The following is a 71,160-nucleotide window of genomic DNA, read 5'->3' as shown; positions in this document are numbered from 1 at the left end:
TTATGGAACACTGTGTGCAGCTGTTAAAAAAGAAGGAGGTGGTTGTACACCTACTGACACAAACAATGTCCATAACAAGTTCAGTGGAAATAAGGTATCTTGTAGAAAAAAACATACAGAATGTTACCATTTATGTGAGGAGCACACAAACACCTCAGACACAGCTAAATCCATAGAGATGATACAGATAGAGATATAGATATAGATATAGGTATGGATGTAGATGTAAATCGAGGTACAGATACAGATAGAGGTGTACATATATACACAGGAGAGTAAAACTTTGGAAAGGATGCCTACTAACTCTGACAGCAATGTTTCAGGAAAATGAAACATTACTTGGGCTTTTATTGGCTACATTTTATTAATGTTCGAGATATTACAATGAGAATATTTTCCTAAAATAGGTATGTGATGCTAAAAATTTAGAAAGAGCCTGGCCACATGGCTGGCTCAACGCAGGGGCTGGGCTGAGGGGCTCATGAGAGGCAGGTCTGTGGGGGTCAGGCCCGCTGGGTCGTCTCAGGCTGCACCTGGAGCCTCTTTCTAAACCAGCTGTGGCTCCTTCTCCCCGAGGCCAGAGGCAGAGAGAACTGGCTTTGGCAGAGGCAACAGCACACGCAGGCTCCCCGCTCTAGAGGCTGTGGAACCTGGAATCACTTACTCTGAGAGACGGGCCCACCGCCACCCCAAGAGGCTGGGCAGCCCCCAGAACCTGGCAGAGGGTGACCTCAGACACGCGGGCGGGGAAGTGGGCAGGGGACCCCAGGAGCCGCCAGACCTGCATGTGGGATGCCGTGCAGAACCCAAAGCTGTCTTCCCAGACCATGCTTGCACCTGAACCTGATGAACACTGCATTAGAGCAGGCAGTGGCCCACCTGTGCCCCTGAACGCCCAGCCCAGGTGTTGATGAGGTTGTAGGTGGGAGCGGGAAGAAGGCCACTCGTGGAGCAATTCCCCGTACTGGGCCCTGAACGAGGCACTTTTCTTACTCTGTAACTTTGGCCTTTTAATTTTGCTCAGGGTGGGTTTTTTGATTTTTTTGGTTTTTTGACACACAGAGTTGTGGGATTGTTTTGGCCTGATAATGAAAGCAAAGGGTTAAAATAATTCCAACAGCGCAAAAGGATACATAGTGACAAGCAAGTCTTTCCCCTACCCTTTCACCCAGCTCCCCAGTTCTGTCCCTCCCAGGAGAGGAGCAAGCTTGTCTCTTCAGACCCCCACCCCCAACACTAGCAGAAGCATGCCACAGAGTGCATTTGGTACCTTGCCTTCTTCACCAAACATATGTATCTTAGAGCTTCTTCATGGCGGTTCACGCGAGCCGGCTCATTTTTTTTCATGCCTAGATTTCCATGGCACACAGAATGCTTTACATGCAGCCAGATCTAGAATTCTGGCCCCATGGTTTTGTGCCTTCCCTGTGTGCTTACTTCTGTTCTGCACGACAGCCCTGGGAGGAAGGCAGTTCCCCACGTTACTGATGAGGAATCGGGAAGGTGACCACCCATCCCCGTTTGCCCGGGAACTGCCCCAGTTTCAGTTCTGAGAGTCCCACATCCTGAAAGAATCCTCACTCCCAGGCAAAACAGGGGGGGTTGGTCGCCCTAAAGGAAAGTGAGGCTGAGAAGAGCAAGGACATCCTCCACGACCTTGTGGGTGGTTAGCGCAGGCCTGACACTGCAACTGAAGTCCACTTGGCAATGACAACCCCATAGGAGGACCAGGATAGCAGCGCCTGCTTAGTAAGTGCGTCTCCGTGCCAGCATCTCACCTGGTCCTCACAACGGCCCCGAGAGGTAGACTGCAGGGCACTAGGCACGGAATCCGTGGCTGGCAAACCCAGGTCCGATCCCAGCTGCAGGGCTTCCTGCACGTGTGACTGTGGCGGTCAGCTCCTCTCAGCCTCCAGTCCTGGGCCCAGAACAGGCACTCAACGGTGTTTGTTAGGTGAAAAAACAAAGTGAATGAATGAATGAAGTACTAAAATTTATTATCCTCATCTTATATACAGAAAAACTGAGGCACGGAGACGTTGTCACTGGCTTGAAGTCACACAGCTCATAAGCCACTGGGTTAGGATTTGAACCCAGGTAGGCTCTGGAGCCCATGAGACTTTTCCCTCTTCTGGAATGTTCTTGCCCACGTTACCCATTTGTGCCCGCTGCCTCTGGCTCCTCAGATAGCTGGTCCCCTCCCTCCCTGCACTGCACTACCTGGGCCCCTGGGCCCAGCTTCCTTCTTTCACAGGAGTCACGCCTCCAGCTCCCCACCCCGGGCTCGGGGGCCCTGCTCTCACCTCCCTCTGTCCCCCTGGACTGGATGCTCGTCCAGAGCCCAGCGTGTGAGCTTCAGCCTTCCCCTACGGACTTTGTTTCATTTGTTCATTCATTTATCTGACTCTTCATTCCTTTGCTCAACAAACATTTACTGAAACTGAAATGAGCCAGCGCAACCCCTGGTGCTGGAAATTCAAAGACAAAACCAGCCTGGGCCTTGTCCTCAGGGGACAAAGAAAACCAGACAAAGAAACAGCCCTCATAACCCAGTGAGAGAGCAGCTCTGATGGAGGTAGCCCAGGCACAGCTGCAGAGGGGGTGGGCGTGGGGGCTCCCTGACCGGGGCTCTGGGAAAGCTTCCTGGAGAAGGTTATGCTGGTGTCTGGAAAGATGAAGAGTTAGCAAGACAGGGAAGCGGGGAGAGAGAGTTAGGGGATGAGCGGCTGTAACAGCTCGGACGAAGCGGGCCGGAGGTAGGAGAGAGCATAAGGCCTTCAGAAAGTGCCCGGGGTTCCTTCCAGCTGGGCCCCATGCTGTCCTCAGGTGGGGACAAGTGGGTCTGGGAAACCCACCCCCTCTCCTGGTTACCCAGCCAGCTCTGCTCCCAGCAGGGCTTCCAAGAATCTCATATCTAAGAATTAATCAGGAAAAAAACAAAATAATCAGCGATGTGGACGTGGAATTATGTATGTATGGAGGCTGTTTATCACGGTGTTCTTTGTTGCAGCAAACGAGTGGAAACAGCCTCCGTGCCCAGCCCTGAGAAATCACCTCCTAGCCGGGAGTCCACCACTGGCTGGAGTCCTCCGAAGGGCTTAGAAGTCAGGTTTTTCAGAGATTATTTAATGGCACTGGGAAATGCGTCTGATGTAATTTTTAAGCAAAAAAACCCCAGCAAGCTGCAAACTGCTTTATCACTCTAAGTTAGGATGTACATATATACACGTGTGGGAAGATATTAGGAAGAAACGTATCAGATGCTTCACGGTGGTTATCTCTGGTGATGGGCTAACCTAGGGGTTGTATTTCCTTTTTAAAAATAATTTCCTGTGTTCTCTGATTTTGCAACAGAGGGCCAGTCTCACTTTTATTTTCGGAGACTGATTCTAGGAGACAAGCTCGGTGAGGCCACGACTTCGCTTTCCAGCCTCCTCTGAACCTTAGCCCCCGGCCCACCAACAACCCTCCGCTGAGCAGCACAGACCCACCTGCTCCCCGGCGTCCATGCACATCGGCCTCTGTGCTTTCGCCTCTGCCGTTCCCCTGCCTGCTCTTTCCTTTCCCACTCTCTGTGGTGAAGCATCCCCAGCCTTCCAAACCTGCCTCTGGCTCATTCCTCCAAGAACCTGGCGCCCACGAAGCGCCCACGCCATCAAAGGCTGGGTTCAGGCACCCAGACCCCTCAGTGGACCCTGAGCTGCTGGAGGGAGGGACCTGCCTTATCTCCACCCCCCAGATGCTTCATTTGGGGCCCAGATTTACTTGTATTTATTCCCTTCAACACTTTATTTGAAAAATGTTAGACACTTCATTGAAGATGTCTAAACCTACAGGAAACAATACGACGAACACCCATACGCCCTTCGCTCAGATTCGTCGCTATTTGCTTCCTCCCTGCCTCGCCTGGTCTTGCTGGTCTGGTGCAGACATCTCGGCCAGGGCTGGGGATTGGAAGGTGCTCAGTGGCCACTGGAATGAAGGAAAGAAGGGACAAGGACACGGTATTGCTCCCCTGTCTGTTCTCTGCCCCAGCAAAGAGCCCTGCGTAACAAAGCATCACTATTTCTGAAAAGCAGACACAGTCGAGTCGCCCGCCTGCTTGGAGGCTGGCTGCCCACAGTCAGTGCAGCCTCTCTGAGGACACCCAACACTCCCCTCACCCGTCCCTTCCATCCTCATCATCACTGACCCCCAGGAGGCAGCCTTGTCCTCACAGCAGCCTGCACCCCACACTGCTGTGGTATTGGGGCCTTGGAGCCTCTGCCTTTCTCGCTCACCTGGCATGACACAAGGCCCCTCCTTCCACATCCTCAGAGAAGCAGAAGCCTTCGCTGGCCTTCCCGCGACCTCTCGGCACCGGGACAGCCTCTGTGAGGGTGACGTCTCATGCTGGTTTGCTCAAGACTTTCCAGTCTAGCATCGAAAGTCCTGAGTCCTGAGAATCCCTCAGTCCCTGGCAGACCACGACGGCTCTTACGGGGGGGGCTCTTACAGGGTGGGTTGGACCCCACTGCTGGGAGAAACCGTCTGTGAGCCACTGGGGGCAAGCCTACCTCCCCATGCCCTGCCAAGGCCACCAAACCGGCCCAAGGAAACGTTTGCTGATGCTGGCCGACTGCCTGAAAGAAGGAATGAACGACTATGGATGAGTGGATGGATGAACGAACAATAACATCACTTCCTTCGAATCTTTGCTCAAATGTCACCTTCTCTGTGGGGCCTTCCCTGGTTGCACTGTCTCACATGACAACCTCCCCCCAGTAACCCCCTCCACCTACTGGCTGTTCAACTTTCCTTGGCGTCTATCACCAAGTGACATCCTCCGTATGTCACTATTCATGTTCCCTGGGCTCTCTCTCTCCCACCAGAGTGTCAGCTCTACCAGGACAGGAGTTGCGTCTGTTTTGTTTGCTGCCGTATCCTCAGCGCCTAGAATGATAGGTGTTCAGCAGGTATTAGTTGGATGGATGAATGAAGGAGTGAATTGGCGTTCTCCTGCAAAATGTGGAGCCTCGTGGCCTTCTACTCACACGTTTGGTCTTTTGCGCAACTTGTTTGACAGACATCAGCGCGCACCACGTCAGCGGGTGGGGAGGGGGTGTACGAAGCAAAGAGCCCAACCTGATGGCCTGACGGAGGAGGGGCAGGAGCCAGGATAAGAACCCAGAGAGTCATCACACCTGGTTGTATGTGAGGCCAAAGACCCAGCATTTGGGGATGGGGTCTCTGGGGCAGGACCCCCTGCACTTTGCAACAGCCCTGAGAGGCCAGGATCACAGTAACCATGGCCAACATATGTTAAACGTTGCTATGGCCCAAGCACAGTCCTGGGCTCTTTATGTATTTTTCCTCAGTTAATTCTCAAATCCCTGAGGGGCAAATCTCTGTTGTCCCCACTTTGCAGACGAGGAGACTGAGCCTGGGAAAGCCGAGTAACTTTCTCAGGCAGCCCCAGTGAGTAAGTGGGGAGTCAGAATCAGCCTCCAGAGCCCACTGCTGACTCCGGGGCCCTCAGGAAGGACCGAGGCGCAGAGAGGTGGGGTCCCAGGAGGTGGCGGCCTGGGGTGGTGCTGAGGGTGACCAAAGGGAGGGGGACAGGAGGCAGGGGAGGAGTACAGAGACCCCGGGCCAGGCAGGTTGGGAGGCACGTTCCAGAGGTGCAGAGCAGCTCCCTGGGACGGGGGGACAAGAGGGACCAGGCCTGGCTGGGGAGACGGGGGCAGACTTCTGGGTGGAGATGTCCCCCCTCTTCCTCTCCTATCCTGAGAAACGAGTACGGAAGCCATGAGTGACTGTCTCCAACCCTTCTCATGGGCCTGGAGAGCAGCGTGAAAAGGCTGGGCTGGGCAGTGGGCCCTCTTCTGGCCACTCCTGGGCTCCCAGCATCCATCCACCTGACCCCCGTGGTGGTACCAAAGCTTATTTCATGTCAGAAGGTGGCTGACTGATTCAGATGCTCTAACTTACCTAATTCTTACACCCACCTAACACAAACAGGAAAACCGAGCTCACAGCGAGGAAGCCGCCCAAGTTACCAGCGGAGGGACTTCCAACCTCAACTGTCTGGCTCCAGAGCCTTTGCCCCTGACTGCTACCCAGACCTGGGGCCCCGAGCCACCCTGGCTCCTACCCTGCCAGCCTGCGCATTCCAGTAGACACCGCATTCAAGGCCCCCCCGTGTCCCAATGGAGGACTCACCGCACAGTAGGCACACAGCAGCACATCCTTGTGATTTAAATCTTGCAGCAGTGACTTTCCCGTTTGGACGCCCCCTCCGGGTCTGGGGAATAATAACACTCCCTCATTCGGACAGAACTCAGCATTTTCAAAGACATCCCTTCATCGGAGGGCAGAGAGGCAACAAGAACACAGGCTTTCAACCAGCAAACCTGGAAATGACCCTCAGATCCAGCCCCAGCTGTCTGACAAGGTCAAGTGGCTGCCCCTCCCCGAGCCTTGGTTTCCCCCTCCGTCATACGGGGTGGGCAGCAGTCACGGTGAGGATTAACGGAGACACCACGAGCCTGGGCCAGCACACGGCAGGTGCTCCGAAGAGGGGCCTTCTCCATCGAGGGTCACAACGACCTCCAGGGCCCTCCCAGGGGCTGACCCTGACCCCGACCCTACTTGTAAACTGTGGATGTTTTGAACCATAGTGTGCGAAACTTACAGAACACACAGAAGGGAGCTGCCCCCTGCTTGGAGCGCTCCACACTGGCACAAATGTAATCATGACAGGGCCTCCGCTTCCAGAGTGTCTTCCTCGGGCCAGGGGCTGGACCAGGTACTGGAGGCGTGGGGTCTCCTTCCTTCCTCCTCACAGCTTCCTCCGCAGGGAGCCCTTCGGTTACCCCACCTTACAGCCGCGGAGACCGAGGCTCTGGGTGGCAAGGTTGCTTCCCCAAGGCCCGCAGGCAGCGAGTGGTGGAAGTAGGATTTGTTTTTGTGTTGAGGTATATTTATTGACATGGAAAGATCTTTACAATATATTATTAAATGAAAGAGCAGCACATAGGGCAACAGAGTGTAATTTGGGAGAGTATGATTAAAACATAACAGTGGTTTTCTCTAGGTGATAGGATTATGGGCCTTATAATTTTTTTTCTTTTTTCTTCTGCTTATGCGTATTTCCTAATTTTCTATAGCAGCTTTAAGGAGCTATAATTCACACAGCATACGATTCACCCATTTAGTGTCCAATTCAATGGCTTTTAGCATATTCACAGAGTGGTGCGACCATCACCACTGTTTTCTAATATTATCATAGTCCTTCTCCAAAAAACCCCTACCCATTAGCAGGCACTCCCAACGTCCCTAAACCCCCTCTTTAGATTTGCCTGTTCTGGACAATTCATTCAAAAGGATTCATACGTGTGGTCTTCGTGATTGGCTTCTTTCATTCAATATAATGTCTTCAAGTTTCACCCATGTTGTAGCATGTAACAGTATGTCATTTGTTTTTATAGCCAAATCATATTCCATGTTATATTTATTAATTCATCAGTGGAAAGCCATTTAGATTATTTCTACCTTTTGGCCATTATGAATAATGCTGCTATTAACATTTGTGTAATATTTATTTATTTATTTATGTATTTATGTATGGATGTATTTATTGGCTGTGTTGGGTCTTCGTTGCTGGGCGTGGGCTTTCTCTAGTTGCGGCAAGCAGGGGCTCGTTGCGGTGCTTGGGCTTTCTTATTGCAGTGGCTTCTCTTGTTGCAGAGCACAAGCTCTAGGCTTGAAGGCTTCAGTAGTTGCGGCACTCAGGCTCAGTAGTTGTGGCACACGGGCTTAGCTGCTCCAAAGCATGTAGGATCTTCCCAGACCAGGGCTCTAACCCGTGTCTCCTGCATTGGCAGGTGGATTCTTAACCACTGAGCCACCAGGGAAGTCCCGCAGTTGTGTAATGTTTTGTGTGGATGTGTGTTTTCAATTCTCTTGGGTAGATACCTCAGAGTGCAATTGCTGGGTCATAGGGTAACTCCATGTTCAACCTTTTGAGGAACTGAAAGACCATTCTCCAATATGACTGAACCGTTTTACATCCCTACCAGCAGTAGATAAGGGCATGGTTTCTCTACATCCTCACCAACATGTGTTATTATCTGTCTTTCTGATTCTAGCCATCCTAGTGGGTGTGAGGTGGCATCTCATGTGGTTTGGATTTGCATGTCTCTGACGGCTAATGATGTTAAGCGTCTTTCATGTGCTTGTTGGCTGTTGATGTGTCTTCCTTGTCTATTCAAATCCTTTGCCCATTTTAAAAATTGGGTTATTTGTGTCTTTTATTTTTTGGCCATGCCACATGGCATGCGGGATCTTAGTTCCCCAACCAGGGATCGAACCCACGGCCCCTGCAGTGGAAGCATGGAGTCTTCACCACTGGACCACCAGAGAAGTCACTGTCTTTATTATTATGTTTTTGGAAGTAGGATTTGAACCCAGGTCCTGCTTGACCAATAGATCCTGCACTTGCAGTCATGCACCCTTGCCTCCAAGGAGCTCTGGATGCACCTGGAGCCCTGCCCACCCTCGGGGCAGGTGAGGGCCAGCACAGCCCTGGAGCTTGGCATGGGCCCCATGCACAGCAGGTGCCCAGGTCCACAGATGGACAGACAGGTGAATAACTCTATCTCCAGGCACTGGTGAGCTAAAGGGGGAGAAAAAAACAGCAAGAACAAAAAGTCTGCACCCCAGAGGAGGAAGCTACCCAGGCCCTGCTCCAGGAGGCGGAGATAAAGCCCTGAACGCGGAGCGGCCACCATGGCAACTGCTTCTCGCGTCCTCGGTGGTGGTGACCTATCTGCCTGTTTTTATGCTACTGACTGTTGGCCCACGTGAAGCTGGGAAGGGGAGGCCCGGGGAGATTATCAGGGAACCCGAGATCATATCTGTCCTGAAGGGGGCTGTAGTGGGTGTGCAGGGGTGGCAGCTAGACAGGAGAGCGAGGCCTGATGGGGTGTGGCCGCACAGCTGTGCCACTGCCCTGGCCACAGGGACCCACTGCTTTGTCACCAAGGGCACCGGTATCTTGAACACTCAGCTCTGGAGTCCAACTGCCTGGGTTCAAGTGCCAGTCTCACCATCTCCTTGCTGTGTGACTGGGCAAGTTACTTCCCCTCTCTGAGCCTTGGTTCCCTTCTGAGGCTCTCCTGTGGAGTGAGGCTAATCAGGGTGAGGATGAAATGAGAGCATAACATGGCCTTAATGTGGCCTCTGGTGGGGCCACGCTGCCGGACAGCATGGCTCACCCACGGGGCATCCCGGCTCCTGGACTCAGAGCCAGAAGACTGTCACCCTGGGAAACAGAAGCCGCAGACTCTCCTGAGAACATCTGAGACCAGCCACTTGCAGGAAGCTTCACCCTCAGACAGGAGCTTAAGTGTGTGGCTGCAGAACAGGGCAGCTTCTGGGGGGCCACGTGGTGAAGGTGGGCCATGCAGTGGTAATGAGAGCATCCCCTCACTCAGGCAGCCTGGGTTCAAATCCCAGCACCACCACTTACCAGCTGTGAACCTGAACCAGGATTTGTTTCTCTGTGCCTTGGTTTACCTTTGGAAAATGAAGATGACAACAGTCCTTACTTTATAGGGTGGTTGTGAAGATTAAATGTGTTTAATATAGGGAAAATAGAGATAAAGTCTTAGCTTTAAAATAAAGGTAAGAGCATTTTCCGAATCCTTTTCTTTGGGCTCCAAACTCCCCAAGATTCTTCCAGCTCTGATATGTACAGGAGAGGAAGGTTTTTTTAATATGTTGGCATTTCCCAAAGTGGGTCCCATAGCCCTCTAAGCTCTCAAGATGGCCCAGGACAGTTGAAAAGGACACGGTCATCAGAGGCCTGGCTGGTTCATAGACAGAGCTGCTGCCTCTATAACTTCACAAGTGCACATGAAAGGCTCTGAGAAACCCTTCAGAAAAGAAACTGCATCGGATGGTTAAGTTGGTATTTCCCAGATTTATTTGACCATGAACACCCTTTTCTGCCCAATGTCAATTTAACATTCTCCTGGAAAAACACGGACAGTCCAGGTCATTTCTAGCTTGTTCTTTCTCCCCCACAGAAGAGACAGAAGGTTTTCTAAAGATTATCATCCCCGCATTGGAGAGGCCCCTTTGACGCTGGCCCACAGGAAAGCGCTGCACCCCTGCGACACTCCCTCAGCCCTGCTCCCCCGGGCAAAGGGGACCGGGTGGAGAAGGCCCCCTCATGGACGCCCTCAGGACTGGTCCAGCTCCCTTCCACCCCCTGCAGCTGTCTCCGACTCCAGACCAGACTGAACACCTAGAACATTGTCAGGACAGTAGGCGGTGTCTTCTGGGAGCCTTCTAGAAAAGCAGTTGCCAAAAGGAAGCCCTTGTGGATTGAGCCAGTTCAGCCTCAGGCAGGGGAGACGTACTGCCGGATCAGGAGTCCCCTGGCACCTGGAAAGGAGGCCCTGTGGCCCCTGGGGCCCCGTCAGTAGGGACAGAGCCACTTTCAGGTACAGTAGTCTCCCCCTTCTCCCTGTAAATGTTCCAGCAATTCTCTCTCTTTTTTTTTAAGATTTATTATTTATTTACTTAAATTTATTTATTGGCTGCGTTGGATCTTCGTTGCTGTGCACAGGCTTTCTCTAGTTGTGGCGAGGGGGGCTGCTCTTTGTTGCGGTGCACGGGCTTCTCATTGCAGTGGCTTCTCTTGTTGCAGAGCACGGGCTCTAGGCGCGCAGCTTCAGTAGTTGCGGCATGTGGGCTCAATAGTTGTGGCTCTCGGGCTCTAGAGCGCAGGCTCAGTAGTTGTGGCGCACAGGTTTAGTTGCTCCATGGCATGTGGGATCTTCCCAGCCCAGAGATCGAACCCGTGTTCCCTGCATTGGCAGGCAGATTCTTAACCACTGTGCCACCAGGGAGGCCCTGTTTCAGCAATTCTAACATTTGGCAACCAAAGTGCAGCTCCCAGCCGGCTGCGTGAGCACAGGACAAGTGCCAAAATTTGTCTCCTGGTTTGTGGGGTTTGGAAAATGAGCTTCATCAGCTAGTCACTGGAGGAGAGTAACATTTATTGAGCGCCTACTACATATCATGCTTTGTGTAAGAAGCTCTACCATTATGATGAGATCTCAATTCTGATAATAACCCCATTTTACACATGGAGAAACTGAGGCTCACGGTGGCAAGTTAACATGACCAGGGACAAAGCAGAGCTGGGATTCAAACCCAAGCCTGGTTTTGCCTCTCCAGTCCCACTGCTCCCATCACCACCACCACCACCACCACCACCACCACCACCACCACCACCACCATCACCATGCTGTCCTGGGCAGCCTGGCCAAGATCACTGACAAACACTCCGTACCACCTTCCATGCCTCAATCCCCAGGCCCCTCTCACTATTAACCCAGGCTCCCCAGGCCTGGGGTATGAGAAAGGGAATCAGAGAGGAGATGAATGTAGTCTGGCCCCTAATGGTGTGGCCCACATTGTCCATGAAGAAGCTGGCATTTGGGCTTGTTGGTCCCTGTCCTGGAGAATCTGGCCGTCTTAGCCCCAATTCTCTGATCACCCTTGGGGCGTGGCAGGGGAGAGGCAGAAAAGTCAGTTTTCTCACGCTGCTAAGCTGAAGGTCAGCCCACCGGTCTGGAGTGACCCTGCCAACGTGAGGACCACCCCCCTGGGAACCCAGCCTGAGCCGGCACCTGGGCGGGCCCCCGTTCTCTTGGTCATTCTTGTGGCTCCCAGCTGCAGCCTCCTCGCCTGCATCCTGCCCCAGCCACCTTGCAGGGGCCCGGCACGCACCTTGGCTGGGGGGTGGGGGTGTTGGCCCACTGAGCAAACCCCTTTTCCCGCTCCTGAATCCCCAGAACTCCTCGGGCAGCAGTGAGGCTGTGGGCTGGGTAGAGGGTGAACGCAGAGGAGAGGGCTCCACCCGTCCCTCTCCCAGGGGGCCTCTCACCTGCTCTGTCTGCACAGCTGCAGGGAAGGGACGCCCCACCTTGAGCTCCTGGCCCCCCGAAACACCCACCTGGCCACACCCTTCCTCCTGCCCTTCACAGGAATCGCCCACTGGAGGGTGTGGAGAGCAACGTCGCAAGCACCACTGTGCGCCAAAAGCCTCTCCTTCCACCCTCGCCCATTCCCAAGCCATCTGACAGGCAGGCTTCCTTTCCTCCACCCTGGGTGGGGAGCCAGGTCACAGAGAAGACAGTGACTTGCCCCAGGCCAGGCAGCCGGGCGGCGGTGGGCATCACTCCTGGATGCGGCTGACTCTGGAGTTGGGGGTCCTTTCTCCCAGCACAGTGCAGTGGCTCAAGGGCAGAGGTTCAGGGTCAAGACTGTTGGACTCAAGTCCTGGCTCCTCCACCTCCTTGCTGGGTCACCTGGGGCTGGTTACTCAACCTCTCTGTGCCTCAGAGTCTTCATCTATACAATGCTGTCAGAGAGTCCCTGAGTCCAAACTCCGTGTCAGCTGTGTGGCCTTGGGTGGGTGACTTAACCTGTCTGTGCCTCAGTGCACTCCGATTTTAAACGGAGAGACTGATATATATACAGCAATGGTTGGTAGGAGGATTAAAAGCGATAACTCTGCATCTAGAGCTTTCAGGCCCTAGAGGGTTGTTTGCTAGTATTGTGGTCAAGGTACTGCTCTGGAAAGATGCACAAGGAACAGATCTCAGAGGGCATCTCTGGGGAGGGGACGTGGGCTGGGGGACCTTAATGTGTCTCTATATGTTGTTTTGTACCTTCAGAATATTGTATTACAAACGTATAGTATTACCATTTCCAAAGCTGATTACAAAACTACTGTACAAAGACACTCCCTTGCCCTGACGCACAGCCTTGCGCTGGCCAGAGACCCCATCCCTGAGGTGCCCGCTTCCTGCTTGGCCCACCCCTCCATAGCCACACCCAGGCCTCGTCCAGGCCCTGCCTTTTAGCCCACTCCATATCTCCCAGCAAGTCCCCAGCACAGCCTCAAGGGCCATGGGGTCTCTCCTTCCAAGCACAGGCCTGTCGCTTTTACCAGGGGACAGGACGTGGGCTGCGTCTCTGTTCCTCTACTGCCTCATCTGTAAGTGAGCTGCTGGTACCTCCCCCACAGGGTAACCGTAAGGACTAAATGAGGTGCTAATTCCTGGAAAGGGCCAGATGCTTTTCCCAGCCCAGAGCTGCCCGCCTCCCTCCTGTCCTTTGAAAGGGCACAATGATGTTGAAGGAAAGCTGCCAGCTCCTGGGAGCGCCTCTCCACCCACCAAGCCCCTCCCACCCTGCAGGTGGACCTCAGACCTCCTGAGCCACTTCCTGCCCCCAGGCCTTTGCACCTGCTGTTCCCTCACCCTGGCCAGCCCTCCTTTGATTTCCCAGTTGCCGCCTCCCCTGAGAGGAGCAGCCTGTCTAAAATGGCCCCCACTGCCTCCTCTATCTCTTGCTCCTGTTTATTTTCTTCACGGTACTTACCATTTCCCCAAACTGCATTATTTTTTTATTTTAATTTTAAAGCTCATCATCCTGAGATTCTTCTTCTTCTTCTTTTTTTTTAATTTATTGGCTGCATTGGGTTTTTGTTGCTGCATATGGGCTTTCTCTAGTTGCCATGAGTGGGGGCTACTCTTTGTTGTGGTGTGCGGGCTTCTCTTTGTGGTGGCTTCTCTTGTTGCACAGCACGGGCTCTAGGTGCGCAGGCTTCAGTAGTTGTGGCATGTGGGCTCAAGAGTTGTGACTCACGGGCTCTAGAGCGCAGGCTCAGTGGTTGTGGTGCACGGGCTTAGTTGCTCTGTGGCATGTGGGATCTTCCCAGACCAGGGATTGAACCCATGGCCCCTGTGCACTGGGAGGCAGATTCTCAACCACTGCGCCACCAGGGAAGTCCCCAAACTGTATTTTTGAATAAACTCTTTTTAGGGAATAATTTTAAATTCACAGAAAAGTTGCAAAGATAGTACAGAGGATTCCTATATAGCCTTCACCCAGTCTTCCTAACATCAGCCCATTACGTAATGATGGTAAGTCTGTCAAAACTAAGAAATTAACAGCGATATGTTACCATTAACTAAACTGCAGACTTAATTCAGACGAAATTATGCTTTTCCTTTTTTAAAAAATAAGTTTATTTATTTATTGTCTGCGTTGGGTCTTCGTTGCTGCGCACGGGCTTTCTCTAGCTGTGGTGAGCAGGGGCTATTCTTTATTGTGGTGCACGGACTTCTCATTGTGGTGGCTTCTCTTGTTGTGGAGCATGGGCTCTGGACGCACAGGCTTTAGTAGTTATGGCATGTGGGCTCAATAGCTGTGGCTCTCGGGCTCTAGAGAGCAGGCTCAGTAGTTGTGGTGCACGGGCTTGGTTGCTTCACGGCATGTGGGATCTTCCCGGACCAGGGCTCGAACCCGTGTCCCCTGCATCGGCAGGCAGATTCTTAACCAGTGCGCCACCAGGGAAGTCCCTGCTTTTCCTTTATTTATTACTTGTTTTCAGCTGCCTCCCCCACTGGGAAGGAAAACTGAAAGCAGGGAGGTCGCCTCACACACTCACCACCAACACCCTCATACCTGACAAGAAATATTGATTGATAAAAGGAGGGGAAATAATGGCAAAAACAACCACTGATGACGGAGGACTCTCTCTGTCCTGAGGGCACTGAACACTAAATCATTTAATCCTCACGACAGCCCATGTGGTAGCTGCTACTTGTGGGGAAACTGAGGCCAGCGCAGTTTGGGGACCACACAGACAGTGAGCACCAGGGTGGATGGGCTCTGGCGCTTCCCTCAGGAACCAGAATAAACGCCGATCCTTCCACGTCCTCAGACCACGTCAGAGCTGGGGGTCGGCACCCTTCTGCAGCCAGGACCCCGAGGCCCCAGTGTGGCTGATCTGCCTGACGCCACAGATGGACCAGAGCGCAGGGCTGGGCGGGAACCTGAGCCTCCTGCCTCCAGCTGGCTGCCCCGAGGTGGCAGCTGCCCTGGCCCTGCAGGAAGGGTGTGGGGTGTCGCTCCCAGGGCCACCAGCCCCGCCCTGCTTCAGGGAAAACAGAATGCCTGGTTCAGCCACAGGCTGTGGGCTCACGCGTGTCCCCCGACTCCCAGGGCCCCGCAGACGCAGAGCGGCGCTGAGACCCCAGCACCACCTCCCTAGGCCTCTGGGATCTGCGGCTGGGGGAGGTGGGGTTGCAGCAGGGACCCTCTCCATCCCGAAGGACCCGGCCTGCTGGGTTCTGGGACAGGGAGTAACAGGAAGAAATGGCTGTCCCTTTCTCGATGTGGGGTGGGAGCAACACCTCCCAAAGAGAAAAGCTGTCCCCAGCGGTCGCACAGGACGGAGGCAGCCGCCCCGGCCAGCCTGGGTTCCGCCCAGCGCCAGCCTGGCGCAGACTCGAGGCCCTAATAATGTTTGCTGGATGCCTTCAATACAAGCATCAGTGCCCAGAATCTCCTTGAGGTTTCAGCCAGGCGTACCCGCCCCATCCCCCATTCTGGGGAGCAGAATCAGTATGGGGGGGGTGGTGACAGGGGACACCATGAGGTGGTGGCAGCCTCCGTGAGAGAGGCAGGCTGCTCAACCCAGAGCTGGGGGGTAGGGGTGCCTTGTGTGTGGCTAATTAAACAGTGACTGTGATGAATCGGGGAGAGGCTGCTGCTTGCTAATTAAAGGTGCGGGCATCTTGCCTGGCAAGGATGGAAGGCAGGAGCAGACCTGGAACCGTGTCGAGGGGCCGGGCCAGCAAGGACGGTGCTTGGCGAGAGCCCCCCACCACGCTGGCTCTGGGCATCCCGTCCAGCTTCTGCCCCTCCCAGCAGGACCCCTGCAGCCCCCTCCCCGCTTCCCTATCTCTCTTACCCACCTTGCTGGAGCCTGGGGCCTCGGACTTCCCCCTCCCCACCAACCCAAATTGCTTCCCTGATAAGGGCCTGGGCGTTGGGGAGGAGGAGCCTGGCAGTGCCCAGTGTCTGGGCTGGTGGGTGGGCATCATTTTGAGCCTATGAGTACTCCCTGTCACCCCTCCAAGACCCCAGAGCTGGGCAAACGAGTCCAACCACGACAGAGGCTGGCTGTTGGGAACGAGGCCCCGGGACAATTTTTAGAATCATAGCTTCTGAGACTCGTGGGCTTAGGCGTCCCCTGGTTTCCCTGGCAGATGTTTCCAGGGTCCTGCTTTGCCCCAGATGCCCTGGTGTGTGAGAGAGACTGAGGGAGGCTCTCCTTTCTGGCCTCAGTGCTCCAGTTCTGAAATGGGAAGGCCAGAACAAAGGATCTCTGACCCCTGAAGATTCCTAGAGAGTGGACGAAAAGACCCCAGGGCTGCCCATCCCTGCCCCACATCGGCTTAACCAGGGAGGCTCAGTAGCTAAGACCACAGGCTCCAGAGGCCAGAGACCAGGGTCCAAGTCCCAGCCCCACCTTTGGCCAAGTGTGTGACCTCAGGCAAGTTAGCTAATCGCTGCCTGCCTCAGTTTCCCTGTCTGCCAAGCTGGTGATGGTCATGCTCCCTCCTCGAAGGGTCACAGAGGGGATCAAGAAAGAGAATCCGGGTGAGATGCTCAGCACGGTGTCTGGTCCATGGAACAGGCCCAGGAAGTGTCGGCCATTGTTATTTGAAAACTGAGGCACTCTGAAGGGTGTGGCCTGGCACCCGCCTCTCCTCCATGTGACCTCCACGTGCCGGCCATGCTCTGAGGACAACTGCACTTGACTTGGGTAGAGCTTGTCACCCTTCACACCAGGGCTCTCACACCCTCTCTGACCCCCGCAACCTTCTGAGGGAAGTAGAGCTGCAAAGAAGAAAACAGAGTGGAAGCTCAGGGAGGCTCAGCAAGTGGCCCAAAGCCACACAGGTAAGTGAGGGGCAGAGGCAGCCCTGGCCCTTCAGTGGGAGGACAGGATGGGATAGGGATTCCCATGGTGACATTTGTTGAGCCCCTACTGGACGCCAAGTCCTGAACCAGCCACCATAGAGGGAACTGAGGAGAACAGGAGAGTCACTCTGCCTTCAAGAGGGCTCAGTCTGGGAGGGGAGAGAAAACACATGCACGAGTAATGGAACGCAAGGCAAGTCGCAGGCATCCATGCAGGGGCTGCGGCATCCCTCCGTGCAAACAGGCTGGGAGATGCTGCTTTGTCTTGGGGCTTGATTTGCAAAGCAAAGGTTCTGCTTCTGTTTAGAGGGGGAAATCAGCATTAGGGGAGTCTGGAAGGCGCCTGATAGAGCCCCTCTGGTGCTCCCAGGAGAATGCTTCACAAAACGGGTGAGATACTCTGCTCTGGAAAGTGCCAGGTGATCCCTGAGGTCTGTGGTGCTTACTTCTGTGGTTCTGGGGTCTGTCACATGAGGTATCTGGGGGTCCTGGATGTTGTGGTTTCCAAGATTACATTCCAAGAGGGCCCCCATCGTGAATCCGTCCATATGCAAGATGGGCTGTGAGGTGTCCTTTCCAGGCAGCCAGACACTCACCAGGGTAGGGGCTTCCTACTGCCTGGCAATGTGCTGGGGGAAGGGTGCATCAGCCCTGAGAGGCCTAGTGACAGTGCAAACCTTTTGAGGATGAGAAACCCAAGGCTATTGGCCCTGACACTGGGACGCCTGGGCCTTATGCAGCCAACCCAAAGCAGACAGGGATGAGTGCAAGGTCGCTGGTCTTGGGGGCGATGTCTCCATCCTCCCTCCTCAGAGATCAGTGCTCAGTCAAAGGAATGGGGAGGCAGCTTGGGTAGGTCTAGCCACAAGGAAGCCTGTGTAAGCAAAGCTAGTGGCTCCTGGAAAACACGCCCTGCCTCTCAGCTTCCCATGGGACCCCTGCACCAGAGCTGGGCCAAATGCTGGTCTAGGGCGCCCTCTGGCGGTCCTTCTGGGCAGTGGCAGAATCAGCTGCGGGTTTAAGGGTGAGTGGTCAGAGCTGGAGGACTTGAGAGTGGACCACCTCTCCCACTGCACAGATGGAAACACTGAGGCCTAGGGAAGCGGGGATGGAGCAACTTGCCCAAGATCATACAGCAATTTAGTGGTCAAGCCAAGAACAGAACCCAGCCCTCCCTCTATACCAGTGACTGCCCTTGGTGGGTCTCAAGGCATCCCTACTAGGAGAGGGAAGGCTGAGTGTCCAGGACGTTGACTCCCCAGTAACTGTGGACAGATGGACAGAAGGCGGCTGAGCAGCTGTGTCATGAGGCATGCAACACTTCCCCTCCCTGGCCTTGGGGTCCTCACCTCTAAAATCTGGGACTATCGTGTTGGCACTGGGCAAGGGGACTGGGGTTCCTCTTGTACACACTAGTAGTTAGACTGTAACCAGCGAACCTTCCAGAAAATCCTAAAATGAGCCTTCCTACAGTGAGTATTTCATTTAATAGTGAAAGACTGGGTGCTTTCCTCCTGAGATCAAGAACGAGAGAAGAATGTCCACGCTCACCATTTCTGCCCAACATTTTATGGGAGGTTCTAGCCAGGCCACTCAGGCAAGAAAAGAAAGGCATCCAGGTTGCAAAGGAAGAAGTAAAACTGTTTGTCAATGACTAATGTATGTAGAAAATCCTAAAGAATCCACCAAAAAATATTAAAACTAATAAATGATTTCAGCAAGGTTGTGGGATACAAGCTGAATATACAAAAATCCATTTCATCTCTATGCATTTGCAACGAACACTTCAAAAACATAATAAAGAAAATAATTCCATTTACACTAGCATCGAAGGGAATAAAATGCAAAGGACTAAATTTCACAAAAGAAGTGTAAAACTCATACTGTAAAAACTACACAATATTATTAAAAGAAATTAAAGAAGACCTAAATAAATGGAAAAACATCCCATGTTCATGGATCTGAAGATCTAATATTGTTAAGATGGCAAGAATCCCCAAATGGATCTTCAGATTCAACACCATCCCCATCAAAATTCCATTTTTTTTCTTTGCAGAAATCGACTAGCTGATCTTAAAATTCATATGGAAATTCAAGTGACCCCAAATGGCCAAAACAATATTGAAAAAGGAAGAACAATGCTGGAGGACCCACATTTCTGATTTCAAAACTTTCTACAAAGCTACAGTAATCAAAACAGTGTGGTACTGGTGTAAGGATAGACATATAGAGGAATGGAATAGAATTGAAAGTTCAATAATAAAGCCTCACATTTAAAGTTAATTGATTTTCAACCAAGACAATTCAATGGGGAAAGGACAGTCTTTCCAACAAATGGTGCTGGGACAACTGGTTACCCACATGCAAAAGAAGGAAGCTGGACACCTTCCTCACACTCTACACAAAAATTTCCTCAAAATGAATCTTAGAGTCAAGTGTAAAAGTTAAAACTATGAAACTGTTAGAAGAAAACATAGACATAACTCTTTATGCCCTAGGATTAGGCAATAGTTCCTTAAATATGATACCAAAAGCACAGCAACAAAAGAAAAAAAAATAGATAAATTGGACACTGTCAAAATAAAAAATATTTTGCTGCAAAGGACATCAGTAAGAAAGTAAAAAGACAACCCATAGGATGGGAGAAAATATTTGCAAATCATACATTCGATAAGGAATTGTAACCAGATTATATAAAGAACTCTTACAACTCAATAATAAAAGACAAAGTCACTAATTCAAAGATGGGTTGGGGCTTCCTAGGTGGCGCAGTGGTTAAGAATCCGCCTGCCAATGCAGAGGTCACGGGTTTGATCCCAGCTCCAGGAAGATCCCACATGCCGCAGAGCAACTAAGCCCGTGTGCCAAAAAAAAAAAAACAAAGATGGGTAAATGATCTGAGTAGACATTGATCCAAAGAAGATATACAAATGGCCCATAAGCTCACGAAAGATGCTGAATATCATTAGCCATGAGGGAAATGAAAATTAAATCCACAAGATACTATTACTTCGCAACCACTAGGTTTCCTATTAAAAAAAAACAACAGATAAGAACAAGTGTTAGCAAGGATGGGGAGAGATTAGAACCCTCACACACTACTGGTAGGAATTTAAAATGGTGCTGCTACTTTGGAAAAACAGTCTGGCAGTTTCTCAAAAGGTTAAACAGAATTACCATGTAACCCAGCAATTCCACGCCTAGAAGATATATATCCAAGAGAAATGAAAACACACACTTGCACAAAAACTTACATGAATGTTCAAATTCATAAAAGCTAAAAGCAGAAACAACCTAAATGTCCACAGACTGGTGAATGGATAACTAAACTGTGGTGTAACCATGCAATGGAGTGTTATTCAGCAATAAGAAGGAATGAACTACTGATGCATGCTATGACGTGGATAAACCTTGAAAACATTAAGCCAATTGAAAATTAGTCACAAAGGTCACACGCCGTATGATTTCACTTACATGAAATGTCCAGAATAGGCAACCCCATAGAGTCAGAAAGAAGACTCTCTTTTATGGGGAATTCCCTGGCGGTCCAGTGATTAGGACTCTGTGCTTTCAGTGCTGAGGGCCCGGGTTCAATCCCTGGTCGGGGAACTAAGATCCCACAAGCTGTGTGGTGTGACCAAAACAAACAAAAAACTTAAAAAAAGAAGAAGAAGAAGAAGAAGGAGATTGTCATTTATAGCATTGGTTGCCTAGGGCTGGTGGAGAGGATTGAGGAAACGGGTCTGGGGTTCTTTATGGGATGATGAAAATTCTAAAATTGATTGTGATGACAGTAAAAAACTAAATGTACTAAAAAACACTGAACTGTATGCTTTAAATGGGTGAATTATATGGCATGTGGATCATATCTCAAAAAAGAGCCTGTCCTTTGAACCCAAGACTCCACTTCTAGAAATTCCTTCTAGGAATCAGTCAAGTGCACACACACACACACAAAACATTATGCATAAAGCTTTCCATCATGGGATTGTATGTAATGGCAAAAGTGTGAGAATAACCTAAGTGTCCATCAGTAGGGGGATGAGTCGGTTATGTTCATCCCCAGGATGGAACAATGGACTCATTAAAAATGAGAATCTCATGGACAAGGCTCAAGACACACTGCCAAGTTTTTTGTTTTTGTTTTTAAAGCAAGTTACAAAAAATAAACCTGCAGACGAAAGGGACATAAAAGAGAGATTGTGGGGACTTCCCTAGTAGTGCGGAGGTTAAGAATCCGCCTGCCAATGCAGGGGACACGGGTTTGATCCCTGGGCCGGGAAGATCCCACAAGCCATGGAGCAACTAAGCCTGTGTGCCACAACTACTGAAGCCCCGCGCGCCTAGAGCCTGTGCTCCACAGCCAGAGAAGCCACTACAATGAGAAGCCCGTGCACCGCAACAAAGAGCAGCCCCCCTCGCCACAACTAGAGAAAGCTCGTGCGCAGCAACGAAGACCCAACGCAGCCATAAATAAATAAATAATAAATAAATAAAATGTTAAAAAAAGAAGGGAGAGAGATTTTTTTCAAAGACAAAATTATAGCATCTAGGGATGCACACTTAAGTAATAACAATAGCAAGAAAGTGATTACCTTAAAAATTCAGATGATGGAAAGTTTTGTGGGGGAGGTAGGGAGTATGACTGAGATTGGGGTGTGCTCAGGGCTTCTGGCGGGGCTGGCAGAGTTCTTCACCCAGGCAGTGGTTCCAAGGGTGTTTCCCTTATAATGTGTCGAGTTGAACATTCCCTTGTGTGACCTCTGGCATCGTGTGAGCAGAAAGGTAGATTGCAATGCCCTGGAGCAGCTGGGAGATGGCGCAGGGGCCCGTGCAGAAGACCAGGGTTCATTGCCTGCTTGGTGCCCAGGCCTAGCCAAGACCCCAAGGCCCAGCCTGGAGACTCGGCCCCCTTCAGCTTGCCGATGGCAGCTGCTGCTCCAGAGATGCTGGGAACTCAGTCTGGCCTGGTGAGCTCAGTGGAGGTCACTCTGCACCCATCCGTCCAAGTCTCCTATCGTGGGCCAAAGGGGAGAAGCCCAGGCAGAGGGTAGAGGAGGCAGGGGTGAGGCAGGGGAAAGCTCTCACCCTGGCTGGCTTTGCTACCACCAGCAAAACCCCCATAATAATAGCTAAATGAGCACTTTCTACAGGCTGGGCACTCACGCGAGGTGGGTTTCGGGGTTCGTTTTATTGAGCCCTCCGGTTGAGCTGAAGGATGGGTGGGATCACCATCTTCATATTACAGGTGGGCAAAGTGAGGTCAGGGAGGCCCCTGGAGCAGTCACTATCTCTGAGGCTGGACTTAGCCAGATCCCTTGCGTGCACGGCCTCAGTGACTCCTTGCAGGAGCCCCGGGAGGGTGGCAGCCCTCATTTTGCAGATAAGGACACCGAAGCTGAGGGAGGAAGTCAGCTGCCCGCGCCCCACAGCAGCTGTGCCGCAGGGCCAGGCGGCCCCTCCCAGCTTTGAGGGGCGGTGGGCACGTTCCCGCCCCTGCAGACCGACCCTTAGTAGAGCTAATGACTGTATCGTAACCTTAGGAGTGCGCGGGACAGCGGCCAACGTGCTCTCAGAGACACCTTCTCACCTGCTGCTTTCCACAGGCCTGTAAATCTTGTCTGACTGTATTTCCCCCCACTTTAAAGTCTGGAGGCCCAGAGAGTTGAGTGACAGGCCGAGGGGGCCTGGGGCCTCCATCATGCAGCTGCTGTCCGGGCCCTGCACGGGCAGCTGGCGTGGGAGCCCGCGGAGGCAGTGCGGCCAGCCCTCTCCCACCGCAGGGAGACAGGAGAGCAGCTCTCCAGAGGAGCTGGGGCCCCCTCCTGGCCGAGCCCCCCAGCCACAGCGTGTGCCTTCCCAGCAGGAGAGAGGACACCCAATGACAGAGCCAAGGGCAAAGTGCCAGAGAGAGCTGCCAGGTCTCATGGGATCCAGAACCCTCTGCAGCCTCAGCCCAAGATCACCCGCTGCCCCTCCATCAGTCAACAGTCAGCCAGCCCACGTCGGAGGCTCACACCACGCACAGAGGCAGGCCATTGCCAACAAGCGGGGCCGTTCTCGAGTGCCCACCACCTGCTGGGCACCGACTGTACCAGCCACCAAAGCCTCACCACGCTCTCAGAAAAGGCAACGGAGGCTCAGAGAGGTTGAGTGACTTGTCCGAAGTCATACAGCCAGGAAGCCTCAGTGAGAGGGAAGGGACCCGCGTGGAGGGGAGGTGGGGAGAAGGGAGGACCTGCATCGTGAGCTCTGACGCTCTTGGGACATAACTTACACATTAATCCATCCGGTCTCTGTTCCTTTACACGTTCATGGACCCTCTCCACGTGCCAGTGTCTTTGCTGGGCATTGAGGACTCAGGTAAACCTGGCTGATCTCTGCTCTCCCAGAGCTTACAGCCTAGCAGGGCAGGATGAACTGAGGAGAACTGAGGCAGTCAGAAGCCCCCGCTGGCCTTGGTCGGTAGTATTTACTGAGGGTCTGCTGCAGGCCAGGACCAGGGCTGGGCACTGAGGGCACCAAGTGAGTGAGAAGCCCAAGGCTCCTACCCTCCTGAAGCATACATTCTACAGATGTCCAGCCTTGACCCTCCAGAAACCCTGCCTGCGTGACCCCTGAGCCCCAAATACAACGGGAAATTTTCCGGGAAGAGCTGGGGGTTGCAGCAGACCTAGGGGTTCTCCACGCGGCATGCTGGGGCCTGGTTCCAAGCTGCTGAGCAGGGACCTGGGAAGGGCAGAGAACCCAACGAGTGCCTTGCTAAGGACTAGATCAGGGCTCTGGGGGGCCGGAGCTATTCAAAGGGGTCTGGATTCGTCTCGTCTGGGCAACAGGAAGGCCAAGGCCAGCCATCCAGAGCATAGCCACGGACTCCTGGGGCTGGGGACACGGCAGAGAATCTCAGAGCTGGGAGGGGCTTCACGGCTCTTACAGGGCAAAGGTCACTTGCTGAGGCCACCCAGGTCCTTGCTCCTTTGCTCCCCAGTGAGGCAATACTGGGTCAGAGGCAGCTTTATGGCGCTCGATTCCAGCCACTCCAGCTTCAGGTCCCCATTACAGTCTAGGGAGGGAGACACGGAGCCCTGAGAGGACTTGCCCAAGATCACACATGAAGCCATCACAGAGTGTGAACGGCGAACGGCCCAACCCTTTCCTCCAGCTCACGCCAAAGGATGCTGCCCGGACGACGGGCACCCACACAGGCGATGTACACGGCACTCCACCGGGGCACAGCACGGGCTCCGGGCACAGTGGGACACGCTCTTCCTCAGCCTCCCCGGTGGTGGTGCTGGGTTTTATTTTTGTTTTTTCCAAATGCTCAACCTTCGCTGTCGCCTGGAGATGTTAAGCCAAGGGGCCCCTCTCAGTGCGAATAGCAGGCAGGATACCCCAGAACCACTCCATCTCAGCAGCCGAAAAGCTGGATTTATATTTGTAAGTGGAAGTTTTAAAACTGCCAAATTCCCTTGGTAAAGAAAAAGAGAGTCAAAATAGGAGAATTTAAAAAATAGGAGAATGGCTAAATAAATTATGAATAGAATATTATATACAGCCCTTAAATAACTTCAAAGAAAATTTGAACACTGTGAGAAAGTGTCCACAATATAATGTAACGTGGGGTGGCAGGGAGGGGAAGGTAGCTGTAGAGTGTGACCACAATTAAAACACACTTATAAACACGTGTATAATCCATGCAGAAAAACAGGACTGGAGAGAAATATAACAAAATACCAACGGCATTATCTCTGGGCACTGAGATGACAGATGACTTTCATTTTCTGCTTTCTACCTTTCTGTAGTTTCCAAATTTTACAATGAGTATGAACTGCTTTTATAATTAGACATAAAACAAAAAAGCAGAGTCGGGGTTGCTCTTGCCCAAGCTCCCCCTCCCTACCTGCCCCCTCCGTCCGCAGGGAGCTGGGGGCCTCTGGGCTCTGTCCTCGCCGGCCAGCCTGGCCTGGCCGGAGGTCCTGGGATTCACCAGCCATCTCTGCCAGCGAAGGAACCAGCAGGGGGACGCTGCCCTCTTGGAGCCCTGGCCCCGCCGCCCCAGGCCCTCTAGAGGGTCAACTGTAGTCTGTAAATTTCCTGGCTGGGGACCCTGGGAGAGGATCCTCTGCAGGGCTGAGAATCAGAACATTCGTTATCTACTCTATGAGAGAAGCCATCTTCTCTGTTCCTTGCGTTTCTTTCGGAGCCTTTGGGTGCAGCAGGAAGGCTGAAGGAGGGCTGGCCTCTGTCACCTTCCCGCTGTGGGCCTCAGGCAGGCTCCCAGCTTCCCCGAGTGGGACTGCAGCGCCCAGCCCACCTGGTTTCCTGGGCCCTTCCAACCCCCGCCCTCTGGGCTGCTTCCACCCTGAGAGGCAAAGGCCCAGGGGCGCTGGCTCTGCCTTAGAAAAGCTGTCTGGATTCATTCAAGAGCAGTGTTTGGAAAAGGCTGGAAAGTCAGAATGCAGCCCCCCCCCCCCCCCGCCCCCGCCGCCATCGACCCAGCCTTGCGCCTGGCTGGCCCCTGCCTGTGCCGCACCCTGTTGTCACCCACAGGGGCTGGACCAGCAGAGGTTTCCAGAAAGAGGGGGCTCCCTGCTCTCCAGAGCCAGCCGCAGAGTTGGGCCAGTTCCAAAAAGGTGCCCTCACTTCCTTTCAGCCACCCCCTCCTGGTTCTGGAAGCTTCTGCCCTCCTCCTGGGCTATTTTAGCAATCAGGTCACCCCTGGGCTCACTCTGAGCTTGCGGCGAATTAAAACCCACAGGCCTTCTTCACAGAAATGGTGGTACCGCCGCCTCCTCCAGATCCTGCCAAAGTCAGGGCCTCTGGGTGAAAACACAGAACGAGGTGGTGACCTGGTGGTCCCCGCTGTAGTATCAGGTGGGGGGGGAGGGGCTTGCTCAGGAACTGAGGCCATGCATTGCTTCTGTCCCCACTGTGGCCCGCGCTCTGCAAAGGTGGCTGCCGGCAGGGAGGGAGCACTGGTCACAAGGACGTTGGGGTGGCCTGCGCATCTGCGTGTTCCTACGCGGTGCCCCATTGGCGCTGGACACACAGCCCTCCCTCTGGTCCTCACCAGCCCCAGGCAGTGAGCCAATGCTCATTTGGAGGGAGCTGAGTGACCTGCCAAGGTCACCGTGCTGGTGAGCAGTGGGGCCGAGACAGACCCTGGGGAGCCCCTGCAAAGCCCAAGTCCACCTGGGCTGCCCTGGTGTTTCCCGAGGGCCTGGCAGACAGTGGCAGCTGACCCGGCTGCCAAACGAGTTCTCACGAAGCCTGGGAGGCTCTGCAGCCCTGATTCTACCCACACAGCAGGTTCCCAGGACCCCATGAAAAGCCCAAAGCTCTTTGCAGCCTGTGTGTTCTGCTCAGAGCCGCTGATCACCTACTCCTGCTTCAGCTAAACCCTGGCCAACAGCAGGTGGAGCCCTCTGGCCTAAGAATCCCCCCATCCCACCCCCGTCTCACCCAGCTCCAGGTGGAGGAATGTGAGCCTGTTCCCATCCTTCCCTCCCCCAGGCCTCTGACTGACCACAGGCCTTTCCTGGCCAACACGGAACCAGGTATTGGACCAAGCGCAGAGCCTCGGGAGCCTGCAGTCCATCCAGGGGGAGAAAAGATTAAAAAAAAAAACCCACGCAAACAGATGGGTTCTCCGTGATTGTGCAATGGAGACGCAGTGGGGGATGGGGCAACTGAGAGGGGGTGGCGAAGAGCTGCGGGCAGAGGGATGCTGGGCCCTGTGGCCGGGCTCTGGGAAGAGCTTGGCACCATCCAGGAACTGAAGGAAAGCCAGTGTGGCTACAGCAGCGCAGTCCAATAGGAATAGAATGTGAGCCACACATGCAATTTACAATTTTCTAGTAGCCACAAAAAAAGGAAAAAGAAGGAGCTGGCATGGGGTCTCTGTCCAGGCTGGTTCCACCATGGTTTCCTTTAAGATCACACTGACCTTGGACCCAAGGCTACCTTACAAAGTATACAGTGTTCCTGAAAGTACACCTTTCACAACAGTCTTAAGGTTTGCAGCAGAAGCATGTAAAGTTCCTGCAGCAACAAGTGCACTTATTACCAATGATGGGATAGGAATAAATCCTGCACAGACAGCTGGAAATGCTTTTCCAAAGCATAGCTCAGAGCTGTGAATTAATCCTAGAGATCTAGAGATCGTGTGGAAGTTGTTAATATCTGCTACTTGCAGCATACAATTACCTTTCAGAATAAATATTGGTATTGTTGTTAAAAAAGTAAATAATAAAAAGAAACAGATGATTTTCATTTTAATAATATATTTTATTTAACCCAGTATATCTCAAATATTATAATTTCAATGTAGAATCAATATAGAAATTATTATTATCATTATTTTTGGCCACGCCACATGGCTTGTGCCATCTTAATTCCCCGACCAGGGATTGAACTCAGGCCCCCTGCAGTGGAAGTGCCCAGTTCTAAACAATAGACTGCCAGGAAATTCCCAATATAGCAATTATTAATGAGACATTTTATATCTTTTGGGTACTACAGCTTTGAGATTGGGTGTGTATTTTACATGAACCCAATCTCAATTTGGACTGGCCGCATTCCAAGGGCTCAGCACCCCCACATGGCTAGTGGCCACCAGTTAGGACAGCACAGGACCACAGGAGGGTGAGTGAAGGGGAGGAGATGTGAGATAAGGTCGGAGAGGTGGGCAGGGGTCACCTTGGATCTATTCCAAGAGCTTCAGGAAGCCATGGGAGGGCTTTAAGTAGGGGCGTGATATGATTCACTGCTGTCTTTAGAGGCTGACTCTGGCTGCCGCTTGGAATGCTTTGGAGCAAGTGAGGTTGGTTGCTCAAAGAGACACCCAGGTCGGGGCTGAAGGTGGCCTGGGCCTCGTTGAGGGCAGCCGTGATGGAGCTGCAGGGACACGGAAGAGGCCGTGAAGAGGCAGAGAGACAGGGAGACAGGACTTCCCATCTGCTTTTTTTCTCCCTCTCTGCCAAAACTCCTCCTGAGCAACCCTGTCCTAACAGTTGCCTTCCTCCCAGGAAGAGACCTGCATGGTTGCTATTTAACAAAGCCTACAGGAACTCAACCAGAAACATTTTGCCAAAGGCCCAGGATTGAAACGGCTGCCACTTTCTATATCTCAAAGAATCACTGCATTTCTAAGCGAGGAAAGATAAATCTTCTAGATGCTCAGTATCATCTAGTGATGAGGTGATCTCTGGGGCCAGCCTGCCTGCGTTTAAATCCCTGCTAACTGTATGCTAACTAACTGTGTGACCTTGGACAAGATACTTCACCCTTCTGGGCTAGTGTTTCCTCATCTGTATTCCAGAGGCTTTAATAATCTCTGTCTCTGCGGTGACTGGGAGGAGTAAATAGCTTTGCACCTATAAAAGTGGTTAGTGCAGGGCCTGACACATACAAGGCACTCAGTGCATGTTATTATTATTGTTGCTGTTATTATTTATTTATTTGTTTATTTATTTATAAAGATTAATTTTATTATTTATTTATGTTATTTTTGGCTGCATTGGGTCTCTGTTGCTGCACACGGGCTTTCTCTAGTTGTGGTAAGTGGGGGCTACTCTTCATTGTGGTGTGCCAGTTTCTCATTGCAGTAGCTTCTTTTGTTGTGGAGCACAGGCTCTAAGCGAGTGGGCTTCAGTTGTGGCGCATGGGCTCAGGAGCTGTGGCTCGCAGGCTCTAGAGCACAGGCTCAGTAGTTGTGGCGCACGGGCTTAGTTGCTCCTTGGTATGTGGGATCTTCCCGGCCCAGGGGTCAAATCTGTGTCAGGCGGATTCCCAACCCCTGCGCCACCAGGGAAGCCCTTGTTGCTGTTATTAACAGATGAGATAACTAAGGTCGAGGCACAGGAAGGGACCTGCCCAGTGTCACACAGCAAACCTGCGGCAGAGCAGGAAACAGAATCTAAATTTTCTAATTTCTGGCTCTTACACGGAGCTGCCTCCCAATTGGAAATGCTGGTCATCCCTTCGTCCAGACAGTTCCATGTTCTCTTCATGTGCCAGGTGCCATGCTGACAGCTGGGGGAAGACACTGACATGGTACAAGCCCCATCTCTACAAAATCAAGGCTTTCCAGTTCAGAAGGAAAAAGCTCTTTGTCAGCCACTCTGGACTACAGGGTGAGGAAGGTTTTGTTCAGTGCAAGCAGAGAGACAGACACACGCTGATAACAAGGCAGTCAAAACAGTGCTGGCCTGAGAACTGGGAGACCCCGGGCCGGGCCGCCTCTGCCTGCGCTGCTCTGTGATGTGGGCAAAGGGCTTCACCTCTCTGATCTCAGCACCCCTGGCTGCAAGGCAGTGAACAGACATTAATGAGCACCTCCTCTGTGGAGCCCCGAACACCAAAGTGCTCACAGTCTGACTGGGGAGAAGGAATGAACTGCCAGTCAGACTGGGATGTGGTCTCCAAGGACATGGCCCCTGGGGCCCAGATTTTCTGGAACATTGCTGACTGGCCCACTCTTTTCATAAGAGCCATGTGTATACTGGACCACAAATCCTAGTTTTTATTTATTTATTTATTTGTAATTTTTTTTTACCACACTGTGTAGCACGCGGGATCTTAGTTCCCTGACCAGAGATCGAACCCATGCCCCCTGCATTGGGAGCATGGAGTCTTAGCCACTGGACCAGGGAAGTTTTTAAAATATAATTTGTCAGTATCATAAAGTTATGAGAGGGACTTCCTACGTGGCACAGTGGTTAAGAATCCACCTGCTAATGCAGGGGACATGGGTTCAATCCCTGCTCCAAGAGGATCCCACATACCTCGGAGCAACTAAGCCTGTGCACCACAACTACTGAGCCCACGTGCCACAACTACTGAAGCCTGTGCGCCTAGAGCCCATGCTCCACAACAAGAGAAGCCAGCACAATGAGAAGCCCGCACACCACAAGGAAGAGTAGCCCCTGCTCACCACAACTAGAGAAAGCCCCACTTGCAGCAACGAAGACCCAATGCAGCCAAATAAATAAATAAATAAATATTAAAAAAAAAAAAAGGCAGCCTACAGATGGGAGAAAATATTTGCAAACCATATATCTGCAAACCATAATGTGATCAGAAGTTAATATATGAGGAACCCCTGCAACTCAACAGCAAAAGCCCAAATAACCATGTTCAAAAATGGGCAAAGGGCCAACAAGCAAGTAAAAGGGTGTTCAGCATCCCTAATCATCAGGGAAATGCAAACCAAAACTACAATGAGATATCACCTCACACACGTCAGAATGGCTATTATCCAAAAGACAAGAATTAAAAAAAAAAAGAATAACTATTTAAAAATTAAAAAAAACAGTTAACAAGTGCCAGAGTATATGAAAAAGAGGACCCTTGCGCACTGTTGGTGGGAATGTAAAATGGTGCAGCTGTTAGGGAAAACAGTATGGAGGTTCCTCAAACTAAATTAAATACCATATGATCTAGCAATCCCACTTCTGGGTATATATCCAAAAGAACTGAAATCAGGATCTCAAAAATATATTTGCATTCCCACGGTGACTGCAGCATTGCAAAGGAATTGGAAACAACCTACATGTCCACTGATGGATGGATGAGAGTAAAGAAAATGTGGTATAGACATACGATGAAATGGTATTCAGCCATAAAAAAGAAGGAAGTCCTGCTTATGCCACAATACAGATGAAAACTTGAGGACATGCTAAGTGAAATCAGCCAGTCACAGAAGGACAAATACTGCATGATTCCACTTATACGAGGTACCTGGAACAGTCTAACTCATAGAAACAGAAAGTAGAAGGGTGGTTGCCAGGGGCTGCAGGGAGGAGGAAATGGGGAGTTGCTATTCAGTGGGGTAGAGTTTCAGTTATGCAAGAGGAATAAGTTCTAGGGATGTGCTGTACAGCACTGGGCATCTAGTTAGCAATACTGTGCTATATACACTTAGCATTTTGCTATGTTATGTTCCCTTTAACCACAATAAAAAACAAAGTACCCTCTGGAAAGGACATCAGAACACCAAAAAACAGGAAAGCTATCATCTCAGAGTCAAGGATAGTCCTTCAAATTAAATAGCTTTAGTTTTGTGGGGGAAACAGACCACAGGGTGTATGCGTGTGAGAGAGAGAGAGAGTGTGTGTGGGAGTGTGTCTTGCTTTCTACACATCCCCACCCCCGCCCACTTCTCATCACACTAGACCTTGTGTCTGGAGGCCCAGGGGAGGAAGCCATGGACTCTTCCTCCTCTGACCACCGCCCCGCCCTCCCCTTCTTCCTTCAAGCCCACAGCACGTTGCACACACGGTTTTAGAAGAAAGCGTCTCTCACTCATTTGGGGCTGGCTCTACATCTTCCCACTGGGCTGTGAGCTGCAGAGCGCAGGGTGCATCCCACCCCTCTGTGCCCCTCCCCCATGTCACTGGTACTGGCACACGGTAGGAGCCGGGCACACACTGTTGGGTAGAAAGTGGATTCTGACTGGACCTGGGGAGGCAACGTTGGCATCAGGCCCAGGAGACCCGGAAGGACTTGGGGAAGGAAGAATGGAAACCATACGGAAGGAGTGTCCATAAAAGAGCCCCCCCACACCAGCCCCAAGACCCCTGTCTCGAGGACGGGGCACCTCTCTGTCCCTCCTCACAGCCTGGGGGAGGGTGGGGAGAAGCCCTGGAAAGATTCCTTCCCATTAAGGCCCAGGGCTGGGACAAATGGCAGGAAGAGGCTGAGCCGGGCCCTCAGAACCACAGACAAGCTGGGAGTTAGGAGGCCCTGGCCCCTCCTGGGCGGGTCCCGCTGCCTCCGCCGGCTCCCCTCCGTGCTGGCCCGAGGTGCCCTGGCCCCAGCAGCCAACCACAGGGAGAGCAGAGGGCGGAAGCGGCCAGCTCTTCAGACCTGGCTGTCTGCCGGAGGTGGGCTCAACGGCCACAAGCTCCCCACATGGCAGCCACCGCAGGTCCCCCAGGTCCAGAGGCCCAGGTGGGGCTCCAAGGGACACGTGACGGACAGATGGCAGCTTCAAAAGCACACCCTGGTCTTTCTGCTTGATTTTCATTCAGTCACCCCCTCCCCTGCTTAAACCCCCTCACGGTCACCGTGCCCTCAGAAGAAAGACAGGCAGGCCAGCCGCAGGCTCCCCTCACCCTGCACTCATCTGTGCCTCCTGCCCGGCCATGCGGCTCCGTTTGCAGGTATGCGTTTATCTGTGAGATTCTTCAAGTGCACGGGGGCGCATCTGCTTTTGCTCCTGTGGCGTCCGCTGCATGGTACAGGGAGCCTGACCCCGGGAGCCACGCAGAACTGTTTGTCGGTGGAATGAATGAAGAAGCTGGGGAGGGTGGGACTGTGGGGCAGCAAAGGGTCTGGAGATCAGACAGGCTTAGGAAGACCCACTGGCTGTGTGACCTCGGGCAGGTCACTGCCTGGCAAGCCTCTCTCAGCCTTGGCTACCTCAGCCCACCCACCTCTGAGCACAAAGCAGGGGCCATGCTATCCAGAGAAGATAGCTTTCTTTCGTTTCTTTTTTTAATTTATTTTCATTTATTTATTTACTGGCCCCCGCCCCATGAAGCATGAGGAATCTTAGTTCCCCAACTAGGCCCCCCTGCAGTGGAAGCGCAAAGTCTTAACCACTGGACTGCCAGGGAAGTCCCTTTGTTCCTTTTTTCAAAAACTCCAGCCCTTTCATTCTATGGACAGAACGTTGTCTCATCTTGATGTTTATGTTTATCTGAACCGAAAAGAGAGTGCAAATTGGTGCAAACCATTTTGGAAAGAGACTTAGATGTTACCTGCCTACATGCAAAATGCTAGCATCCACCAACCCAGCCCTTGTGCTTCTAGGAACTTGTCCTACAGAAAATATGTTGCACTTGGATGTATTAGTCTGGTATTCAGAAAAAAGTACAGTTCATTGCTTCAGTAAGAGAAAAGAAAGCAAGCGGGAGAGCTTTCAGTATTTTTAGGACCGACCACCAGGAGGCGCCTTTGGGTCGGGGGCTCCATCAGGTTAGCCCAGAGCGCCTGGATTTAAAGGACAAAAATGACAGTACCCAGTCCTCCTCAAAGGACATGCCAGTCCTACTCCATCGCACCCTCGAAGCGTTTGTTACAGACAATATCTACGTGTTTTGTGTCCTCTCTACCCTTCCTCACAAACAGTGCCCCTTATCAAAATAAAAAAAGGCAAGTAGGGAAACCGAGGTCGGCACAGCCCAGGCCTCACAATATACAACGGCCCAGAGAAGAGAACCTGGGGTCCAGGGCAGCCCAAATAAAGTCAATGAGCTGAGCCCTGGCCTTGGGCTCAGGCCCCTAACCTCTCCTGCTGCCTCCTCTCTGCACGTTTGCGATCCCACGTCCCTGGACCCGATCTCCTCTATCGGCCGGGAGCCTGCCATTTATCCTCCCCGGCTCTGCCTGCCACAGGTTTGGGGCCCTCCTGGTGGACCACGCTCTCCCACCTCCCCACACACACCCCAAGGAGTCCAGGCAAAGATTCCTCCCCTTGTCTCCAGGGCTAAGGTAAAGGCACGGACCCTCAGGGTCTCGCCCGCCCCACACTGTCTGCTAGGGGCCCTGCCCCACTGCATGGCCCGCATGCTGGACCCAGAGGAGGAGAGCAGGGGCTCGTCTAAGGTGGGCTAACGGCGGGGCCCACCACTCGCCCTGGGAATCAGTCCTGCCCACCCAGCGACAGGACACAACCACCCAGAGCTACTCCTTCTGAGCGTCCAGGTGCCCAAGGGGCCTTCCTCCCGCCCCTCCCCCAAAGGCTCGGTGTGCCTCCCATCCCTGCTCAGATGCCAGGACACTCCCGACACTCACTTCTCCGTCACCCTGTGCGCCAGGCACCCGCCCCAAGGGCACAGGGACACTCCTAGCCCATTCCCGGCACCCTGGGCCCCTCTCAGCTCAGCTATTCTACCCCCAGCGCAGTAGTTTTTCATTAAGCTAGTCTTTCAAGGAGGAAAAAGGAATAAAAAGAATCTTTTTTCCTGGCCTCCAGGCTGCTTACGATGATAGTTCATGGGGAGGAGGTGAGGCCTGGAGGAGGAGGGTGAGAGAAAAGAGGCAGTGACAGCCTCTAGGCCTGTTTCCTGGCTCCCTCTCTCTTCACCCCTCCCAGGGTGACAGGAAGGCTTTTTAACAACACAATTGTGGTCCTATTGTTGTTGCTTCATTTAAAATCCTCCCAGCCTTCCCCACCCACCAGGAGCAGCCCTTGGCTGGTGAGCAAGGCCCCACGGGATCTAGCACATTCATTCATTCATTCATTCAACAAATTATCTATTCATTTATTCGGTGCCAGGCTCTGGGCTAGGAGAGGAAGATAAGACAAGGGGGCAGCACATAAACATACTGTTGCACCCATGCAAGTGTCATAGGAACAGTGGGGGATGGGGGAGCCAGAGGCTGGGTGGTCAGGGAAGGCTCCTGGGAGGAGGTGACCCTTGAGCTGAGACTTGACTCGGGAGGAGTTAGCCCCGGGAGAGGATGCAGGGGGCCAGAGCTGCAGAGGGGGTGGCAGTGAGGCTGACAAGACAGGACACAACAGGAGAAGCAGGGGCTGCATCGTGCAGGACGGCCTGACAGATAGGGAAACTGAGGCACAGAACCAAGTGACTCACGCATGGCCCTGCGGCTAGCAGGCGGCTCCCTTCCTAACTGTCCTCTCTCAAGGTACCCAACCCTCTGAATCACCTGGTGCAGGTCCTATGTCCAGCCTGGGGCTTCCCAGGGTGGGGCTGCCTCACCACCTCAGTGGCCCGGGGCCGGGTGTGTAGCAGATGCTCAGTAGCGTTTGTTGAGTGTGTAGGCTGTACTGACACTGCCCTAGGCCACACAAAGGCTCCCCAAGTGCAGCCCAGCAGAGTCAGCCGTGCAGCAGCTGCATCTCTACCCACAGTCTGTCCTGGCCCTCACTGCTACGTGCTGATTAGAGCTGTCACCAAGATGCGGGGGCTTGGCGGTGCTGAGAGCATTGTGTGCCCCCAAAGAGCTCTGAACCCAGCTCCTCAACCCAGTTTCACCTCTGATCTGTGTCCTCGTAAGCCCGTACTAGTCCACACATCAAAGGCAGGAGCCGGCAGCGCTGTATTTCAGGATGTCTTTGGTGATTTAGGGGCTGTTACTTAGCCAGCTCTCCTCTCTACCTTGTTGGCGCCTGGGGAAGAAAATCCCACCCCATGAGCAGATATCTAGCAACCACATACCAGGCACCTCCAAAGTTTGGGGCCTTCTAGAAAGCTAAGCTGGGGGAGGAGTGATGGGGGCAGCTCTCACAGAGGAACAGAAACCACGGTTCAGGATGTGGCAGGTGCGAAAGGAAGAGGAAGTGCATGAGCTGCAACCCGGTGCGTCTCCTTCCCAAGGCCAAGGCCATCCGGGCAACATTCTGCTTCTCCGGGTGCCACGGGGTTTCTGAAGTGGCCACCTCACCTAGAGGAACCCGGGTAGAGGGCGGAATGCAGACGAGTCCCAGCGGGAGATGCCCTGCCTCCTGTTCTCCCCTCTGCTGAGACTGTCAAACTGTCCATCCAACAAGAATGGGTGTCGGCTGTGGGGTGCATGGCCCTGGAATTCCAGGACTGCACCGTCTAGGAGACAGACGTGGAAAGAAGCAAGGTGCTCAGGTGTTCAGAAGGAAGTCCCTTCAGGACACTGTTGGAGGGGGAGGGGACGAGAGGGATGGTTATGTCCATTCTGGAGCAGCAAGAGGCGGGCTGGGTGAGGTGTCACGCCAGCCACAATAGCCACCCCAGCAGCGATGGCTGCCACCGACTGGCTCACCGTGGGCTCAAGGAACACACACTTGGCTTCGTGTACCCCTCCCACAGCCCCAGAATAGCCACTGCTCCCATTTCAGAGAAGAGGAAACTGAGGCACGGGGGGAGGTGAGTGACTTGCCCACGGGCCCCCAGGCAGTAAGGGTAGGTCTGGAAGGAGGAAGCTGGCACGTTGGTTCCAGTGATGTTCCCTCCAGGTAACAGCGACGGGGCTTCCGGGCACCGGTGTGTTTAAACCTGGCAACTGGCTCCATCTTATTTCTAGCATCACCTGCCATCCTTGCTACTCTGCATGCTCTGGGCTAGCAGAGCAGGGCCTCTTCCTGGGATGTGACGCAAAGACCAGGACCGGGGGCAAGCCTGACTCGGCCTGCAGACAAGCCTGGGAGAAGGAGACCGCGACCCAGATGCTTCTCAGCAACTAGATTTCCTCTGCCCTCCAGAGGCTGCCTCCTCCCCTCCACCCCCACTGCCTGCACTCAGTAGCCTGCAAATTGCCAAGTGTTGATAATTACAGGAGGCTCAATCTAATCGACACCTGAGAGGGAGGCAGCATGGTGCGTGTGTGTATGTGTGTGCGTCCTAGAGCACTGGGCATACTTCTTTCCCCTGAACCCTTAGGACAGTGGCAGAACGTGGGTCCTGGGTCCATTTCTCTGAGGTCTAGGCAGGCCAAGGTCACCAGACACTTCCAAGTTAGGGTTGGGGGTAGGAGTGCCTCTCCTTCCCTTAATTGAGCAAGCCTCGCAGGGAGAGTAGAAGACCCACAGGGAGGTGCCCTGGTGGTCACAGCCGGCCAAGACTCTCAGGCCAGCCAGCGTCCAGCCCCTTTCAAAACTCTGGGCCTTGGTGAGGTGGTCTCAGGAGGAAAATGCTGGTATAGAGCAGGGATCTCAAAAGCATCTAGTTTAAACCTCTCCTGGTCTAGATGGGGTATCAGAGGAGCAGAGAAAGGGCACAGTTTACCCAGGATTATAAGGCAGGTTAGACACAAGTCCCTGAGTCCCCCACCCCCCACTTCTCACCAATAAGAGGGGCCCTTCCTCCCAATTCACTTTCTTCATAGGCCTTCCCTCCAAGAGGCAGGAGGTGAAATGTAAGGAATGGCTTTGGGGCTGGGCAGACTGGTTTGAAGCCTCACTCCCCCACTTAACTGCTGTGTGACTTTGGGCAAATGCATTTCCGTCTCTGAGCTGATTTCCTCATCTGTAAAATGGGGAAAATAATAACTGCTTCTTAACGCTGTAGTAAGAATTCAGAGAAATAAGGTGTCTCTGGGATGCAAAGCTCCTCCTGGGCCCCTGGCAGGCCTTCCTGATGCCCCATAGGTGGTCAGACGCTCAGCGGCGGACTCCCTGCCTGTCTCCCTCTGTGGTGGCAAATACACCCAAACTCAGAAGCACACATTCTCTGCCCAGCCTTTGAGACAGGCTTGAAAATCCTCCCACGCTGGCCACAAGCACAGGGCTTCTCTCTGGATGGTTTCTCTGATCCGGGGGGGAGATGGCAGGCAGAGGGATGGAATGCTCTGGGGAGCAAACTCCCAGGGGCTGCATCCCTCCTCACGTCTGCTGCGCTGGTTTTCTGAGAGCTTGGCCCCCACCCGCCCCCCCCAAGAGCCTCCTGTCTGCAGGGGCCTGCTGCGGGGAGGGGTTCCTGGGGAGCAGCCTTCACCCCCTCCTACGGGCGCGTGTCTGCTGAAGGCGGTGCAGGCACAAGGCGGGCAGTGGAGCCGAAAGCGGCTGACAACAGGCCTCCGAGGAGGAGTGTGGAGGGGAGCAGCGGGGGAGAAGGAAGAGGAAGAGGAGGAGGAGAGAGACCGGGTGAGTCCTGCTCCCTCCCACACAGCCCACCCAGGACAAGCTAAGAAAAGCTCTGGGGGGGGAAAAACCGCCAAAGATGCACAGTTGCCCTCGCCAGCCCACCGAGCTGGAGGCCCTTCCTTCCCTGGAGCCAGCTGCCCCCGGCAGATTAGCATGTGGCTCCGGAAAAGCAGGCCCCACACACCAGCCCACGGGAGGCTGCCAGCTGAGTCAGCCTCTCTACCTGTCAGGAAATCATTCATAAAACATGACACCTTCCCAGCGCCCAGCGCCCGCCCTCACCCCAGCCACGGTCCCCTGCCCGCTCCACAACCACAGCGCCTCCGGCCCTCACACCCCGCCCCTCAGCCACTTTACGGTTTCTCCTGGGAAACCTGAAATAAGGCCGGCTCAGCCTCGGTAGATCAGGATTTACGGGTCACCTGCCTCGGGGACGAAGGCTGCGTCAAGAAGAGCGACCACTTCACTCAATTACAAACAAATGTTGGTGACACTGCTTCCAAAGGGTTTTCAGTGTCATGGCCACAGCAGTGGTGGGCACTTCTTTATCTTCAGTTTATGTACGGACAGCTGGAGGCTCCCAGGACACCTCACTAGACACAGCTAGACATGGACCATGTGGCCAATCCTCCCACAAAGGAAAACTGGAGGCCCCAGCAGGGAAGTGACTTGCCCCAGGTCACACAGGAGTTCAACCTCGGAGCCCACATCCTCGAAATGCAGATGATATTCTATGTGGGAATCCACTCACTCAAACCCTGACGCACTCTCTTACTTGGGGCACAAAAGGCAGCTGACTCCTGCTGAAGAACTGGATCCTTTATCACAGCCTCGTGTGCCTGGGCCCTGCTACCCTCGGCTCTCATCACATTCCCCCTTGCCCTCCTTCTGCAACCACTCTGACCTCCTTGTTTCTCAAATGCAGCAAGCATGTCTCAGGGCCTTTGCACATGCCACCCCTTCTCCCTTCCATTCATTACGTGTCAGGCTCCCTATCATCCTGCGAGACTAGGTTCCTTGTCACCTTGGAGAGATATTCCCCGACAACCAGCACTATTCCCTAACTTTGCATGAAGATTGTTCCCATCCGAGCCCATGTTACAAGTTAATCGTGTACTTCACCTGTCTACTGCCTGTATCCCCAGGGAGGGTAAGCCTGTGATGTGGGTTTTACTCACCATGACGTCCTCAAGTCCTTGCACAATGCTTGGTACAAAACAGCCCCTTGGTAAATATTTGTTACGTGAAACACTGAATGATTTCTCATTGTGCACAATCAGAACCCCTCAGGCTGGCACTCAAGTCCCTTTATCCTCTGACCATACTACTAAGTTGAGCAGTTAAGTGATCAGAACACGTCTTCCCCATTTAGCATTCTTATTTGGTGTTTGTGACAGAGATGCTCAGAAGAGCCCTGGAGGGTGAGGGTGGAGCCAGGAGTTGGGAGCCCAGGTAAAGAGCCACGTGCCACACCCAGCTGGGTAGGCGCCCTGATAGCAGGGCACTGTGGGTGCATAGGAGAGCGTTCTGTAAGACACTCTGAAACTGCTCTGATTTCTATTCTCTGTGCACCCAGGAGTGGTAGTTGTCAAACAATCACTTTGTCATAAGAAAGGTTTCAAGCTGCATCTGGGTCACGCTTCTGATCAATCGCTCATCAGCCCTGACCCACCAGGACTCAGACCTACTTTAGACACCAAGGCAAATACAACCAAGGGATAGGATCAAGGGTTCTCAACCTTATATGTACATTAGAATCACCCAGGGAACCTGTGAAAAACAGATGCCCTGACCCCTGCCCGCTCCGTCCCATGCTGGTTTCACAAGCCTGGGCTGGGCAAGGTGAGTGCCCAGGGGGAGATTCTGATGCACAGTGAAGGCTGTCAGTGATTCCAGCCCTGGCCAGGTACGGCAACAACGTGAGCAGCTCTGGAAAACACTGATGCCAGTCCCCTCTGCTGCAGAGATCCTGACTCAAGGGCTAGGTTTTTCCACACATTCCCCAGGTGATTCTACAGTGCAGCCAGGGCTAAGAGCCCAGGGTTAAGAACCGAGATGCTAGGACTGCCCTGGTGGCGCAGTGGTTAAGAATCCTCCTGCCAATGCAGGGAACATGGGTTCGATTCCTGCTCTAGGAAGATCCCACATGCCATGAAGCAACGAAGCCCATGTGCCACAAGGCAACTACTGAAGCCCATGCACCTAGAGCCCGTGCTCCGCAACAAGAGAAGCCACCACGAGAAGCCCGTGCACCACAAAGACGCGTAGCCCCGCTTGCCGCAACTAGAGAAAGCCCGCGCGCAGCAACGAAGATCCAACTCAGCCAATAAATTTATAAAAAAAAGAAAGAAAGAAAGAAAAAGAATTTGCAAGCATAGTGTTTGGGAAAAAAAAAAAAAAAAGGGAACCCAGGGTTAAGAACCCAGATGCTTGCTTTCTAGACTGTTCTAGCTGACCCAAGTCAGGGGACCTGGTTCTTCTTGTGGGTGGTGGATGTCAAGTGAATACTGATTGAGGGCTTGCTATGGGCTGCGCTGGACACACCTCTGCCCTTAAAGCCTCCACTCCCACACTAGCTGGGGGACAGCCAGGAGGGGGGACAGCTAGGAGGGGGGCCAGGCTGGGAAGCAGGGCACAGATGCCCCTATCCTTCCCCTGCCTAACCCCTGTCCATGACTCCCTTTAGGACCAAGTCCTAAGGCACACCTGGTAGGATCTGGTCCCTGACTATCTTCCCGACCTCCTCTCCTGCTGTTCCCGCTCCCCAACACTCGCCTGGGGCCTGCTTCATCTAAAACTACCTCCAGTTCTCCCACAAGCACTATGTGACTTCCCACCTCCCTGCAAAAGGAGTGCCGTTGCCCACAGCAGGGCCCTCAACTCCCCCACTCCCACCCCCACCGCCAGCCTGCCTCACTCCTGCTGGGGCCTCACCCAGAGGGTCAGAAGGCTCCATCGGGGCTCCTAGGGCTCCTAGGCATGTACCGCACACCTCCCCCAGTGGGCATCTGTCACGCTGCCCTGGAATCGCTGTCCACCTCCCCGAGAGCAAGGCTGTGCATCTAACACAGACACGTAAGAGCCTGGGGAAGCAGACGGTAAGGAAGGGCAAATGGTGTTTTTGGCTCACTTTGGCCAGGTTCTAAAGACTTCTTAGAGAACGGACGGCCTCGGGCAGGGCAGTCAGAGAGGAGACTATTCAGTACCAATCCAAGAACTAGAAAGTTGCCACAAGAATGGATACCCAGGAATAGACAGACTAGAAATTACCAAGAGACGCCTTATCACTTGGTTAAAATCCAGACTCTACTGTATACCAGCTGTAGGTCTTTGGGCAAGTTATTTAACTCTCTGAGCCTCGGTTTCCTCATCTATACAATGGCGATAATTATCGTGCTAACTCAGGGCTGCTAAAAGCAATAAAACAAGCCAATGTATATAAAGCCCTTAACATAGCAGTGCCTGGCATAAGGAATCACTCAGTAAATGTCAGCAATTGTTACTGTTATTATTACTCATGGAACACCCATGTTGACAAGGCCTTTAGAGATCATCTAAATTAACCCCTGCATTTTATAGTCAGGGAAGAGGAAGGTCTCACTGGCTCTTCTGTCCAGGCTCGGACCTGGACAGAACCCAGAGCAGGACCAAGCTGACGGGGTCTCCTCCTGGGCCACTAGGGAGAGCTGGGGTGGGGCTTCTGGGGGGTCAGCTGATGTGCTGGCAGGATTCCAGCCGGACTTTCTAATGACTTGGAGCCTCACGGTCCCAACATCTCGGCTCTGTTTCAGGCAAAATCACTGAGCATATTTTAGAATCAGCAAAAACCCACAATGCCTTTGGCTGAGCACTTTCCCTCTTCTTGTTGAAGCCCAGGGGTATTTTCTAGGAAATTGAGTCCATCTGTTTCTGATTCATTTGTACTTAACTCACCACCAAGCTGTTTTGTAAGGGCCCTTTGATGTGAAAGCAGCCTTATTCCATAAGCCTCTCTAAGCCTTTATTTAGTCAACAGTAGGTAAATGGGGCTCTCCAAAGAGGCCAGAAGCAGCTTCTTCATCTCTCTCAACACACTGCCACGTGATGGGGAAGTGTGGCCCTGAGACACCCCCCTCAACTTTGGGCCTGTCAGGGCAAAGCGGCCACTCTCTGGCCCAGCCCGCAGCACCTGGCCACCTCTCCTCGCCGGACGCTGTGACCCAGCGTCCTCCTCCTCGTCCACCACTCACAGCCTGTCCACGTCGATTTACGATTTCCTGTGTGTTGCTTGAATTTTTGGATTTCAAGTTCCTCGAGGGTGAGTGGCAGGTCTCCTAACCCATCCTGCCCCCATCAAAAACCCATGGGAAAGATCTAACAAGTATAAGGGTCCCCAAAGGGACAAAGAGGCAGAATATTTGAAGCTGGGGCTGCCTGGAACACAGAGAGCAGCTCACAGAACCACTGATTGAACTGAAAGTCCCAGGGTACAAAGGCAGAGTCTGTCCCCCCTTCCCTCTGCCACCCAGACCAAAGCACAGAGGATGTCTCAAACCTGCCCTGTTTCATTCAGCAGGATGAAAAATTGAAGAACCTCCTAATCTAAGAAAATATAATGAAACTCTGCACTAAATTCAAGGCTGAGTCACAAAGTGCTCCCGAAGGGAAGCCAGGGTGTTTTAGGGGATGTCCCTAACTTTGGGGTTGCTTTCAAGGCTCCACAGCCCAATCCAGAGGTGTCTCTGTTAGAGGCAGGATCTTGGAGGGGCCCACCGGGCTGGCCGTACCCTGTGTGTACTGAGGAGGTAGTTAGCAGTCTCTCAAAAGCAGGGGAGGGTGCAGCCCAGTGGCTCTCAAATGTGAGCACACACCACAGTCACCCTCCAAAGGCTGGTTACCATGCAGAGCGCGGAGTTGCACCCCCAGAGTTCCTGACCCAGTAGGTCTAGAGCAGGGCCCAAGAACGTGCATTTCTAGCAAGTTTCCAGGTGATGCTCACACTGTGGGTCCTGGGACCACACTTTGAGAATCACTAGGCTAGCCACCCATTTAGCCCTGGGGTGAGAACATCAGGGGTGGGGGCAGCTACTTACTGACGATGAACGTATTTCGTTTCCCCTTTTCTCTGACTACCGGGCTCAGTACTAAGTTAGTGAGGGGGTGACGGTATAGGCTCTGAAGCAGGCCCTGGGCTCTGTACCCCACGGAGACCACCTCATTCAATCCTCACAATTACCCTGCGAGGTGGACACTATCTCCATTTTACAGATGAAACAGAGGAGAGGGACGCAACACTCCTCCAGGTCACACACTGCTTAGCCCACGAGCTGGTGCACAGTAAGAGGCCAAGATCTTCTCCCTGACCGAGCGCATCCGTGAACACAGATGGTTAAGAGGCAGATTTGAACCCAGATCTGACTCCAAAGCTCAGACTCCTTCTACCACATTAGCAGGAAGCATTAAAGGAGGTAATGTACGCTCTGGGAGGGAAAGGACCAAAGCTTTTCTCTCTCTTTCCTTCCTCTCTCGTTCCCCCGCCCCCTTCCTCTGTCTTTCTTTCCTCTCTTTATGACAGTAGTGATCTGACTAAACCTTTTCTGAATCTCCTGTCAGGGTTGAGTTTGACCTAGCGGAGCAAAAATGAAAAGCAGTGGTGAGGAGCTGGCCCCAGAGGGACCACAGGGGAGAAGTGGGACCACCTGCCAGAGTAGTGAAGACAAGGCCCAGGTTATGGGCCTAGATCAAGGCATCTAGAAATAATTCAGGTAGTCAGGGTGGAGGAAGTTTAGCTGTTTTGGTTGAGAAAAAAAATGTTTTTACCAAAAATAATAGATGTTCTTAGCAATCTGGGGGGTAGGGAAGGAGTTCTCTTTGAATTTTTTAACTATGCACTTTTCATGTCTTTTCACTATAAACAGAGCACACTAATGGATGCTTACACTGAAAAATTTAGAAACTACTGATAAGCAAAAGGAAAAAATCAATACCTGTAACTCCATGACTCAGGAATAACCACTGAAAATGTGGCTCAGTAGCTGTGGCACACGGGCTTAGTTGCTCCACACCATGTGGGATCTTCCCAGACCAGGGATTGAACCTGTGTCCCCTGCATTGGCAGGCGGATTCTTAACCACTGAGCCACCTAGGAAGTCCTAACCTGACTTTTTAAGCAACACATCATGACCGTGATCCTTTTACTGTCTTCTTCGATATCCACTTCAATGGCTACATGCTCTTCCATCACATACACACACCACATCGTATATAACTAATCTATTGCCTGATACTACATTATTTGCAATTATTTGCTATATTAGTTTTAGTTTATCTTGGACTAGTACATTTTATTCATCACTGGGTTACCCATGGTTTGAAAAAGCCCCATTTGGGTTAAGAGATGATATTTTAAGATTCCTCCTATTTTAACACAGGGTGAGAAATACAATATTCATGGAGATGTTTCAGTGGGGGTTTGATTCTGTAATACCTCTTAATCTTGGTAAATTCTATTAAAACTTTTCTAATTGGAATTTTATGGAATGTGAATTGTATCTTGGTAAAAACCAAACAAACATCATTTCCAGTTGAGAGAATACCAAAGTTCCAGTTGTTGCCATCTGACCTCATGTAGTGTAACCCTTGGTGTGTCCTTTTTCTCAGACACTGGTGTAAAAACACCCAACTCTTAGGGTGTCCTGAGCTTCAAATAAGATGATGTATATTTAGGAATGAATGCCATTCTCCATTCATAATCACCAAAGCAGGAAACAACCCATGCCATTGGCCACTGGCAAACAGATTTAAAAAACTGGGATGTATCTAAGCCACGGATAAAAAGGAAAAAACTACTGACACATCAGTAACATAGATGACTCTGAAATACATTATGCTAAGTGGAAGAAGCTAGCCACACAAGGCTACACATTGAATTATTTAATTTATACAGCACTCTGGGAAAGGTAAACTGTGGGGACAGGGATCAGGTCAATGGTTGCCAGGACTAGGAGTGAGGGGAGGGCATTAACCATAAAGGCTCAGGAGGGGACTTTCTGGGGTGATGGAAATAGTTTACATGCTGATTATAACTGTATACATTTTTAAAAACTCACTGAACTGTACATTTAAAAAGGGTGTATTTTACTGTATGTAAACTATGCCTTAATAAATTTGACTCCCCTCAAACAAACAAAGTATAGGGAATTCCCTGGTAGTCCGAGGCTTTGACTGCTGAGGGCCCGGGTTTAATCCCTGGTCAGGGAACTAAGACCCCGCAAGCCACGCAGCATGGGCCCCCTCCAAAAGAAAAGAGTATAGTACTGCCCAAGTATAAAGTATCATCCATCAGGCATTATCTGTAGTACTTTTCACAGAAATTCTCAAATACCTTTGTGAAACATGGCAAATGTAAAAAAAAAAAAAAAAACACCTAGAAAAGACCAAATGTGCTCAGGAAAATGTGTTGTTGGGGTGCCTTTTGGAAAGGCCACTTCTACACTCTAGCAAATGCTCAGGTGTGAGGCAGCTGGTCCCACTGGGGAACAGCTGACCACTTGTACTATTTGGGGATTCTCCTTGTCATCACCTGTTTCATCACCTGTTTTTTTTTTTTTTAACTTCACCAGAGTAAAAAGAAACATGTGTCAGAACTGAACCATGAACGCCTCCCCCACCCCAACCAGGACAGCCTTTTTCCTCCAGGGAAAGAATACAGGTATTTCTGGTTGATCTTTTCTTGGCCTGACCACTGCCATCTTAATGAACAGCACGCCCCAAAAGTAAATAAGATATAAAATAAGAACAAGCTGCAGGGCTTCCCAGGTGGCGCAGTAGTTAAGAATCCTCCTGCCAATGAGCTGGCGACATGGGCTCTATCCCTGTCCCAGGAAGATCCCACATGCCATGGAGCAATTAAGCCTGTGCGCCACAACTATTGAGCCTGCACACCACAACTATTGAGCCTGTGTGTGCCACAACTACTGAAACCCGCACGCCTAAAGCCTGTGCTCTGCAACAAGAGAAGCCACCACGATGAGGAGCCCACGCACCACAAGGAAGAGTAGCCCCCGCTCGCAGCAACTAGAGAAAGCCTGTGTGCAGCCACGAAGACCTAACGCAGCCAGTTAATTGATTAATTAAATATATATATATATAAAAGAATAACCTGCAGCTAAGGACTAGGCTAACAGCAGATTTCTAAGCAGAACAGGGAAAAGAGGGGATCAGTACAAAGATGAAGCGCCAACAGTGGGAAAGAATCTGCCAGCATTGCGGCAAAATCCCTGCCCTGTAGTCCATGGCCCTCCCTGATCAATGCTCCCAATTCAATAGATTATATTTGTGACAAAATTCCAATACCACCAAGGGACGCAAGTAGTTCCTAGAGTTCATAATGGGATCTGAACTACGGCAAGTGGAATCTCCTCTCACATAGAAATAAGGTCTCTGAAACGAAAGGGTCAGTTACCTGTGTGCACAGTTTACCACCTGCTCGCACAGGGCCCATAGGAGGCACTCCAAGAATGTCTGTGGAGTCAGAGCAAGGCATTGACCTGCTCTTGGAAGACGGCCCCTGGAAGACGGGTGCCCAGCCCGGCTGCTTCACGGTGAAGACTTCCCTGTGATTCAGGTTAAAACTGACCAACGGCCAAATCAACTTTCCCAGATTTATTCTAAAGGCACGCAGGTATGTTAACAGTCCTGCATGGAGGGTCTACATAGCCTCATTTCAACTGACAACAGGGCCTGATATCTTGTTACCAGGTGGGGGTGGGAAGGAGTACAAGTGACTGATGCCGGGCGTTGGGGTTATTGAGCTGAAAAGCAAGCCTCTTATCAAGAAGCTCTGCAAGGTAGTAGGGAAGAGAATTCTGGAAACAATTACAATAGCTTGGTAATGAAGAGCCCACCATTAGCTGAGCAGACATTGTGCTAAGTGATCTGCCCAACAGCCTTGTGAGGTGAAAACTATACCCATTTTAAAACGATGAAACTAAGGTTCTGAGAGGTCAGAAGCTTGCCTGAGGTCACCCAGGCGGTGAGCAGAGGGTCCAGGAAAGGAACCCAAGAGGTCTGACTCCAGAACCTATACTTCTGGCCCCTGCAGCAGAGATATGAAGGAGGTCTGAAGCCTGCAGCTGTCAGAGGAGGCCCTCAGACCTGTCCTGGACACTACATCTCAAAAGTGGAGAAGCACTGCAGCCCGAGGGGAGAAGGGGCAGATGGCCTCATGGCAGACGAGATGCTGCGGTACAGGATGCTACCAGGAGGCAGTGGAGATGGAGCCCTGGGAGACACAGGCAGGGCCAGACCATGGGGCTTGGTGTGCAGGGAGTCTGAACTTTACCAGGGACCCCAGCAGAGCTGTGAGCCTCTGGATCTGTCAGCTGACGTGAGTCTTGCCCATGAGAATGCTCACGTAGGGAAAGGCCAGGCTGTAGAGGCTGGGAAGTTGAAGGATGGGGTGGGGCCACCAGGAAGCCACTGTGATGGTGCAGGTAGGAGGGAGAGCCTGAACTGGGAGGGCCAGGAGCTCCTTGGTCAGAATCTGCCCAGTGGAGTCAGGTACAACTCTCACAGAGCATCTGACACAGACCAGCGCTGGATAGCTTGTTGGGTTGATCCCCCTCAGGTCTCTCAGGACCCTGTTTCTGAATCAAGCAACCCCATGGTTCACAGGGCAGCATAGACCACTGGCCAGCAGCCAATTTTGGTCTCGAGTCTCAGTTTCCCCATCTGCAATACGAATGGATGTAACTACATTGCACTTCAGGTACCTTCTTGTTCGGACATTCTGTGAATTTTTTTATATAAGATTCCTAGAGCATCAGGGACATGAAACCTTGTGGACACAATTGGAAGTTCTGTCCAAAGGCATTGATTTGCTCTCCTTCGGGATGTGTGGGCAGTAACCTTACATAAGTTGGAACAATCTCTGAAGAGGTCAATTTGGCACTGTGATGGTTTGGTTTGTGTGTTAACTTGCCTGAGCCACTGTGCCCAGATATTTGGTCAGTTATTCTGGATATTTCTATAAAGGTGTTTTGGGGATGAGATTAACATTTAAATCAGTGTACTTTAAACCAGCATAAAGCAGATTCCTCTCCATAATGTGGGTGGGCCTCACCCAATCAGTTGAAGGTCTTAGTAGACCAAAGACGGGCTCCCCCACTCCCTCCAGCAGGAAGGAATTCTGCCAGCGGACTGCCTCCGGACTGGGTCTACAACTCTTCCCTGGGTGTCTAGCTGGCCAGCCTACCCTACAGATTTGGGATTTACCCAGCCTCTAGGATCCTGTGAACCAGTCCTTTAAAATATATCATATATAAAATATATATATGATATATAAAATATATATATATATATAAAAATCCTCTCTCTCTGTCTCTCTCTCACACACACACACACACACACACACACACACACACACACACAGCTGGTTGTGTTCTCTGGAGAACACTGACTAATACCTGCACCATTTATCAAAATTGCAAATGCTGGTTATAACCTGTCCACATATCAGAATATGCTGTAGCCACAGAAAACGATGCAGTCTCTTTATGTACTGACATGGAAAGATCTCCAAGATATATTAAGAATAATGTGTTTAGTATATAATCATCTGTGTAAACAACCAAAAAAGTGAAAATTAAAATTCCTATTGCTTAAATGTGGGGGGAAAACTCTCTGGAAGTATAGCTAAGCAATTAACAGCAGGGGTTACCTGCTGGAGGAGGGCAGCTGGGGAATGAGTAATGGGAGACAGGGCAGAGGGGCTTTTTGCTGTATTCCTTCTATATTCTTTGATAAATGCACATATTCTTTGACCCAGCAATTCCACATCCGTATGTTTACCTTATAAATACATGCCCCTGAGTGCAAAATGGTGTGTGTATACATATATATATATATATGCATATATATATGTATATATAAAATTCAGTTACAGCATTGTTCATAAGAGCAGAGGAATGGAAACAACCTAAATATCCATCAGCAGGAAAGTGGTTAAATAAATCATCTCTTTGTTACAATGAATGAGGTTGCTCTCTCTGTTCTGATGTGGAATGATTTCCACATTAAGTGGGAAAAAGCAACGTACAGGACGCTGTGTGTCCAGTATGCTACCATTTGTGTGGGAAGAAAAGTCAAACTCAGTGCCTATATATTTGCAAGTGTGTGAACACAGAATAAACTCATGACAGGGGTTCCCTTGGGGGAGGGGAACTAGCTAAGTAGGGGATGTGGGGGGAGAAGGAATCACTTTACACTGTATGCTTTGAATCATGGGCGTGTATTATCTATTCAAAACTTTGAAAAATTTTTGAGGGGGCGGAGAGAGGTAGGAGGAGGAGAACTTGCATGCGAGATTGGGGCTAAAGTCATCTGAACGCACGGCATTCATATGCTCCACTTTTGATGATGTTTTCAACCTGAGTTTCCCCTGAATTGTTTTTACAGATTCCCACTTTGGATCACAGCGAAGTTCACTGAAGACCCAGGGCCCCTCACCAAAACCAGGAAGATACTTTTTGAAGATAAGAGCACTAGCTCTCTGCAAGGCAGGTGATTCTTTAATCCATGCACAGAGACAACCGGATGCAGACCTGTTCTTCAGAGCCTTGTTTATTCCTCATCTAACCACCCGAGAAGGTCAGCTTGAACCAAAACAAGCCGAAATAGCCTCAAAAGGCCCGCCTCATTACACACAACAGGGCAAAACCTGAAGTGAAGCCTCAGTTTTTTTCAGAGCAGACCCAGCATGTATCCCTACACAGGTGTCCACTGAAGCCTGAGCAGCAAAGCACCACCACCACAAACATGTATAGAAACTCTGTTGGGGGCTCCCCGGTGTGTCATTCATGGAGCCTACCTCTCCCTCAGCCATAAACAAGCCCTTGCTCTTTTGCGGGGAAGGTCATCAGTGCGTATCTTGAGCGACAGACCATTTGTTTACTCTGAAACTTTGAAGGGGAGGTGACTCAACTTATTTCCTCCCCTGCATCTGAGCTGCAATCGCCTCTCTGAATATCTAAACAGTGACCTGGGAGATAGGTGGTGGAGGGTCCCTCAACAAAGACTCTTCAGGGTCATTCTGTCGGGCTCCTTAAGTACTTAATCCTTTGTTTTTCGGAAACCTTTGCACCTGGGCTCCCAAGAGGCAAGCAGGCCCAAAGGAGCCTGTGGCCTGGGAGCGAGCTGCCTCTTCGAGCAGTCACCAGGGAGGGGGAGGGGGAGGGGAGGGGGAGGGGAGGGGGAGGGGGGAGGGATGGGGCGTGGTGGAGATGCAGGGGGACAGAAATCAGCTGAAACACTCCATGCTGGTTCTGACTCGCTCCATCTCGTGCAGGAAGCTGTAGAACTGAGGCAAGGTTAATTCTGGGGAGAGAAAATGCAGCTTCAGGTAAATGTTTCCAACTCCACAGAATCATCCAAGAAAATGAATTTCCACCCGGAGACTTGATTTCTTTTTCTTTTTTGGCTTAGTACCTCTAAGCAGTTCTTGACGGGTAATTGATCATGATAAAGAGCTGAAGCCTTGAACACAGAAAGTTCTCAGCTCCAGAAAAAAAAAGAAGCGGGGGGGGGGGGGGGCCGGATTTAAAATGGCATTAACTCCCCAGCACAAAGGGATGAAAGGGCGTCATTCAGGACAGTGATGTGACTCCTACAGCAACAGCTTCTTGCTCTTTGATATTTGCCGTGCCTGCCCCACCCTTTCCCATTTGCAAAAAGGTCTTCAACTGTGGGGTCTCCAACCTGCTGAGGACTTATTATTTATGAGAGCAAAGGCAGCAGAATGCTGACTCCACAGCTCAGTTATGACTTTTTTTTTCTGGAAAAATGATTGGTGGTGGGCTTCACGAGCCCAATGACTGAAGAAAACACAGAAAAACTGAAAGGTCTCAAATGGGAATTTGCACTCACCTATGTATAAATTTTCAGTTTGATTTCCTTTCTTAACCACCAACTTTAACTGATCCAAAAAGGAAAAAAAGAAATAAAATATTTAAATTAAAATGATGACAACAGCACCAAGAAATCCCTGAAACCTGAACTTCCATATAAACATCAAGCATTCAGCATCTAACGTGCGAGTCACTCGGGAGCAGTCTGGGTCATCCACCACTGACACCTCTAACCGTTTCCATGACTACAGGAACAATCAAACTTTCAAGAACAATATCCAGATCCTATTAATCTGAAAGTAAGTCTGTTAGTGACCCCATCTTTGGCTGACCACACTGCTCTGAGATACACAAAGTACTTCAGTGGAACATCCGTTTAATTGAATATTAAAGGAACCCAACGTAGATTTAATACTTTTTAACCAAGTCGAAAATCTCCCAATTTTCAGGGATCAGGAGAAGACTTACTTGTAAAAAAATACTTCCCACTTTTTCCAGTTCACTGCTCCCAGACGTCACTGTGACACAAAAGAGAAAAACAATAAGTGACTGGTCAGGGACTCACTCTGAAAACCCCAATCTTGCAAGCTGTGCAGCAGAAGCCACGTGGGGCCCAGTATGAGGACAGCAGAATGTGCTTTTCAGGAAGTGAGCTTACTGAGAGTCATGGATAGAAAGAGCTGCTGAATGTGGGCAGCGACACGGAGAAGCAGCTGTTGGACCCAACAGCCTTGGGGCACAAAGGACACTGCTTCCCCGGCAAAGTCATCTGAAAGCCTCTGCCACCCAACCCTACATCACCCACATGACCAGGATGGGCTCTAACTAGTTACCTCCAAATGTCCACTCCATATCTATAAGCTGGTTAATCATCAGAGTCTGACCTATGGCCCATCGAGCAAGGGTGGGAGCATTCTGTTTCCACTGGAACAAAAGCAAAAAGCCAAAGTCATAACAATGGGAAAAATCCCCCCTCTTCATTCTGCCCCCAATACAGACAGTGTTATACAGACAGTGGGAAGAGTGCAGAACCAAGGGCTCAGCCTGTGTGCACAGTTCTGGGGGCTGGGGGAGTCAAGAGGGGCAGGAGATGATACAGACGTTTTATTCTAAGATTGAGTCCAGGTTGGAACAAAAACTGTATGATATGTATATTCAGTCAAATCAGAGGGCAAAAATTAAGAGATGCACTAAATAGTGCTGTTTAAAAGTTGCATGTCTGCCATTTGCATGAAACCAAATGAAAAACGTTAAGCTGGGAAATGCCACATGATGATTGATGGTTTTCCCTTAGTAGGTGTTTTCCATTTGTTTCTTTTTATGAAATAAAAGCAAGCAATCCTAATTAACCTTGATTAGGAGGAATAACGATACCTTTTCAGAAAAGTAGGTGGCTTTCTCCTCACTGAGACCTATAAGAGAACAGGAGACATGAACACAGTGAAGGGCCGCAGGGCCTGTCACCCTGAACAGCCTTGGTGGTCACCTACCCAGAGTTATAAAATCGGCCCGGACCTGCTCGGCTGTGAGACTCTTCTTCAAGGCACCTGGGAGAAAGGGGAGACATCAGTCAAAAAGGGCAAATCGATCAATCAGCTGGCAGTAAGTATTTAATGGGTACAACCTAGTGACCGAGATGGCGACAGGACCAGGAAGATTCAGCTCAGTCTCAGTCCAGCCGGGGAGGAAGGTGCACCCGAGACGAAAAACAAGGCAGCACATTTTGGGTTTTTTTTCTTTGGTGCCACAGAAGTGTTGGCCCCTCCAGAAAGTATGGATGAAGTTAGAGACATAAGAAAAGACTGTATGGACTTGGGGATGGGGCAGCTGATCTGAGGAAATAAGGCCACAGACTACTGGAGTCAAGTGGGGGCGTTCAAGGTCAGGCAGGGCACCGGGGCACCAGCGCGGAGCTGCACTGTGTGATCAGTAAGGTAACCACTGAATGCACGCGGCTCTTTTTTTTTTTTTTTTGAAAGTACCACTTGGCTTTGCAGGATCTTAGTTCCCTGACCAGGGATGGAACCTGGGCCTCGGCAGTGAAAGCACTGAGTCCTAACCACTGGACCGCCAGGGAATTCACCTCTTTAACTTTTAACGAACTAAAATTAAAGAAAATATACTATTCTGTTCCTCAGTTGCACTAGATATTCCAAGTGCTCAACAGCCACATGGGCCCAGGGGCCACAAGCACTGTTCAGGACAGATTATAGACCGTTCCCGCCTACAGACTGGGCAGCCTGCCATAGAAGGTCAGCCCTCAGGAAGTAAACCCAGAGGGACTAAGTGGTTTGGCCTCTACAGTTCCCAAGTCACTGGCAGAGGGGCTGTCAAGCCCTCCCCTCAGAAGCCCTGGGACCCCGCCCTCCTCCGTGGGGGCCTGCTCTGTTCTGCCTTGCAGGCTCCCATTCCTGAACACAAGTGCTGCCAGCAGGCGGGCTTCTCAATGTTTAACCTGCAGGCGACAGCCTCGAGTCATGATTTGGCAACGGCTTTAAAATTTTCCACTTCTTAGTCTTCCAGAAGATGACTAATCAAAGAATAAGAAGACTTCTACCACCATCCAGGGAGGGCCCTGAAGTAACACCCTAAACCCGAGCCCCCACCCCCATCTCATTCCAGAAAAACAATCCTAAAGGCTGCTGTCCCCTGCAAAAGAAACCAGGTCAACAAAGGGAGGAAATCTTTTATCTCCAAAATCAGACTGAGCAAGGAAGCCACAGGGAAATAAAAAAGGCAAGACCCCAGGAAACCTTGGTCATAAAAGCCCTCCAAGAAGGCGGCTACGTTCCAGCCACTCCGATGAACTCCTGGCTACCACGGGTGCTGTTCCTTAGTTTATATCCAGTTCTAATCCAAAATTCTGTTTGATGATCCCAAAATACTCTGAAGTGGAGATTATTACTGTGACTTTTAATTTATCAGGAAATTAAAGATCAGAAAGATTAAACTTTGGGGGAAGAAGATCTGGCAAATCCATAGTCAACAACGGCACTGCCAAGAACTCACCTATAGCTATGCCCCCCACATACACTGAGATCTACACGGGAAGCTCTTCAGCAACATGGGCAGGAGAGATGGAAAGTCAGGAACAGTATGTTGGTTTTGGTTCATCCACACAGCAGCCTGGGCGCCAAGCTAATTTTGTTAAAAACTTAAGTCAGACCATGTCTCTCCTCTGCTCAAAACCCTCTAATAGCTCCTGTTTTACTCACAGTAAAATCCAAAGCTCTCACAGTGCCCTGCAGGATCTGGCCTTCTTTATTTATTTATTGGCGCAGGGGCTTAGTTGCTCCGCAGCATGTGCAATCTTCCTGGAGCAGGGATCGAACCCATGTCCCCTGCACTGGCAGGCAGATTCTTAACCACTGTGCCACCTAGGAAGCCCTGGCCTTCTTTAGAACCCTATGCTCTATCCCTTGCTTAGCTCTTCCTGTAATTTGCTAGGCAGGCTCCCACCTCTGGGCATTTGCCCTTGCAGTTCCCTCTGCGGGGAATACACATGCTCACTCCCTCACTTCATTCAGGAATCTGCTTGAATTGTACCTCCCTGACCACTCTTCAAGTATACTTTTCTGCATCACATTTATAACTACCCAACTTTATGTTACATATTTATCGTCAATATTCCCACTAAAATATCAGTTTGATGAGAACAAGGACTTGGTCCACTTTGCCTACTGCTGTGTCCCAAGCTCCTAAAAAAGTCCCTGGCCCTGTTCATTGGTTGGCACTCGAAAAACACATACTGAATGAAAGAATCCATACAATGGAATACTATGCAACCTTTAAAAAGAAAAAGGTAGTTCTCGATGTGCCTCTTTGCAAACTATAATTAAAAGAAGAAAAGGAAAGGTAAGAACAGTCTGCACAGTGTGATCCCTTTTGCATAAATAAAGAAGGGTATATTATCTATTCTTATTCTATTCTATTCTATTCTATTCTATTCTATTCTATTCTATTCTATTCTATTCTATTCTATATAGCTTTAATTATATCCTTATCTTATAGCTAAGTAGACAGATGTAAGGCGTATTTTTTATGAACATATCCACAAAAAACTTAAGAGTGGATATCTTTCAGGAAAGGGACTAGATGGGACTTTGTTTCTCTCTGTGTCATTTAAGAATGTTCTAGTGGGACTTCCCTGGTGATGCAGTGGTTAAGAATCCACCTGCCAATGCAGGGGATACAGGTTCAATCTCTGGGCTGGGAAGATCCCACATACCGTGGAGCAACTAAGCCCGTGAGCCACAACTACTGGGCCCACGTGCTGCAACTACTGGAGCCCTCTTGTCTAGAGCCCAAGCTCCACAACCAGAGAAGCCACCGCACTGAGAAGCCCACGCACCACAAGGAAGAGTAGCCCCTGCTCACCGCAACTAGAGAAGGCCCGTGTGCAGCAACAAAGACCCAACACAGCTATAAATAAATAAATAAATAAATAAAAATTTAAAGAACGTTCTAGCTGCACGCTGGTTTTTTTATGTGATGATAATAAAATTGTGAGCCATTTTTGTTTTCTTTCTTGTACTTTTCTATAATTAAAAAAAAGGCCCTCCCCCCAAGAAAAAAAAAGTAAATGAATTGCTGGGGGCCACAATAGCTGGCAAGTGGCAGAGAAAGTAGCTTACAGGCCAGAGGGTCCCCAAACCCAGGCTCTTTGCATTCCAGGTCATTCTGAGATGCTGCTGGGGAGGCAGTACCAGGCCACGCCTTGATAGTGACTGATAGCAGAGGCTACTAAGCTGCAGGGGCCATAGCAAGCTCTCTGTCCTGATGTTACCTCATAACCTCGGGCAGTCAGGAGCCATACTTTAGAAATATATACATATATATTTGCATTGTGCTAGGCCTCAAGCCCTTAGCTTCTTTTTCAGCTTTTTCCTTTGGTGATTCCTTTGTCCTAAGCTTAAGATAGCCCTGCAGCCTTGACCCTATGTCAGACAGAAAACTCTGAACTCCAGGGCTGGAGTCACTAGAACATGTCACTTAGGGGAAACCTGAGAATGTCCTTTAAACACAGATAACCATCTGGGAAGGTTTATAAAGTCCTTGAGCTCCACTTTTCACTGAAACAGTTGCCTTAGGCAAACCCCCATTGCCATCAAACAGTATGGGTGACAAGACAGAGGTGTATGTGAGGGTGAGGGTTTCAGGAAACAGCTGGAAAATTAGCAAACACTATTCTTTCAGCCAAAATCTACGTAAGCTATTCAGTGTAACGAGGAAAGCCCAAGGAGTAGAACCAAGCCTTGGTGAAGAGCCCTGGAGGAGGAAGCAGATGGGAGAGCACAGCGAGCCCCATTCATTCAGTGATTACTGACCCTGAAGGCGGACCAGCTGAATCCACCCCTGCGAGGTTTACAGATGCACTGAGCACCTGCTGTGTGCCAGCACGGTGCTGGACACTGGGATACATCAATGAATTCAACACGGAACGATCTCTGTTCTCCTGAGGCTCACAATCTTCTGGGAGGAGAAAGACCATAACAATAATGTAACAAGTAGGTAAGCCGCATAGAGTATTACTGAAAATTGCCACGGAGAAAAGTAGTAGAGCAGGGTGAGGTCAGGAACCCTGGGGAACTTAATTCAACATTCGATTAAATACCATTTGTGACTATTGTTCAAGGCTGATAATTCCTTTTTTGGTGCAGTCAGATAGAGCCCTTTGGGAATGGGGGAAAGGGAGTTATCACTTTTGCTTAAAAAACAACTAGTTATTGAGTACCCACAAAGGCCAGATACCTTGCTACATATTAAAGTAAAAACCAACTTAAATTACGGCCCTACTTTAAAAAGACCCAAAAAACCCAAAACAAAACAAAACAAAAAACCCCAAAACAAAGGACTTCCCTGGTGGCACAGTGGTTAAGAATCCTCCTGCCAACGCAGGAGACACGGGTTTCATCTCTGGTCCGGGAAGACCCCACATGCCGTGGAGCAACTAAGCCTGTGTACCACAAGTACTGAGCCCGTGTGCCACAACTATTGAAGCCCGAACACCCTAGAGCCTGCACCCCACAACTACTGAAGCCCACGCACCTAGAGCCCATGCTCTGCAACAAGAGAGGTCACCACAATGAGAAGTCCGCGCACTGCAAGGAAGAGTAGCCCCCGCTCGCCGCAACTAGAGAAAGCCTGGGCGCAGCAACAAAGACCCAACACAGCAAATAAATAAAGAAATAATTCTAAAAAGAATCATGGCCCTACCGTGACATTATCTGTGCTCTTTTCTAGGAGGCCGCTCATGACAGTAATGACAGGCAATCACAACACTAGCAGCAGTGCAGCTACCACTTATTATTGAAGCAAGCCCTTTACATGTATTACCTTTCTCCATTTTTTGGAAAAAACATTTAAAAAAATTTTTTCTTTTAAAATTAGTTTTTTTTTATTCTTAAAATTTCTTTATTTCTTTTCTTATATGTTTATTTATTGGTTGCCTTGGGTCTTCATTGTTGCACGCGGGCTTTCCGTAGTTGTGGAGAGCGGGGGCTTGTTTTCACTGCAGTGTGCCGGCTTCTCTTGTTGCGGAGCATGGCCTCTAGATGCACGGGCTTCAGTAGTTGCGGCACATGGGCTCAGTGGCACGTGGGCTCAGTTGCTCTGCAGCATGTGGGAATCTTCCCGGACCAGGGCTTGAACCCATGTCCCCTGCATTGGCAGGCAGATTCTTAACCACTGTGCCACCAGGGAAGCCCTAAAATTAGTTTTAATTTTTTTCGGCTGCGCCTTGTGGCTTGTGGGATCTTAGTTTCCTGACCAGGGACTAAACCCGGTGCTGAAAGTGAAAGTGCCGAGTCCTAACCACTGGACCGCCATCTTTCTCCACTCTTGTAACAATGTATGAGCTACTAGTATTAGCTCCATTTTATTCCTGAAAAAACTGATTCTCAGAGCAGTTAAGTGACTTGGCTTCAGGTCTCAGAACCGAGAAATAGCCACAGTGAGAAGTTAGCATATAAGGGCCACCCAGGAACCAAATGCAAGGTGGGGGCCCTACCTGGATCCTGATGAGAGCAACACTTACAAACAAAATGTAAGAGACAATGCGGAAGTTTGAACGCTGACTGCATATTTCAATTTTAGATATGATAATTGCATAGTGGTTTGATAATGGGGGAAAAGTCCTTTATCTTTTAGAGATACATTTAGAGATACATAACTAGGAATTGAATGAAACGATATGATGTCTGAGATTTGTTTAAAAATAATCCAGTTTGGAGAGCAATGAGGAGAAGTAGGTGGGACACAGATGAAGCAATTTGTCCTTGGGATGATAAAGGCTGAAGTCAGGTGCTTTTAAGAATTACATACTAGGGGACTTCCCTGGTGGCGCAGTGGTTAAAAATCCACCTGCCAATGCAGGGGACACAGGTTTGATCTCTGGTGCAGGAAGATCCCATGTGCCACAGAGCAACTAAGCCCGCGAGCCACAACTACTGAAGCCTGCACGCCCTAGATCCCAAGTGCATGTGCACCTAGAGCCTGTGCTCCGCGACAAGAAAAGCCACTGCAGTAAGAAGCCCATGCACCACAACGAAGAGTAGCCCCGCTCTCCACAACTAGAGAAAGCCCACGTGCAGCAACAAAGACCTAATGCAGCCAATAAATTAATTAATTAATTAAAAAAAAGAATTACATACTAAATAATAAAAGAAAACCATAACCCCCCCTTCCCCCCCCCCGCCCCCCCGCAAGCTTTGAGCTAATCAAGGGAGGTTTTAGCAGCAGCTTTTCCACTGTAAGATCTTAAGCAAGTCACTTCCCCTCTCTAGGGCTCTGTTTCTTTATCTCCAAGACAAAGATCAGACCAGATCAGCATTTTACAAAGCTTTTACTTGAGCCTCCCCCTGTCCCCCTCCCCCCCCTGCAAAAAAAAGAAGAGTTCCATGGTTAACTGTTTCACAGATACTGGTTAAGCAGGTTGCTTTACAGCAGGACTTTTCAGAGCCTAAGATATGTTAATGTGTGTGTGAATCTCTAAGATTCCAAGGTTGGGGGGTGGGGGACAGTATTTTATCACCCTGTTTGGCCACTGAAGTCTTTTCTGGATGAAAACACCAATTGGGAAAGACAGATCTGGAGGGTTCTCGAGGTTCCTTCAGCCCTAACAAGCTGCACTTCTACAATGAGGTCTTACTGCATAAGCAGGACTGGGATGAGGGAAGGGGAAGAAAATGAGGGTCTCACACTCAGACTGGATTGGGGAAGGCCTTGAATGCCAAGTTAAGAACTACACAATTTATTATGCAAAATAAATAGTTGAGAGGAGCAGTAGAATCCAAGGATCCAAGTTGTATTATACTCCAGGGCAAACTGGAATCTGGGATGGGAGAACCAAAGTGGAGATGTTGCTGCCATAGCTAGGCATGACAGGCCAAGAACTTGTTCTGGGATAGCAGCCTTTGGGACTGAAAAGAAAATAAAAATGGCACATTGCGAAGTCCCTGGTGGTCCAGTGGTTACGGCTCCATGCTCTCACTGCCGAGGGCCCAGGCTCAATCCCTGATTGGGGAACTAAAATCCCACAAGCCACGCAGTGTGGGGTAAAAAACAAAAAACAAAAACCAACCCCAACAAAAAACAAAAACCAACCCCAAACAAATAAACAAGCAAACAAAAAACACCACCACCACCACCACCAAAAACCAGCTTAAAAAAAAAAAAAGAAAAGAAAAGAAAATGGCACATCAGGCCAAGGGATGAGGAAGAGGCCAAGAGACTTACAAGCCACCTCAGATGCTTAGGAGATGCTCTGGAAGAAATGGAGAATTCAAGCAGAAAAACTCTGCAGGAAGACAAAAGTCAGATTGCATGAGAACAAAAAGAAGAGTGAAAGCAAACAAACAGAAATTCTTGAGAGATACTGAGAAGTACAGCAAATCTGAGACTTCGACTCTAGAACTTGAAAAGCTTGAAAAGCTTGAAAAGCTTTGGGGCATTAAATAGTCAAGAGGGGAATTCAGATCCTCTCCATTGGGTGCAGGAATGTTTTACCTGATAACTTGATATCAAGGCACAGGACTGAAACTAACTGAACTATCAATAAATAATGCTAAAGTTCAGCAAGTACTCCATTCAGTGCTTTACAGATACTAACTTATTTATCTCTAACGCCAACACCAGAAACTGTTCTTATTACTCCGTTTTTCAGATAAAAAGCTGAGCCGCCAACAGGCTGATTTGTCCGCGGCCAAACAGCTACATTAGGTGATACAACGACCAAGACTCAAATCCAAGTGAGCTGGCAAAGCCCATCTCTGGAACTCAGCATACCTCAGTGTTCTCTGCACCTACAGAAAACCGTCTGCTATAAACACTGACAATCAATCCTGCTTGAAGAATATATACCTCACATCCTCTGGGAGGATCACAGGGACTCCCAAGTTCAGCTCAACTCACCCAGCACGTACTAAAAAGCTCCTGCTCTATGTCATCACTTTACTTGTAACTGTGGCTTAGGAAAGTAGTACAGACCTGCCCCTGACTTCAAGGAGCTATCTGTAGGGCCACGAGATGGACACACACAAAACAGCATGATCAACAGAAAACAAAATGATTATGATCCCAAAATGAGCTACAGATAAAAGAACCTTATCTCGGTTGCTGAGAGGAAAGGGAGGTCACGATGGACTGAAATGGTCTGGGCAGACTTTCTGAAAGAGGCAGCACAGGAGCTGGAGCGCAAGGATTAGGAGGGATTAAGGCAGTCTGGCAGGAGGGAATGTGGTGGGGACAGAGATGAGAAGGACAGGAAAGAATGGAGGCAGGGCCACAGACAGAGGTCTCCTGAAAAATCAGTGTCCACAATAGCACACAGGTTTCCCCATTCCCACAGGTGTAGGCTAGACAGTGAGAAGAAAGAGAAGAAAGACTCCTGGTTCTGCACTCTGGGCACCTGCCCTACAGAAATGCTCATGTGCTTTGAGTACACAGGCTTCCCAAGGACGTTCACTGTGATATTGTTTCCAAGAGTGAAGAGTCAGAACTAAAATGTCCAGCAACAGCAAGTGGATTAACTAAAAGACGATCTATTCAGTCCAAGGCACACTGCCGTCATCAGAAGAATGAAGTTGACGTGAAGAGATCTCCACGATGTACTAGGTATGAACAAATGCAAACTGCAGAGCAATTCTATGGTTTATTACCAATGATGAAAAACAAAACTACATGAATGTATATGGGTACGTCAGCATACATAAAAATATAAAAGGATATACACCAAAATTATACTGTGATTGTTTCTAGAGACAAGAGCGGGATGAGGGTAAAAGGGGATTTTCCCTTTTGACTCTCCAGAGCTCTGTAGTTTTAAGTCTGCAATGAAAATTTATTCCTGTGTTAAATAGACTGCAAGTTCCCATCTAGCCTTGTGGTTCTCATGCTTTTAACCTGCCATGAGGGCAAAGAATGCAAGAATCGCACAAAGAGAGGATCATAAAATTTCACAGCTGGAAACCTCAGGGATGTTCTGAGTCATACCGCCTGAACCTTAGGAGCACAAGACAGGGCAAAGGAAAGGATCTGCACTGAGATTTCCCGGAAGGCCCGACAGGAACAAACAAATCAAGCTCCTAACTTTTAATGCACCTTTGGGCTGAAATCTTGGGAAGAACAGCTTATCACTGATTTTTAAAATATGCAAACTGGGGATGCTGTTTTACCTCCTCTTAGCCTGGTCAACATTTATTCATTCTTTAAGACTGGGCTCAAATGTCACAGCTCTCTTTAAAGAAAATTAACTTTTAATTAAATTGCCAAATTAATTCTAGCAACTTTTTAGACAAAACATAGCTAAAAATAAAAAAAAACAACCTGCAGTCCTACCACCCAGATAGAGCCAGTTAACCTTTTTTTTTTCCTACACGAAAATAGGACTGTTAAAATATTGTGAGGGCTTCCCTGGTGGCGCAGAGGTTAAAAATCTGCCTGCCAATGCAGGGGACATGGGTTCAAGCCCTGGTCCGGGAAGATCCCACATGCTGTGGAGCAACTAAGCCCCTGTGCCACAACTACCAAGCCTGTGCTCTAGAGCCTGTGAACCACAACTACTGAACCCCTGTGCTACAACTACTGAAGCCCGTGCACCTAGAGCCTGTGCTCTGCAACAAGAGAAGCCTTACTGCAATGGGAAGCCCGGGCACTGCAAAAAGAGTAGCCCCCACTCACCACAACTAGAGAAAGACTGCACAGAGCAACAAAGACCCAATGCAGCCAAAAATATAAATAAATAAATTAATTAATTATTTTAAAAAAAGAAAAAAAAATCATGAAAGGTTTTTCTAGATCCTTACATTTTCCTCAATAGCATCTTTTAAAATTACTACGTAATTTGAAAAATAAGAACAATCTTTTGCTGAGGTACTGTGCTAAGCATTTTATTTACATTATCTCAATTAATCTTCAAAACAACTCCATGCACATGCCAAAAACAAGTTTAGATGGAGGGCAACAACTGCTGGCGAGGGTTGTTACTAGACGTTGAAAGAGATCAGGTACTTAGCCAAAGTCACACTACTTATCAAGGGCCAGACTGGGATTCACACCCCGGTCCTTCTAACTCAAACTGAATCCTTCACCACCACCATGCTCCCCTGTAAAAATGGACCACAGCTCGTTACACCAATTTCCAGCTGCTGGGTAATTTGATTGCTTCTAATTTTTCTCTATCATAAACGGTGCTACAACGGACAGCCCTACAGCTCAACCGCTGTGATCACCTCCCTCCTGGCTAGAAACATTCTCTGACCGCTCTAAGGTAAACCCTGCTTCTCAAACTATCTGTGGCAAAAGACCTATCTTTTAAATTTTTCAATCCATCATGGACTGATTTTTTGTAAAATACAATGAAAATTAATTCTTAGAAATATGAAATGAAAAAAAACACATACAAAATATAAGCCCCAAACTGTTACAATGGTCAATTATATGTTACACACATTTTACCACAGTTAAAAAAAAAATACAAGCCCCATTTTTAAAACTCAGTAGACTCAAGAGACTTTGTCAAATTGCTATAAAAGTGTCTAAATTCTTATTCTCAGTTTCTGCACCTATCATGTAGAGGACCAGACAAGTCTGGGGATGGAAGCCGGGATGCAGACTGCAATCATACTCTCCCACGGCTGTCTGTTTACCTGGCTTCCCTCCCTAGACTGCAGTCCCGCCCATGTCTGGTTCACTACCAAACGCTCTGGCTCACTGCCCAGAGCATGCTTGCCAACTCGGTGGATTGAGGGAATGTTCGAGTCATGTCTCTGGCTCGGCTGCTGGGAGAGGCTACTCACCATTTGGAACCAGGAGGAGGCTCTTCACGATGCTTCTAAGGGGGCCGAGACTGATCTGGTTGGTGGTGGCAAATTCAGAGAGCTGAGCCAGAAACCTTTCCACCTGCAGACAGGAACAGCACGAACCAGGCCTTCACTGTCTAAGTCTCTCAGGACTGTAGACCCACTCTCGGGAACTCTCCTTATCACAGGATACTTTACCTCTTTTGGCTCAGTTAGGAAGTGGAAGAGCACCTCTGTCAGGGCTGAGAACTGCTGTGAAGAGAACACAGAACATCAGCAAAATTCTGCTCCTGGATCAGCGTTCCCACATCCCACCCCACTACAGCTCCTTAAGAGAGAAGAGGAACACACAGGTGGTGATACCTGTTTTGATCATCTTAAAGTTACAAACATTCATAATCTGAAAAGATATAAGCACACCAATGTTCACTGCAGCGTTATCTACAACAGCCAAGATATGGAAGCCACCTAAACAGCCACTGACAGATGGATAAAGAAGATGTGGTGCATATATACAATGGAATGGTACTCAGCCATAAAAAGAATGAAATCTTGCCACTGGCAACAACATGGATGGATCTAGAGGGTATTAAGCTAAGTGAAATAAGTCAGAAAAAGACAAATACCATATGATCTCACATGTGGAATCTGAAAAACAAAACAAACAAAACAAAAAAAGACTCACAGATACAGAGGCCAGAGGGGTGGGGGTATGAAATGGGCTAACCAGATTAAGAGATACAAACTTCCAGTTACAAAATAAATTAGCCACAGGGAGGTAATACACAGTGTAAGGAACGTGGTCAATAATACTATAACAAGTTTGTATGGTGACAGATGGCTACTAGACTTATGGTGATCATTTCATAATGTTTGCAAATGTCGAATCACTGTGTAGTACACCTGAAACTAACATAATACTGTATGTTAATTACATTTCAATTTTAAAAAAATGTTACACATATTCACAATACCCACCACCAGTCTCAATATATCTGTACCACTATTTTGTCTGAAAAACTCATATATTTTATTGGGATACTTAGGAGATACACACAGAGATTGTGAGTGTGTGCACGCAGGCTCACATATACATCTCAAGGGTCTAAATATCACCCCCCAACACCTTCCCCTACACAAGACCTGAAAGGGAAAATTACTGGAACATTAATAGCAGTTACTTCTTTTTCCCCTTTCTCTTTTTGTTTATACTTCCACATACCTATCATGTAACATAAGTCAACCTAGACGTGTAATTTCTCCCATTTTCACCCTCACAAATGGTAACATATTATATGAACTTTTTCTCTACCTTGCTTCTGAAAGCAGTTACTTCTGTGTGGCAAGGTTTAGATTATTTTTATTTTCTTCTGTTTTGTCTATCCATGTCTTCTAGGTTTCCTCCCTTCACAATAAACACCTTGTTGAGTACACGACAAAACAGTAAAGTTTAATACGTTATTATACACTGTCTTAGAACAGTCTCATTCTCTTGTGCATGTGAACCTCTTTATCAGTACTGTATTATTAAGAACTGAATATCTGTGTGCCCCAAAATTCATACATTGAACTCCTAACACCCAATATTAGTGTATCTGGAGAGAGGGCCTGTGAGGAGGTGCCAAAGGTTAAATGAGGTGATAAGCAGAAGTCTCTCTGTGAGGCACGTGTCACGCAGACACAGCGTGAAGGGGAGCCAGGAAGAGAGTTTTCACCAGGAACTGAATCTGTTGGCTCTCTGATCTTGGACTTAGCAGCCTCCAGAACTAGAAGTAAATCCCTGTTGTTCAAGCCACCCAACCTGTGGTATTTTGTTACAGCAGGCCAAGCAGATTGCGACACATCATTACTTTCCCATGTTTCCTCCTAATGGACACAGTGTGTGTGGCATAGTGGGGGAAACCAACACACAAGAGTTGTTTTTTTTTTTTTATTTTTTTGGGGGTACACCAAGTTCAATCATCTGTTTTTATACACATATCCCCGTATTCCCTCCCTTCCTTGACTCCCCCCACCTCGAGTCCCCCCCACTCTCCCCGCCCCAGTCCTCTAAGGCATCCATACAAGAGTTTGAAAGACCCAGATGTGAATCATTGTTCTGCTGACCACCCATGTGACCCTGGGCAAGTCACTTAGCCTCACTGCGTCTCAGTCCCCAAGGGGAAAACAAAGGTCCAAATAAATAGCTTCCAGGACAGTACTAATTGGCACATGCAAAGCCTCCAGTGGAGTGCCAGGCTAGAGGCTAAACAAATGGTAGCAATGACCACAGCCACAATTAAAGTCACTATGCCGACAGATCCACCTTTCTGGAGCAATAAAACATTTAAACAAAAAAGATTACAGGCAGATACTTCAGCTCAAAGCTCCCAAAGCTATATGTGTAATATGACTGTCAAATGCATCTGCCCCTTTTCCCATAACACTAACTCCAGGCAAACCCCTGGCAAGGCTCTGTATTATTTTATTCCGAAATGTGTTATATTTTAAAATATAAAACTAGTGTTTGAAAATATAAAAGTAATATAAAAAAAAAAATAAAAGTAATATCTGCAGAAGGTTTTAAAAAGACCCAACTAGCATGAAAGAATATAAAATAAAATGTCTCCCTCTCTCCCTAACCCCTCCCACCTTAGTCCTACGCCCCAAGGTAGTTACTGTTAACACCTCTGTGGCATTCCCATCGTTTTCTTTTCATTTAATTCCATTTAAATACAAATGGGATCATACAGAACCCACTCCCTGCACCTCACCTTTTTTTCACTCAGTTACATCTTAGAGATCACACATGTCCGCTGGTATAAATCTACCCAGTTCTTTTAACAACTGCACGGCATTCAACTGGTAAAGACTTAGCATAATTTAGCTCCCTAGAAATGAACATGAGTGTGTGTGTGTTTGCTGGTGTTATGTAAACGATGCTGCAATGAATATCCTTTCAGGTATTTCTTGACATATATGTCTATAAGATTACTCTCAGGAACTCCCTGGTGGTCCAGCGGTTAGGACTCCGAGCTCTCCCTGCTGAGGGCCCGGGCCTGATCCCTGGTCAGGGAACTAAGATCTTACAAACCTCATGGTAAGGTTTGTAAAAAAAGACCAAAAAACAACAAAAAAACCCCACAGGGGCTTCCTAGGTGGCGCAGTGGTTGAGAATCCGCCTGCCAATGCAGGGAACACGGGTTCGATCCCTGCTCCAGGAAGATCCCACATACCACAGAGCAACTAAGCCTGTGCGCCACAACTACTGAGCCTATGCTCTTAAAAAAAAAAAAAAATTGTGGAAAAAAACCCCACCAAAAAAACCCCATATATAATATTCTTAAAATGTATCCTAAGTCAAAGGATATATGCATTTATTAAGTTGAGGCATATTTGAAGCACAATATGTTTCAGGTGTATAACCCAGTAACTCATAGTTTTTAAAGATTATATTCCATTTGTAGTTATAAAATACTGGCTATTTTCCCTGTGTTGTACAATACATCCTTATAGCTTATTTCTTTTTTACATAATTGTTTGTACTTCTTAATCCCCTACTCCTATCTTGCCCCTCCCTCCTTCCCTCTCCCCACTGGGAACCACTAGTTTACTCTCTAAGATATATGCATTGTAAATTCTGAGAAACAATTGCCAAATTGCCTTGCAAAAGAGGCGGCAGAATTTACACTCCCACCACCCAATGGCATAGAGGTGTCTGCTTTCTCAAAACTTCACGGATATTCCATGGAAACACTTTAACCAAAGCTGGTCCAGGGGCTGTCTTTCTGCAGTATTTACTATATTGGGTATCAGCCTTGCACAAATGCTGATATAGTAAAAACTAGAACAGTCAAGACTTGCTTGAGAATGTATCCTCAAACTGTGAATTTTCCTCTATTTCTTTAATTTTTTTTTTTCTGCAGATCTGTGGAACTGTCAGATCATTGGCCAACCGTGTTTCCTGTGCCACCCAAGGCCTTTTAAAAAAATGGGGTGGCTGAGAAGGCCTCCAGCTGCTTTTTCCATTTCCAGGCCTCAGCCTAGCACTCAGGCTTGGGCTCCTTGGGAGGTCTCATCCCCGCCTCTCCTCTCAAGAAGGGCCTCAGGCTACTCTGGTCTATAGGCTGTTATCAACCTCCATCCCTATCTCCATTTTTCCAAACCCTCCTTATCCTTCAAAGCCCTGCCAAGATACCAGGACACTCCCAACAAGAAAGGGACCTACCCAGATTCTTAACTTTTGAGGCTCCCTCTTGGAACCTCACCTCAGGGCACTTAGAATTTTCAATCTTGATAAGGAACACAAACCTGTCTTAACAGAGAAGGTTCCTCCTCCAGCTTTGTATGGTCACAGCACCTTAATTATTGTAAGTGTACAGTAAGTTATTTGTTGAATAAATCTTCCCTAAACACTTTCCCTATTCTTTGCCTTTGTACCTGCATAGCTGTCTCTCCCTGGAATGCTCACCTGCTCGTTGACTACCTACGAAATTAAAATCTTAGCTCTTCTCACCAGTTAAACATATGAAAAGATGCTCAAGATGATTCCAGATGAGAAATGCAAATCAGCAAAACAAGGAGATAGCATTTTTCACTCATCAGATCTTCAAAACTAATAGTCTAATGACATCAGTGTTGGTGAAAGTAACAGACATGCTTGCACACTGTTGAGAAGAGATGGGGGAAAGCATTCTGGACTGCAACTTGGCCATCCATATCTAATTTTTTTAATGATCAGACCCCTTTACCTAGTAATTCCACTGCAAAAAGTATACCTTTCAGAGATGTTCCAAAAAGTAAACCTAGACACACATAAAACTGTTTGTTGACAGCACTGATTTTAAAAAACAAAAAAACTGAAAGCAACTTAAGTGTGTATTAATAGGGGACTAGTTAAATTATGCTAGATCCATTTCAAGGAAATGGATCACACAATCCCTTTTCTGTAAAAAAAAAAAAAAGTTTTTAAAGGATACCCATATATATGATGGCAGATGCAGACTTTTTTTTTCCTATAAGATACACAAGAAACTATTAAAATGATTTCTGGAGACAAGAGAAATAGTTATTTTTATTTTAATTTTATACCTTTGAACACTGTCTGAATTTTCTAACTGTGTGTGTTGCTAGGTGAGAGACTGTAGACCATTTGTTTTCTTCTTTATATTTTTCTGAATTTCCTCTCATAATCACTCTAAAAATAATTATTTTTAATCCTACCTACTTTCAAGGCTCCACACTACCTAGGACTGACCACGGCATCAGAGAGCACGGGCAGATCCACTCAGTCCTGTACTGTGTCTCCATTTTCTGACCTGTCCCAGCAGATCACAACTTCCCCAGCACAAGAGGCCTCATTTATCAAGTCTCTGTAAACCTCAATGGGTTTAGAGGCTACTTGGTGCATCGTAGGCATTCAGATAAATACCCACCGAAAAAGCAATAAATGGTGATGTCAACATTAACACAATGATTCTTTTTCTCCTGTAGCCTGGGCCTCAGACTTCAAAGCAAGTTCAGCTAACAGAGTGGCTACTCAGAGAAGTTTGATTACCCAAGAAAAGGGGGGGAAATGGCCCAAAGAACTCTGATAAGTTATTCATCAGGAAAAAGCTTTCTGTATTAAAAATAAAGGTAAACAAAGGGAGATCAACTCCATGATGGGTGATGGCCCTGATGATGGGTGATGCCTTGGAGGGCCGGGACGGAGAGGGTAGGGCGGAGTCGTGGGAGGGAGGGGGATATGGGGATATGTGTATAAATACAGCTGATTCACTCTGGTGTACCTCATAAACTGGTACAAGAATGTAAAGCAATTATATTCCAATAAAGAGCTTAAAACAACAACAACAACAACAAAACAAAGGTAAAGGTTTAAAGTGTGTTGCAAGGTTAGAAAACGAGTCAAGCTCTGATCTTAAAGGAAGTGGGTTATCTTTTCCAGGAATACCAAGTTGGAAGTAACCTTAGGGATCATACAATCCAGCAGCTTTAAAAAAAAAATGCTTTTTAGCAGCAGAATCTTTTTTATTCTCCAAATGGAGGTCTTTCAGAAAGCCCCAGTACATAAACAAGTAAAAGCTGAACTACTTGGTTGGGGTGATCATCTATAAAGCTCTACTCTAGTGTGTTTAATTCCCCAGGATCTGAAGTCAGGCGTCTGGTCCTGAATTCCTGGCTCCACCACTTCCTGGCTGCCTGTCCTTAAACAGGTCACTTTATTTCCCTGAACCATTTTTCTTATCTGTAAAATGGGAATGGTAATAGTACCTGACTACTAGGGTGGCTGCAAGAACTCAGTGACTTAATACACATAAAAGCACCTAGAACTGTGCTGTGCAATACAGTGACTGCAAACCATGAGTGGCTACTGAGCACTTGAAAAAGGCTAATCTAATTTCAGATGTGCTTTAAAATACACGCTAGAATCAGAAACCTTAGTACCAAAAAGTGAACTATCTCACTGATATTTTCTGTGGGTTACACACTGAAATGATAATATTTTGACACAGTGGATTAAAGAAAACACATTAAACTCATTTCCTGTTTCTTTTTAATTTTTAATGCGGCTACCAGAAAATGTAAAAGTAGACCTGTGGCTTCCCGTTTATTTATTTTGGACACTGCAGTCTTAGAATACGGCTGGCATTACAATTAATGTTACTTCATGAGAAAACAATAAGTTGTGAGGATACTGAGATGAAAGAGAGGGGCCTCGCCTCCTGGGAAGTTACAACTGGGGTGGGGGAAATAGATGCACTCTCTGCAGTGATTAAGTGTCATTTTAAGTTGCTTAATTTGGCTTCCTTAGTGGTATGAAAGGGGCATCCGAACCAGCACCGGAGCAGGAAACCTTCAAGGTTGACTGGCTGGCACCCTCAGCCTGCATAGTGAGAAACAGCCTCTGCCGGCTCCACCACCACCAAGGACCCGCCCTCCACTGTGTAGGGTACAAGGTTTCCTTCCTTGGGGACCTACTAGTATCTCCTTTAATTGGGGTGGGGGTGGGGATGAGGAGAGGATGTCATCACCAGCCTGCCCACAGAGCCAATCTGGCCTGGCCATGACCTACACCCACATCCCACCCCCGGATGACCTGCCCCTACTCCAGGCTCCTTCCTCCCCCTCGGGATGGTAAGACCCTCCTCAGTCTCCCCAAGACCCCCGGCCTCCCTGCTAAACGTCTCAGTCCCCCGCCAGGCCCACCAAATTCCACGGCTCCCCCAAATTCCGTCAGCCTCCCAAGGCCCTTCGTTTGTTACGTCAGTTCTCCAAACTCCCTCCGGCCTCATCAAGACTCCCCTCAGCCCCTCTTCCAGGAACCCCGCAAACTCCCCTGGGTCCCAGGATTCCCCAGAGGCCCCCCAGTCCCATCTCTGGGGCCCCGAGATGCCCCCGGTAGCCTTCAGCTTGGCCTCAGGCCTCCTGAGATCCCTCGGCCCTCAAAACTGGCCTGAGACCCCCATTCCCCTCCCCGAATGCGCCCGCGCAGCCGCGGCCCAAGCCGCCATCCCCTCCCGGGGCCCCCGCGCCGCGGCCGCCCGGCCCACCTGCGCGCCCAGCTGGTTCAGCTGCTGCATGTCGCCGCCTACGGCCTCGGGCACGGGGTCCTGCGTGCAGTGCAGGCGGCCCATGGCGTCCGCCCGGCCCCGCAGGCCCCCGGCTCGCGCGCCTCCCCAGACTTCCTCCTTCGCGCCGCCGGCCTCGCCGCGCTTCCGCAGCCGCACTTTCGCCACTGGCCGCCGCCGCCGCCGCCGCCGCCGGGTGCGCCCTCCCCGAGCCGCGGACGCGCGCGGACCCCTGGCGGGGCCGGGCAGGGGCGACCTCGCGGAGCCCAGGGTACCCGCGACCGCTGTACGCAGTCCAGCGCCCTGAGCAGCGCAGCGGTGAAACGCGGGACTCCCTGCGGGATCTCCCGCTGGGTGACCCCTGGGCTCAGAGCTTGGCCCCTCGGAACCGGCTTCCCTATCCGTAAAATGACCCCGCGGGTGGCGCCTTAAATGAGCTAACCCTCCTAAAATGTTTAGAAGATCGCCTGGCACACTGGAGGTCCTCCACCAATGGCAAGCTGCTATCGTTATCATCATTATTATGCCTTTAGATATTTCGTGCATGCCTCCTACAGGCCAGGCACTGGGGATAGAAAAGTGAACAGGCAGGCCAAGTGTCTCTGGGAGAGCTTGGGTCAGAGCAGAGAGAGAAAATCTCAAACTTGGGCTTGCACCGGCGTCGTCTGGAGGGCTTGCTATAAGGCCAGTCGCTGAGCCTCACCCCCAGAGTCTCTGAATAGAAAAGTCTGGGATAGAAAAGTCTAGGATAGCATTTTGCATTTCCAACAACTTCCCAAAGACTACGCTTGGAGAAACTCTGGCGTGGAGGAAACTCTGACCCGAAGATGTGCAAAGACTGTGACAGTGCCAGGGAGGAAAGTGGTCAGGTTCGGTGGTGGGGAGATAACCAGGACAGTGATAATCACTGAAGCGCCTGAAACATTTTAACCCCCATGCTCTCTTCCCAAGGACCCCTTGCAGCCGGAGATAAGTATTAGTTACCCTGATCCCCACTGGACAGA

The 71,160-nt window shown here is 49.8% G+C and overlaps 2 protein-coding genes across 2 annotated transcripts; both read right to left on the bottom strand.

The window, feature by feature from the left end:
* Positions 1-15,580: 15,580 nt before the first annotated feature.
* Positions 15,581-24,833, bottom strand: LOC130833941 (uncharacterized protein C20orf203). Its single transcript, XM_057704061.1, is given in 6 exon segments — positions 15,581-15,700; positions 15,702-15,833; positions 15,835-15,882; positions 15,884-15,938; positions 23,788-23,902; positions 24,740-24,833. Coding segments are annotated over 6 exon segments (564 nt in total).
* A 24,173-nt stretch (positions 24,834-49,006) lies between these two features.
* COMMD7 (COMM domain containing 7) lies at positions 49,007-70,465 on the bottom strand. The gene is made up of 9 exons (XM_057703362.1): positions 70,139-70,465; positions 62,805-62,858; positions 62,604-62,706; positions 51,798-51,854; positions 51,682-51,719; positions 51,141-51,231; positions 50,776-50,825; positions 50,327-50,375; positions 49,007-49,777 (listed from the first exon to the last, which is right to left on the bottom strand). The coding sequence occupies exons 1-9, from the start codon at positions 70,220-70,222 to the stop codon at positions 49,701-49,703; spliced, it is 603 nt and encodes a 200-aa protein (XP_057559345.1). The 5' UTR covers positions 70,223-70,465; the 3' UTR covers positions 49,007-49,700.
* Between the last annotated feature and the right edge of the window lie 695 nt (positions 70,466-71,160).

The sequence above is a fragment of the Hippopotamus amphibius genome, chromosome 12, assembly GCF_030028045.1.
Source record: "Hippopotamus amphibius kiboko isolate mHipAmp2 chromosome 12, mHipAmp2.hap2, whole genome shotgun sequence".
Lineage (NCBI taxonomy): Eukaryota > Metazoa > Chordata > Mammalia > Artiodactyla > Hippopotamidae > Hippopotamus > Hippopotamus amphibius.
Note: the sequence above shows the minus strand (reverse complement) of the source record. Positions and strands in the feature narration are given on the sequence as shown.

Bases quoted from the DNA above. Each gene is read 5' to 3' on its own strand.
- COMMD7 (XM_057703362.1), bottom strand. From the start codon at position 70,222: ATGGGCCGCCTGCACTGCACGCAGGACCCCGTGCCCGAGGCCGTAGGC. The intron at 62,859-70,138 runs GTGGGCCGGGCG...TTCTCTTCACAG, and splicing joins TGAACCAGCTGGGCGCGCAG to CAGTTCTCAGCCCTGACAGA. The intron at 49,778-50,326 runs GTGAGTGCAAAT...TTCTCTCCCCAG, and splicing joins AACTGAAAATTTATACATAG to AATTAACCTTGCCTCAGTTC.